This window comes from Protopterus annectens, chromosome 6.part0 (assembly GCF_019279795.1).
Source record: "Protopterus annectens isolate FY-2018-M chromosome 6.part0, PAN1.0, whole genome shotgun sequence".
Lineage (NCBI taxonomy): Eukaryota > Metazoa > Chordata > Ceratodontiformes > Protopteridae > Protopterus > Protopterus annectens.
In genome coordinates, this window is record NC_056737.1 from 1,288,562,826 (window position 1) to 1,288,634,914 (window position 72,089).

The window sequence follows — 72,089 nt, forward strand, 5'->3', positions numbered from 1 at the left end:
GTGTGTGACTTGCCTAAAATGCATTGCTCCTACACAGACCGTGAGACACACACAAAACATCCGGAACCAACATGTGTGGATAGTGAACCCCTAATAGAGGTCTATATCACACTACAGCATGGAGCTGTTATAGGAAACACCACGGAGTTTGCTAAAGAACTCCTTCCCCAAAGGTGTATTTCACAATGAATGATATCAGCAGGATTGCCAAAGTAGGCCATTTGAAATGTACTGTGTGTGGCTAGCCTAAAATGCATTGCTCCCTACACAGACAGTGAGACACACACAAAACATCCACCACTGACATGTGTGGGTAAAGAACCCCTAACAGAAGTCTATATCATGGTGCTGTTATAGGATGCACCACAGGGATTACTAGAGAACACCTCCCCCAAAGGTTTATTTAACAATGAATGACATCAGCAGGATTGCCAAAGTAGGCCCTTTTACATGTAGTGAGTGTGACTAGCCTATAATGCATTGTTCCATACATAGTCATTGAAACACAACACAAAACATCCAGAACTGCCATGGGTGGGGATGGAATTCTACCACAGTTCTACATCACAGTATGCAGTTACAGGACGTACTACAGAGATTACTGGGCTACATCCTTCCCAGAGGTGTATGTCTAGGTGGGTGACATCAGCAGCCTTGCCAAAGTTGTGTATATGAATTGTAAGAAGTGTGACTACCCTAAAAATCATTGCTCTCTACACAGTCAGACAGAGACACACACAAACACACATTTACTAAGTCTGGGGTTTGAATTCCTACATAACTAGTTTATCATACTACAGTAGGATGCAGTTATGGGACGCGCCACAGATATTATTGGGCTACAACTCTCCCAAAGGTGTATTTCACATTGGATGACATCAGCAGGCTTGTCATAGTATGGCTATGGGGGGGGGGGGGTGTGCATGGCCATAACCCATTCATCTAGGGGTTGACATGCCACATGTGGGCACACACAGGGTCATATGTCACAGGTACGTGTATGCAGCTGCTAGATGACTACTTCCTTGTACAGTCATGTTGCACAGACAGTGAGTGACATCTGCACCTCATGTGTTTGGGGCCCTTTGGCTGTGTGTTGGGTGGGACAGGCCTGGTTGGCTCCTTGTCACAGTCACCCTCTTCCACACATCTATGTACATATATCTTTGGCTTATTATAGTGAGTTGTCCTGACATATATGTTTGTATTCCTATCCACTTTGTGTGCAAGTCATGAGTGGTGCATACTGACGAGTGTCTGCACTAACAACTGCAGCTGCCAGATATGTCTGGTCCACTGGTGTTTGCAGTCATGGTCTTCATGTGTTTAAGTGTGTGAGCATGCCCAATATGGCCATCTGTATTGAATGTGTGGATCGTGTCCAGGTAGTTTGTGCTGCAGTGCTGACCTTTGTGTTGTACACCGACAGGCAGCATGATGTCTCTGCAGGGTATCCATCGATCATTTGGCTTTGACTGTTACTACATTTCTGCATAGCGGGGGGGCACACCTGACTGTTTCTACACAGGGTTGGGGGGGCACACCTGACTGTTATTACACTACTATGTAGAATGGGGGGCACACCTTACTGTTTCTACATTTCTACACAGGAGTGGGGGGCACACCTGACTGTTATTACATTATTATGTAGGATGGGGGGCACACCTGACTATTTCTACATTTCTACACAGGGTTGGGGGGCACAACTGACTGTTATTACATTACTATGTAGGATGGGGGCACACCTGACTGTTTCTACATTTCTACACAGGGTTGGGGGCACACCTGATTGTTATTATATTACTATGTAGGATGGGGGGGGGCACACCTGACTATTTCTACATTTCTACACAGAGTTGGGGGCACACCTGACTGTTATTACATTACTATGTAGGATGGGGGGGGGGCACCGGACTATTTCTACATTTCTACACAGGGTTGGGGGGGCACACCTGACTATTATTACATTACTATGTAGGATGTGGGGGACACATGTGAAACTTGTACACATTTACTATGATTGTACTGGTATGTCAGGTACTCTATTTCATTCTGTATTGCTAACTATCATGCTGACTAGAGGCATACCATTGTACTACAGATCATGGCTTTGGTTGCCCTACATATTGTTGTCTGACTTCCTACCATTCAGAACTTACATCCCACTGCCTGCCCTGCTGTGGTCTGTCTGTGTAGGCCTGGGGGGAGGTTAACCATAGCCATCCTTCTGGGGCTATGGCACAGGCTCTGTTTAGATTTGTCTACACCTGTCCTGCTGGCTGAGACTGTTGTTGGGTATGTGAACCATCCTAACTGGCATATCTACAGGTAACAACACATTCTACTCCCTTTGACAATTGGTAGGTTGATTGATTTACCTTGAGGATGTGCCAGACTTGCGGATGGTGCTGGAGGGCTGCCTATGTCAGATGCACATAGTACACTCCCTATACATGGTTGAGCACAGTTAGTGTCATAATTGGCATCCCTTTTACTTTATGTGTGAGTCAGAGAGAGGTGTCATTCCCTGGGTGCCTACTGTGTCAGTGAATGTGCTATGCATTGCCTCTTTGCCAAGGCCAGGGCATATTGGGCACGCCTCCTTCTACCTACTAGGGCAGGCTCAGGTTGTTCCTCCTCTGGATTCCTCTGTGCCTGTGCAGGCCTTGGAATTGGTGGGGGGCTGTGTGGCCCTGCCCCATGCTGTTCCTGCTGCAGCTGTTTCCGCAGGATCATATTGTGTAGCATAGTACATACCATAACAATTTGGGTACATGTTGCTGGTGAATACTGCAAGGCTCCACCGGATGTGTCCAGACACCAGAACCGTGACCTGAGCATCCCAAACACATGCTCTATTATATGTCTGGCCTGTGCGTGTGCCTCATTATGGCGTTGTTGTTCAGGTGTGTGTGCATTTCTAATGGGTGTCATCAACCACGGCTCCAGTGTGTACCCAGCATCCCCAACTAGGTAACCATAGGGGATGTCCCCCTTGGCAAATCTCTGGTACAGCTGCATCAGATGCCATATGTGGGAATTGTGATAGCTTGAAGGGCAGCCAGCACACACATTCATTATAATGCCCTAGGCATCACATACAACCTGGCAGTTGATGGAGGGGATGCCCCTGTGGTTGATGTAGGGCCTACCCTGCTCACTAGTGGTGTTTTGATGCATATGTGCATGCAGTCTATAGCACCCACTACCCCAGGGTGTTCTGCTATTTGGTGGAAGAGATGCATATTGCTGGTCAACACCTCACGGATGTTGAGGAAATATACGTGCTCACTGGCATGTGCTGACATGGCACCCAGGAACTGGTGGAATACTCTGGATGCTGATGCCTGTGAGATCCCCATGATATCCCCAGTTGTTCTTTGTGAGGTACCTGTGGCTAGTATACCTAGGCCTACATATACATTGGTATCCACTGGGATGGGTTCCTCTCGGTCAGTTTGGTGTGTCAGGTGTGGCTGGCACAGCTCAACAATTTGCTGTAGGCAGTCTCTGTCCACCCTATAGTGCTCCATTATCTCCAACTCATGCAGCCCCTGGTAGGTTACCCTGGGTCTGTACACTCTTATCCATCTTCTCACTGTGGGTTGTTTGGCAGCATTCACATCCTCACCACCCTCAGCCTCTTGCACATGTTGGTCTATGTTGCGTGCTGCAGCCCTTTTCATTTTGTAGGTTTGTTTGTTAAAATTTCCCCGCTTGTATACACCGGTGGTGTAGAGTGTGGGGAAAACCAGAGGGGAAGGTGTTTGCTTAGTTTATAGTAGTGTTCTGGGCTGAGCTGGTCTGCTGCCTTTGTAATTGGCTGATTCTGATACATTTCACTTGCCAGCTATGTTAGTTCTCCTTGAATACATTCCTACTGTTGTTTTCCCTTCCCATTGCCTCCCTGTTTAAGCCCATGTGCGTGCCGCACAGAGTGCTCAAATGTGCACACTGCTGCTATTTCTTGCTTTAACTTCTTTTTCCTGCCTGTAAAACTCGGTGCATGGCACGCACATCTGCTTACACTTTGTAAAGAGTGCTAGGCAGGTTTAGACACACCCCCTAGCTTAGCTGTGCTAAGCTAGGAGAAAAACCCGAGTAACAGGGCTCCAATCCACTTACATTATGCCTGATACACACCCCCATGATATCACCTACCTCCTAGGCTTTCACCCAGCTATTCCTACTCTTATACTGTTGGGACCTGACTCACATGCAGGGGAAAACTGGGATCCACTATCCTTCACCTCATTTGCATAGGATTGCCAGCTAATGCATAGTTACATGTGTATGTTGAGCCTCCCCCCTTAGCAACCAATACTCACTGGCCAGGTTGTCTTCTGCCTGCCACTGACTTGCATGACAGAATACTGATTTTAGTTAGAATGCTTATTTTAGGTTTATTTTCTTATTCACCCCTCGATCCCATTTGCACGCCACTGCCCTATGCTTAAACAGCCAAAATCGGCTAAAAAAAAATAAAAGTTGATTTTTTAAATTTTTTTATTATTTGCAATGCCAATGGTCTTATACTTGGCCATTGGAATGCTTCCTTAATGATATGTGGCCTTTATTTGGAGCTGTCATATTTCTGTTTTGTATTTTGCAGAAATGTATTCGGTTACTAACCGAGTACATTTTTGCAGTTAGCACTAGTCTTGCACGGACTGTTCCTGGATTGCAAAATCACCTCATTTGCATGGATTTCACCTGCATATTGGGTGATTTGCATACCAGGGCTTAGTCCGTGCAAGATTAGTGCAGGAGCACTCGTGCACACCCCTGCAGGCTGTTCCTGGATTGCATGGCAGACATATTTCCTGGGTGAGCTCCTGCACCAGTCTTGCACTCTGTGCAAGCTTTTGTGAATCTGGGGGGAGATCTTGTATGTTCACATTTCTGCCATATGCACATATATGTAATAGACATCTTTCTTAACAGCAGTTTATTATTTAAATATATTTTTCTTTCTTATTTTTCCACTGATATTCTACCTTATTCTATATATCTTGTATTTCTAAAATCTCCCATCAAAAAGCTATTTAATCATTAACTCTCTGTTATAGATTATACTATGTGCACATATTTCTCACTTTACTGATAGTACTATTTTAATAAGCTTACAAAGTAGATGTTGCATTATTTTTGTAGCTGCATATTATTCATGATGTTTAACCTTATTAATTTTAATATGACAAGCAATCGTGGCTATATGTAAAATAATTCCTGCTTATTTAATTTGAATATTTGTGTTTAGCCATTGTGAACTGTTGTTCTAGTCTAAGCTTTACATGCTGACATCAGAATCTGGCTACAGCATGTGAAAATGGCAACTCACAGCATACAGCAGCTGTTAATTACTTCTGTAAGTTTCCCATTCTTTTTAGTTATTTTAAGCTGTTCTAATCAGTAGCAATCATCTAACTTTACTTCTTTCAATTAATATGTACAGTTAATATGTAGAGTCAGTGTTAATAACACTACAGCATAATCTATTAACATGTAGACTGTAAGCAAATTATATGTTACAACTTTTCAGTGCTAACCATTACTATAGCTTTTGTCTTAAAACTTCTTCAATTCTAAGAAAAGAAGAGAGGTATTGTTTTAAGTAGATTTCTTACATATATACTTGAGAAAGGAAAAAAAATAGAAAGCAAGATGAAGCAACACCAGGCTATCATAAAACCATCAACAGTTTATTCAGGTAACAGGCACAGGCAAAGACATAACTGCTTTTGCAGTATTACAACTGCTTCATCAGACGCATGTGACCTGATGAAGAAGTTGTAATACTGTGAAAGCGCTTATGCCTTTGCCTGTGCATGTTTCCTGATTAAACTGTTGCTGGTTTTATGATAGCCTATTGTTGCTTCATCTTAATTTTGCTTGTTAGATTTATTTTTTGGTTTGAGAAGCATTCATTCAGCACACTGGTATTACTGAACTTTTGCAAAAAAATAGAAAGTACTTCTTCATCTTTCACAGACATCAGTGATGAACTTTGACCTAGATTTTTTCAGGACAGCTCAATGTGTGAAAAATCCAGTATTCTGAAGAAAGGGATCATTCTTTTGTTTCTCAAGCTTTCTAAGTATTAGTTGTTTCATAAATGACCTGTGAAAGAAATGTGTTACTCAGGAACAAAGAAAACAAAATCACCTGTACTTTAACACTAATTAGCATATTACTTAGATCTGACATTCAGTTAACCCAGCATTGCACATGCTAAGCAATGCTGAACAAATAAAATAAAGTTCTTAACTTATATAGCTTTAAAGTTACCAATTCTACTGCTTGAATATGATATTCCCTTACAGGAAGAATCTGTTTAACATTTAGAAACATACTTATAGGTTTAGTTAAATGAAATATATTAAGTCTTTTCACTGTAAATATAGTGAAACAGTAAAACCAACCCTTTATATTCCTCATCATAAAAAATAATTTAGCTTAAAATATTAATACATACTTACATATGTTTTGAGGCTTAAAGTCCAGTACAAAGCTTTTACTTAAAAGGCAAATATGTTGCTTCAGAAAATAACAGTTCTGCAATCAGAAAATAAGATTAATTTATTTTTAGGCTTTCTAGTTTTAGAAGCAGTATTCCAGAAGCCGCAGTAGTGCAGCGGTAGCGTTGTCGCCTCACAGCAAGAGGTTCTCCCGTTCGATTCTTGGCTGGAGCGCCTTCTGTGTGGAGTCTGCATGTCCTCCCCATTATTGAGTAGCATTTGAAAGATATGCGTTGAAGGTTGGGTGTCGAGCTGGCACCTTGGCACCGTAAAAATCTACTGCCAATCATTAGCAGGCCAGAGTTCTGCTGTGGCAACCCCTAACTGGGAAAAGCTGAAAGAAAAACAACAGTTTTAGAAGCAGTTTTCCAATAATTCAGCTCACTCTGTCTCCTCATGGATATACTGTTCCACTCCATTTCTTCAGTATTATTAAGGAGTTTATTGCTGGTAACAAAAGTAGATGCTTCCTCCAGCATGTTAAATATTTTGGTTTCTTCAGAAAGAAATAGTTTCATCTGTGCAGGAAACATCAAAGTGGCTTTAATATTGTTCTTTTTAAGTTCATTGATCAGTGGTAAACAAGATTTTCTTTTACCCATTACTTTACTGGAATAATCATTGTCAAATTTGACTACATGTTGACCTATTTTAATATGTGGGCAGGACCATGGTTTTAATATTTGATGTTTTTCTAAGCTAGACACAAACTTAACTATAATGTAATGTGGTGGTAATGTTTCCTTCTTAGAATGTGCTCTCAGGAATCTTTGTGCTCTTTGAAGACCAAAAGATAAAGTTACAGATAGATTTAATGTTTTATGCAGCCATGTAGTTAAGAAGTTTTTTATATTGTCTCCCTCATACTTTTCAGGTATGCCATAAATAATAATGTTATTTAATCTCAGTCTATTTTCTAAATCATCAACTTTTTTCTATGAGCCAGTTATTTGTTTTAAAAGAAATTTATTCAGACACCCACCTTCAGTTATTCTGCCTTCAGTATCATTCAAAGTCTCTTCCATACTGCTGATTTGTGCCTCTTGTTGTTTTGTAAGAATTTCAAAATGTTCCATCCTCTTTCTGGTCTCTTCTGTGAAACTTTCTAGTTTTGTATCCAGTGTGTCTAGTTTAAGTAATACATCCTGCATACTTGATAGTATTGACTGGATGTCTTTTTTAACACAAGAATCCTCAGTACAATTTCTTGAGTGACTCATGTTAAAGTCTCTTTTATCTTAACCAAACAGTTGAAATGGTAAGAGAAAAACAACAGTTTTTGAAGAACTTGAAGCAATAAATCTTTTCTCTGTCTATTTATGAATAAAATTAGATAACATATATCTTCAGATTTTAATTTTTGATGACATTTTGTGTTAGAAAAAAGTCATAGAACTTTCAGCAGTTGCTGCTCTCAGCCATCTTGGTTACACCCCTTACCCTAGATATTTCCAACAGCACTTTAATAAACTTTAAAATTATATAAAATCTTATCAAATTAGCCTTTTGTCTGAAAGCTCAGTTTGTTATATATTTTATTAATCTAAGTACTCTACAAGAGCTCAGGAATGCTGCCTTTCAGCATACCATGAGCTCTTTTCAGTAAATATTTTGTTAAAACTATATCTGAATCAAATATGTCTGAGAATATGGCAGTTTGAAAACTGTGTTTAATGGTTTGTAGCTTCTGACTTACTCTTTTTCTAGCTCTTTCTCTCCCTTCTTCAGCTTCTCACCCACCCCTCCTCCTCTATTAAGGATCCTTAAACTTATGTTTATAGGGTGACTACCAGGACTTACTCTCTGGTTCAAACATATTCTGTATAGTTCCTTTGTTACACTTTCTCCCATAAAATGCCTGGAACTGTCCTTTAGCAAAAACTCTTCTAAGTAGATGTAATGCTAATTTCTTCCTTAAGAATACAGGTGGAGACACATATTTAAGAACCTTGCATTTTCATCATCTTTTCCACCTGCCATCATCCATTTCTTTAAAGTTCAGTCTGCCTTATTTTTCTCCCTTTGCTCCCTTACTTTCTGGTATGTCCATCTTTTCCTCATTTTCATTGTTTCTTTTTTTCCTTTTTCCTGGTTTAATTAATGTTGTTGCCAGTCTTTCTTTATCTGTTGAGAATGACACTGTTCTTTTTTCTTCTTGTTTTACTTATTTATGTCAAATAAATGTCCATTTCCTGCTAACAGTTCCTATCTCATTCAAATGTTCTTCCACACTACCTCCATGCATATATTACAGAGTTATCCTGTGGTGCTACTTCTGTTTTGTCAAAGCCTATCCTGCTGATATTCTAGAACATCAAATGTCACTGTCTTAACTCTGCAGTTAAGAATCACCTTAACCATCATTTGCTTCCAAATAACTGCCCACTTATAGATCTGAAATCTCAGCTCATTTCCTGTTTGGATGTGTCATGTCCATGATTGCCCTTTCTCAGAATACTTACACAGCCAGCTATATGAAATCTGTTGGGTAAAAATTAACCTACTGTTATATGCATCTGTTGATATCATTCCCCACTAACGTCATGGCATATTAAAGTCCTATGTAAATACTGTCTTCTCTTTTTCTGTGATTCAAAGGATACTATCATTATCTTATTGTCTCTTTACTGAAATGCTGAGTTCCAACATGCATGGGAAAAGACTGAAAATCCAGGAGAACAGCATTGCTTTTCTCCTTCAAACTTCTTTTTTACAGGGATGGGCAAGCATCCCTGCAGCCCCCACACCCTGTGAATATATATAGATCCAGGCAAAGACAAAGGGCCTGTGGCTGACCAAGTTTGCGGATGACTGTAAGTTGGGTGCTGTCATTGACTTCCCAAATGATGTGAGCATACTACAAGAGGGTCTCACGGGTTCAAATAACTGGTGCCAAAGTCATGGCCTTACGTTAAATGCAAAAAAATATATTATCATACCATTCAGCAAAAACACAGCCCCTGCTGATTACCACATCAACGGCAACCCCCTAAGAACTCAACATGTGGTGAGAGACCTGGGTACTCAGGTTGACAACAATCTCACATTCGACCATAATGTGGCTGCAGTGGTCAGAAAAGCCTTTTACTTGGTTCATCTCATAAGTAAAGGAATTACATCCAGAAAAAAGGAGTTTATTACCTTTCTGTACTCCTCCACCATTAAACCTATAATTGAGTATAATGCCCTGTTTGGTATGTACCTCTTCAAACACCTGCAACAACTGGAAAAGCTACAGAAATACCTCACAAAGAGAATCCATGGCCTCCAACACCTGTCCTATGTGGACAGGCTGAAATCACTATCACTCTGCTATGTATCATACAGATTGATAAGAGGTGGCCTGTGTCTTGTCTACAAGGCAATATCGAACCCTGCCCTACTAGACCTGCTCCATATCCATAAGTTTAACTCCTCATGCATTACTCGCTCGACAGGCCTAAATCTAATATGTGACATCAAGAAAACCTGCTTGTCTCCCAGAGGTTGCCCCATCTCTGGAATAGACTTCCTATACATGTCAGAGTACCTCGCTGACCCTTTTCAAGTGCAGCCTTGATGAGTGGATGGGAAACTGCAAATTTGCCCTAGGGGTTCCACCTGTGTCCCTCATTGACAGGGGTAACAGGTCCTGACTGAGGTTTCTTTTTTGGGGAGAATCTCTTGGCTAGGCTTCTAAGGGCTCTATGGCCATTAGCCTAGTACCTCCTATGATCATATATATATATATATATATATATATATATATATATATATATATATATCCACAGCACATGAACACAAACCAAATAAAAAAAACTGCCAGTAGGATGGAGAAAACAGACACCACAACCTTCTTAGCACTTTTGTTCGATTTAATAAAAATGAACTTCATCATAAAACACACCTATAACAACTGTCACATTTAAATAACTTATTCAAACAGTCATATGATAAAATTCACCCAATGAATGCATCAAAGAAATCACAATATTAAATATAAAGACATAATTATAGCTTTTGTGCTTGTAAAAAACACTTAATGTTGATCATATCATTTAAACCAGGAAGCTGGTCAGCCTTTAACAAAATCTGTCATAAAGTTTCCCAGCATTCTAACAAAGTTTTGAAATCTCCACTAAATACATCATTACCAACTCTTTCCAATACAAAAAAATGAAAATTTCTTAAAGCTAGGACACACAACAGAGTGTCTAGCTACAGCATTGGAGATATCTTTCTTACGAATTGCCAAAATATGTTCATAAATATGTTTATTTAGTGCTCTAATGGTCTTCCCTATATAAAAATGTTCACGAGTTGCAAAAAGCTGAATACACAACATTAGTCATGTTGCAAGTATAATGCCCTTTACCTGCAACCACTTTGTTCATGTGCTTAAATACTACTGTGGACATCCCCATGATGTATCTACACTGTTTACATGTCCCACAAGGTTAGGTACCAAAATTTGAATCACAAATAGGTCTAGTGTGTCTAGAACCCCTTAACAAGATTGTTTTAATATTGACAATCTTGTTATAGGTGAAAATAGGTCTATCACCTATAATCTTGAAAAGTTCAGAATTACCTATAACTACCTTCCAATTATCTAAAATAATGTTCTTAATGAACATCATTTCATTAATGATAAAAATAGGAAAGGCCATGGAATAGGTGTCAATAGTTTTCGTCAAGACATCAGGACAATGGTAAACACTATCTCTTGAGTACTTCAAAATCGGGCAAGCTTTATGTTCCCTTAACTTGGTGACCTCAGTGATAATATTCTCTAACCAAGGAAATCCATATCCCCTTTGTATGAAAAAAACACAAAGCTCATGTACTTCATCTAAAACATTATCGTCGTTACTCATCAAATGACTTAACCTGATGAACTGTCCTTTAACAACCCCTCTTTTCATATAGCTGGGATGTACACTATCATGGTGCAAGTACTGATTAACAAATATGGATTTTCTAAAAATACTACTTTCAAAGGTCAAATCACTTTGATTGAAAGTTAGATGTAAATTTTATTCATTTTATTTAACATTTGTTCACTGGGAAAGTCCAACTAGGTTCCACAGATCCTGTTTTCAGCGGAGGCCCGGGAAGAAATGCTCCAGAAGCATGTCTTTAGAATGTGGGAGGAAACCGGAGTACCCAGAGGAAACCCACGTGAACGCAGGGAGAACATGCAAACTCCACACAGAAGGCATCCCAGCTGAGAATCGAACCAGAGAACCTCTTGCTGTGAGGCAACAGCATTAACCGCTGCACCACTGCGCCGCCCTCTAAAAAATCAATGCTATCACCAAAGGAACCCACAGTGAATCTCAACAAATCAGTGGTACAATTTAAATCTTGAACAAAAGATAAAAAAGTGTCTTGGTCTCCCTTCCATAAAAATATCAGATCATCTATATAATGCATGTAAAATAAAATATTTTTTGCTAATGGATGTGTAATAAGAAATTTCATTTCCCACATCGCCATCACCAAATTCGCAAAACAAGGTGCCACCTGGGACCCCATTGCAACACCCGATATTTGTTGGAACAGATCACCTTCAATTCTAAAAAAATTATTTTCAAACACAAGTTCCATCAAAATACAAATGGTGTTTACAAGATTGTTGTCTAAACAGGTGTATTGACTCAAATATTCTCTCATATACTCTATACCAGTGTCTTGGTCTATACAGGTATAGAGAGAGACAACAACCAAAGATGCAAATTTAATTGACATATCAAGACTACCTAGTTGACTCAGCAATTCCAAAAAGTGCCATGAATCCTGGAGATAATATTTGGAATTCTGTACTATAGGGTTTAAAGGTTTGTCCAGCCAAACTGAGATAAGTTCTGTTTTGGAAAAACTGGCAGACACTATTGGTCTAAAAGGGGGCAGTCACTATTCTTATGTACCTTTGGGATGCCAAATAGTGTTGCCAGTTTAGGATATTCAACTAACAAAAAATTATACACAGAAAAATCAAAATTACCTTGGCTGAACAAATCAAATAAACATGCATCAAGTCTAAGGAAACTTTGTGTAATGAAATCCACAGTAACTTTCCTATAAGAAGTAACATCATCCAGCAAAGTATTTATTGCCACACGATAATCAACAGACTTCATCACAACAACATAACCACCTTTATCAGCTTTCATTACATGCCAATCTCTATTGGCTGCCAAATGATCCAAAGCCGATATTTCACCTGGAGGATGATTGAATGTATTATTGTGACCTGAATGCATTATTGTGACCAACCGTTAACTTCCGAAATTGTTGTTCACATAAATTACCAAAAACTAGTAAAGTGGAATTTAAAATAGGGTTGTACACACTCTTTTTCTTGACACCAGGGTCATGTGAAGCAGACCATTCAACTCCATCAAAAATGTACTTTAAATTGAGCTTTCTCAAATACAATTTCAGATCTACAATAAATCTAGGTAAATTTACTGTATTTGATGGAATAAAAGAGAAACCTCTCTTAAGTACAGAAACCATATCATCTGACAAAGGTTCACCAGTCAAATTGTGCACATTAATTAAAAAGTCTAATTCTTCTTGCGACCCTTGCCTTTCCCTTTATTTCACGTTTGAACTTCGCGTTTTCTGATGAAGTTTTTTTTATTAAATCGAATGAAAGCACTAAGAAGGTTGTGGTGTCTGTTTTCTCCATCCTACTGGCAATTTTATTATATATATAATATAACTCAGAGATCACCATATCTTGAAGAAAATGGAATATTCTGAGAAACTGTCATCTTGGACTTAATATATGTAATTTTTTTCGGCCATTCAGTCTCAATGTTTTGGGATTCATTCAAGCAGGTCCCCTTATTTCAAATTATTACCTGTCTTACTTCTTTCATTTGATTATATCTTTCTTCATCATGAGAAGAAGTTCTATATGCAACATAAAAATATATAATGTGTTGAGAAAGCTACCTGGCGGTGAAAACCTTGGCTCTAGATGATTATCACTGTTGAAATAACACCCCAAACCCATGTGCAAAAATGGTAAAAGAGGCTGTGGATGGATGGATGGATTTATATCTTTTCAGCCATTGTTAACATATCTCTTCCTTATTTTTGTTTTTAAGACATCTGTACCTATTCTTGTTGTTCTTGCTTTTAACTGACCCACTCCCTCCAGTTAATACCAATATGTGCACTTCCCAATTGCTATTCTCTATTAACTGTGTTATTGCCATAATATCAGTACGATTTCCTTCCATCACAGTCACTAGATCAGGCAGCTCTTATCTAATATGTGGCCATCCACATAGATTTTTTTTGTTTACCATTTCTCCTTTGAAAACAGAATAACACCAAGATATAATTATTGAATGATACTGAACTCATTAATATTGAAATATTAATCTGTGTACTGTGACCAGTTTTTATGCATGATCGTTTAATGAATTTTTGTAATATATATAGTAGTAACTAATGTAGACACTTTTGTAAACATTTATCTATTTTACTATGTGAATGTGTTTTTCTCACATGTATCATTTCAATAACCTTTTTTATCTTCCTCAGAGTTCACATCATTACTTAGTCTGGCATTCTGAGGTGAGATGTCAACATTTTATTGATTTTTGAGCTAATCTGCCTAGCTAGTGGTTGCTGATTAAACTCTGAAATGTGTTGCATATGTTAAGAATAATACTAAGCATCCCAGGTCCCAATGAGACAAACACAGCTCATGTTTTCAGTACAGTATTTTCTTCAGTGCACCAAATGACCAGAATAATCACATAATAGAAAATCAAAGAGCAATGCAAATTTATTACAGGAATGTTCAGGGATGCTTTGAGGTACTAGGCAGGAGTAAAATCAGGAAATGTTAAAATGGAGGAAAGAAATGTATTTTGATTGACAGCATAAGAAATGCACATATTATGGTTAGAACCACTTTAGGACAAGACCGCAGATGCCAAAAGAGTGGCAGGAATAAAATAAGGGAAGAAAAATATTTGGCAGAAAGTCCTTTTTTGGGAGAACCTTAATAATGCAAAGTCTTTGAAAGGTAATGTCACAGAGAGCCAAATCCAAATGAATTAAAAGAGTTCTGTTATGTTAAATATCACAACAAAGCAAATGATAGATTTAGATTGCATAATATGTTATATATTGTGTACCTAAAGCCTGTAGCAGCACTGAAAATAAAGCACAGTCTGCAGAGTGAGGGAATTAACATACTGAACCCTGAGATAATTTGAGTAGGTGGTGATTTCTTTCTTGCAAACCGCAAATACAGGCTATGTTTATTTTTAATAATTTTATAGAGCTGAATAGGCTAAAAACAAATAAGCATATTACAAATAAATACAAAATAAAGCAATCTATGAAACTGCTATGTGGTACAAACAAAAGATTATCCATGGCCATGCTTTACCTTGAGTATTATAGATGTCAATCTTGTTGATGGACAAAAATAAAACATGCAGTAATAAAAAAAAAACTATTAACATGCCACTTTTAACACGGAAACAGGTACACATTCTATGAATATCTTCTATAAACAGATTTACAGTGGTTACATGTGTGGGCTTTACAGGTTGTCCTGGATATAAATAAGGAAAGATTTGTCTTATTTAAGGAGGCTAAAACTTACACATAGTTAGTGATGTTGGCATTCCTTACTCGCCTGGCTTTTCTTCTGTGCTTCACATATGTAGAACGAGTTAACAATGTTTCAGTGCCATTTTTCACTCTCAGGTAGCTCAGTAGTAGAAGTAGTCAATGGGCAAAGGTGAAGATTTCAGTCACTGGATGAGGTTAGAAATTGTCTTTGGCAGATGCAGGCCCCAGTTAAATACTATGGGCCTGACCCTCAGCATGCAGATATAGGAGCGGAAGTTATTTTGACTACTATATCCACAGTCCAGGAAGATCCAGTGAATGATATTGTAATAAGCATCAAGCAGTCTTCTGGGGTAAAACTACCAATGCCCCAAACCTTACCTAAGGAAGTGACTTCCACAGTGAAGTCCGACTTCGCCACATAGTCAATGACAATTGATAGATACGGCCAGGTTTTCAAAACGGAGTCTTATCTAAATTGATCAGTATTGAGGCTATTCCAGATAAGATGTTACAAATGATCATAATGTCCACCCACACAGCCCAAGTTTCATCCTTCAAACAAGACCACAAGGACTCACACAGGAATCAAGTCAACTAGAACTATGCCACATTTCTAGTTACAATAATATATATATATATATATATATATATATATATATATATATATATATATATATATATATATATATATATATATGTATGTGTGTGTGTGTGTGTATGTGTATGTATACATATACATGCATACATATACATGCATACATATTCATACATACATATATGATCACTGTCGGAATGTAGCTAAATCACCCCTCACAGGCTGCTCTAAGGCTGCACCCAGAAGCTATATTGCATTGGTCTGTCTCATACAGCTTATTAGAAAATGGGCAGGACATTAAACAATACTCTACAGCAGAATGATCATTGATGTAAGAGAAGTGCCTTGTAGAAATAAGATCATGACTGAGCATCTGCATATAAAACTACCATGAAGAAAACTTTAAACAGCATTGTATAACTAATATATTCCTCATCATATTCATATTAATTGTTAAAGTTCTAAACTGTGTCTTCTGTCACTCTTTTTCTTTACATTTCTCCTTCTTCTTTGAATAAGGCCAAGATATTTTCAGACACTGGTGATTTACCAAACCAAAAAGGCTTTGGCACCAATCCAGAATATTTTATTAAGCTGTATGTCCCACTGAAGCATTTAGCAAACATAAGTTTTTACAAATGAGAACTGACCACATGCAGGTTAAACTGACTCCATCTGGGATTGCTAGATGTACTAGAAACACACCAATGACAATAGACTCCATGCCTGATCTGCTATTGCTTGTGAAGCTGCAGCCTCATTAACTTCCATGGACTTGGACTGCAGCTTTTTCAGTGGTTCTTTATTACAAGTGCAGGACTGGAGAGTCTTCCTACATTGTTTACAGACTATCAGCTATCAGCCCATTCAAAGAGTCACAGAGATCAGATTGCAGTATGCCATCCTTGCAACTGACAGTTGAATGTTGACTGATCAGTGGTCTTGGGCACAAAGGTCAGACAATCAGTGGCTGCCAGATGAAATGTCCCAGTCTCAACAGAGTGCAGCAGAAAGATATACAGAGCCTGTGAAGCTGCTGTGGAAATCCACCAGAACCTTTAAAAGCCTAGCAGTGTAATCAAACCCTGTTTTATCCCTACTTATCATGGGCATTCATTAGGAGGGGGTATGTTAGGAACTTTATAGAGGTTATGTGAGGGGTACATTAGTTTGGGCATTACTATCTGCCTCTGTCTATCAGAGACATGGGGGATCAAATCTGGGCTGAATTACTGATTTCCCATCCACTGGCCAAGGTTATGTTTAAATAGAGTTAGGGATGGACTCTGCTTCACATGGATGGGGAGCCTATTCCAGAGCATGGGGATCCTCTGAGATGGGTCCAAATCATATGATTGAAGTCTTATTTGAATGAATATGTATTCATTGAATACTAAATATCAATGTCCCTAATCAGCAAAATACCTAAACATCGTCACAAACTACATTGAGATGTTTTTGTTGGCCATGCTGAAAAAACATTGCAAATGATGTTAATGGTCATGTACAGATCGGGAAATTAAGGCATTAGGCTTTACCTCTGAGAATTTGATATAGGAGTGGCACCAGTACAGATCCCTGAGGTACACTGCTGGTGACCAGTCTTTTAATGGAGTGGTCTCACAGGCCTGACATCCTGGATCCTGTCTGTGAGCCAGCTGACAATCCAGTGAGTTATGTAGGATTTTATGCCCAGTTTGGAGAGTTTATAAATTATACCCTGTGGGGTATTGTACTGAATGCCTTAGCCAGGTCCAGGTAAGTGGTATGCACCATTTTTCCTTCATCCATTGCCTTGGTCATCTCCTCAAAGAAGTCCACCAGGTTTTGTAGGCATGACCTTTCTTTGACAAAGCCATACTGGGCAGGGTACAGTTTATGAAGGTTGCCTGTATCTTTGATGATCATTCCCATGATAATTTATTCCATGGCTTTGCATAATGGACAAGTCAGACTAATAAATCTGCAGTTTCCAGGGTTGGCTGATGTCCACCCTTGTGAAGTGGGATAACCATTACAATTCTCTATTCTCATGGTACAAATCCTGTTTTGACATTATAGCTAAAAAGTGACTAAATTATCCCTGATAGATCCTGCTTAGTTTACTTTCATATTTTTCTCTCCCAGTATTCTACCCATCCCTGCTGTTTCAACCCATGTAACACACAGAGCTTACACCTCCCTTAACTAATTACTGGATCTGGCCTCTACTTAACCCATGTGACATACAGAGCTTACTCCTCCTTAACTAATTACTGGATCTGGCCTCTACTTAACCCATGTGACATACAGAGCTTACTCCTCCTTAACTAATTATTGGATCTGGCCTCTACTTAAGTAAAATAGTATTTAATTGACATTAAAAACTAAGAAAACTTAGAAGTGAGTCTAAAAATGGGGATATCTAACAGACTTTCCACCAGCACAGATTATTTTATTAGCCTGATTGTTTCCAGCCCACAACCCTGATAAGAACAACAAATAGGGTCTCTCAGAGCAGCACAATTGGCCAATGAAATGCATACTCACTGCTAACTCCTCCCACCCTCACTAGTGACCAATTCAATAGCACCAGACATTATTAGTAATATAGGCGCCATTTTTAAAACTCAATAACAGCCCATCATCCTCCTTGGCACATGACACATCTACAAGTAAATACTCTGCTTTTATAAACTGGATTGTGCTTGATAAATGTTTTATATGTTTGGTGCAACAGTATTACTGTACTGAGGCTATTTTTACCTTAAAGTGACAAGAATTACAAGAAACAAGTAGTCCTCTGCTGATTAGACTAAATGTAGTTGTTCAGCTGTTAGCGTTTAACATAACACTGCTGCAGCCAGGTGCGGTCTTAACTAACAGCCTTAAACACTTAGCTCCACTGAAATTATAGTTCTAACTGCATTGGAAATACAAGCGTTGTTGTGTAATTTTAAATTACTGGATAAACATAGCCTGGTAGAAAGGCTCGCCCAGACTTTTAACTGCATATTAAAACTTGAAAAGAGACCACAGCTCTGTGTCTTGTGAGTCAGGCAGAAATCAGAACAGATCAATTAAGGACTCACACATAAGATAGAACAGGTCAGTTAAGGTTAGTCATCTATGAACCTAGTGGGTGGAGCTAGAAACTAAACCTTCTATTTAAGGGGTAAATAAAACATTTCAGAGCTTTACGAGAAAGGCTCCACCAGACTCTGCTACACCTTGCTGTGAGAGAAAGGTTAGTTTGCTTTTTATTTGTTGTATTTTGTATTACTTTATTCCATTTTTCTATTTTGAATACTGTGATTTGTTTTCTTTATCTTTTGTTTTACTTGTATTCTGCTTTTAACTGCATATTAAAACTTGAAAAGAGACCACAGCTCTGTGTCTTGTGAGTCAGGCAGAAATCAGAGCAGATCAATTAAGGACTCACACATAAGATAGAACAGGTCTGTTAAGGTTAATCATCTATGAACTGAGGGGGTGGAGCTAGGAACCAAACCTTCTATTTAAGGGGTAAATTAAAACATTTCAGAGCTTTACTAGAAAGGCTCACCCAGACTCTGCTACACGTTGCTGTAAGGGAAAGGTTAGTATGCTTTTATCTGTTGCATTTTGTTTTACTTTATTGCCTTTTTCTATTTTGAATACTGTGATTTGTTTTCTATACCTTGTGTATTACTTGTATTCTGCTTTTAACTGCATATTAAAACTTGAAAAGAGACCACAGTTCTGTCTGTTGTGAGTCAGGCCAAAATTGTTTTGCCTACCCTCCAACACGGTTACTGTTGTGTTCTTAAACATCACTGTCTTTTTAGTTGCCTGCCCCTTATGTTAATTTGACCATATATCTCATTGTCTCTCTGCTTTTACTGGCTTGTGTGACTAAGCACAAAATTGTAATTTTGTGAAATCACTCCCCTTCAACTATTTAAATTTATCGGCCATCCTAATGTATTCCTTAGTACCAGAATACAAAAGTGACCACACCCTTTCAATCTATCTTGCTGTTTTAAAAATAGTGACTCTCCACTAAAACTTAACTTTTTAGATGGGTAAAACTTAAATTACCTACTTTTACATCTAACTCCTCAAGTGCACACTGCAGTGTTTAGAATAAACCATTTTTTTTCCATCTTACCTTTAAACATCCTTGTGACTAGCACTTGCTCTAAAACCTGCTGGAAAGCACTAGGAAGCCTTACAAGCACTCAGCTCTCCTTGTTAATAAGAATAAATTAATCATAAGCACTAAAACAACCTATAATTGCAAAGTACTTTGCTAATGTAAGGGAAAACAGCTCTTGTACTTTACAAAAAAAGCACCAAACCAGGCATGCCCAAGGGTCAGCTTCAGGTGATTTCTCCTGTCCACCTGGTGAATCTGGGCATACTGGGGCAATACAGCAATTGCCTCAAGTACACAGACAACCCTCTTCTCACTACCACCCAACATTACAACATGTGAGAGATGCATTTACATAGCCAAACTGAAAGCAAAGCTCTCTCCACCCAAGATTGTGCTAGACAGTCAAGAGGAGAAAGTTAACACCTGCACTACATCTCAAGCAACACATAGCCTTTCTAAACCCACACCATCAACACCCTCCACATAGCAACACTAAACCCACACATGTGGAAGCCCTTAACAGTAACCAGCCCAAGAACAAAGGACCTCTGAAGCTGAAACACAAACAAACACCAATCACAACCACAGTGTCACATAGCTCACAACACCAGTGTGCCACCCAACAACAGCCGCTAAGGCAAGGCAGCATACCCAACACTTTAGTCATAGGTGACTCTATAGTCAGGCACACTGATGTTCCACTCACCAGGCTGAACAAGGAGAAAATTACAGTTAGCTGCCTGTCAGGTGCCAGGATCCACCACATAACACATGCAGTCAAGTCACTCCACAACAAGTAGAAATATGACTCTGTCATTGTCCATGTTGGAGTGAATGACTAGAGACGTACCTCCCTGGACTACATGAAAAGAGACATGGAATAGGTCTCGGATCATGTAGTGCAGGCAGGTATGACCCTAGCCCTGAGTAGCATCCTGCCTTTGCCCAGAATGATACCACAGTATAAGGACAAAATGATTGACTTCAATAATTGGCTAAGCTTCTGGTGTCATTCATTAGGGATCCAGTATCTGTCTGCCTGGGATGACATGATCGACAGACCTCAATGCTTTGTCAAAGATGGTCTGCACCTGTTGCCCCTGGGATTCAGGTTACTAGCTAAGGCTCTTGTCACCCCTATGGTGCCTTTTTTAGGCAAGGTTCAAAGGACAAAACCACCACTGTAACAGGTACAAGCATGCAAAATTTAAAGGTAATGCTACTCAATGCTAGAAGTCTAAACCTCAAAATGCACTCTCTCGAGGCACTCCTAAAAATGGAGAACATCGATAATTGTGCAGTAACTGAGACCTGGTTCAAGGCTCCAGAGTGCACCCCTGCAATACCAGGCTACAACTCTTACCACACTTTTCGGCCACCAAACCAGGACCAAAACACTAAAGGTGGAGGAGTGTCCATATTCACCAAGGATATTCACACCTCCAGGCTAGTTGCCCAACACAATGCATCTGAAATTCTCCAGGTGCAACTAACACTAGGTAAGACTGCAATCCAAATTGTAACTTGCTACAGATCCTCCACCATGCCCCAAGATTCTCACTACACCTTTCTAAGCATACCGGAAAATATTAAGATACAACCAAACACCCTAATACTGGGTGATTTCAACTATCCTGCCACTAACTGGGAAACCTACTCATGTACCAACACCTTTGCCCAGCGGTTCTTGGAATTCATAAATTCCAGCGCCCTGGAACAAATAATTCTTGGTCCCACCAGGGGCTCCAATATCCTAGACCTGATCATTACCAACATGGGAAATCAATGCTCCACACCTATGGTCACTCCCTTGTTGGTCAGGTCTGGCCATAAACTAAACAGCCTTGACATCCACATCCCACCCCCATCCTCCAGTAAGGAAACCTCTGTAAAAAACTTCTCCAAAGCCAACTTCATTCTACTCAAGTCAGAAGTGACAAACTTCATGACACCCATGCAGACAGGAACTGAAAGTTCAACTGCTGAATCCTACACTAAGGCACTGTACGAGCACATCCACTCGTGCATGAATTGTGCCATCCCCAATAGAACTAAAACACTCTCCTCCTAAAAAAAAGGAAGCCAATCTGGTGGTCCTTTGCCATAAACAAACTTTACAACAAAAGGAAGAAACTGTTGCAGAAAAGAGGAAAATCCCAGGATGCAAAAAACTCCCTTACCAGCCTCAGTAAGAAGCTGAGATCCCTCATAAAATCCTTCAAAGCTAGTTAAGAAAATAAAATTGCCAAAGATTCCAAAGACAACCACAAGGCATTCTATAGCTATGTCAACAATCTAAATGGCAATGCTCAGATCTGCTATGAACTATGACAGAATGTCATTAAATATACTGATCCCAAGGATATTAACAATATCCTGGCAGATCGATTCAGTGCAAACTTCACCCCCCTCTCACCCCCTAAAGGGCCCATCTCAATACCAAAAGATTGCCAAATTCTGGTAATAATGAATAATGAGTAATAAAGAAATTCACCCCGGGGATTACGTCAGTCGCCCTGCTAGACAGGGGTCCAAGGAAATAAATACTGTGGGAAGGAATAGCCAGGGAATTGTTATGGCTAGGCTTGTATAGGCCCTAGTACCAACCTATGAACCTATGGATGAAAAGGTTCTTTTACAAAAAGCTCTGAAATGCATTTCAGAGCATTTAGAACCCCCATGTCATTTGGGCGCCTCTCCCATCTTAATGCACTTGTTTCCTCCACAGTCATCAGAGTGCAGTCCTGCTTGGATGGAACATGTTGAATGAATGAATAACTGCAAGAAAAAAATGAAGATTAAGGCAAATAGAAAAAGAAAGAAAAAAGTAATATGGATAGTGTTAGTAGTCCAGGATGGAGTGGGCAGTAGGACGAGGTGGAGTCATGGAGTCTCCACCGAGACATCCAGTTTACCTAAGGCTGTCCCTGACAGTGGATTTGCATTAGTAATGGAATGTTTTTGTCACTTAGCCATCCTGCTAGGAGTGTATTTCTAACAGCTGTTATAAGTAATTGTCTGTCTGATGAAGACATTTTGCTTGCTTATCTTCAGATGTAACTAATCAGCACTGGGTTTTCCTATGTTTACAAATAAATGTGTGACTGGGCTTTGCCATCCAGTATTACTGCACAATGTATTCTGTTCCTGAGACTGTGCACTTCAGGCTGTATAAATGTGTAAATAATTGCTGCTGCAAACCTATGCCTCAATGACTTGCCAACTACACAATCATTGCAAATCACTTCCACTGACTGCTATTCTAGGGCTCCCCTAGTGTTCCACTCCTGTATCTGTACACTGAACTACTAGCAGGATTAGGCTTCGGAGTGCTGTCTGTCTGAGTCTGAGTTTGCACTGACATATTTAACAATATTTTAATTTGTGTCTGTACCTGAGAAATGTGATGTGTTTATAATTAAACATATTTTTATGTCTTTGATGGCTCTGTCTACTGGTTACTTTTATGTAGTACAGAGGCTTGTCACAATGCAATATGTCTGCAGCTAAAAAGCAATCTATGAGACTGTCATTCATGATTTAGAATGTTCCCTGCATAAACTGTCATTTACACATAAAAAGACATGAACATGCCATGCAAAAGTAATGTCTGAAATGTATTAGTCTGATATGGAAATAGCCTTATTGGGGGCACACAAGTTGAAGCTTACTAGGGGCCCCAAAGTTACTAACACCAGCCCTGCATTTTGTTATCCAAGTTAGCTCTACTGGGCAATAGCTTAGTTTCAGAAAGGACATGGAGAAAGATAGGAAAATAGAAAAAAAATTAGCAAGACAGCAGATATATGAGATTACAGAACATTTCAGGCATGAGATTTCATTATCATTAACAATATACATGCATGCAAGTTCAGTAAAATAACTGATTTCACATCAGGCAAGAACATTTATTAACAATGCATGTACACATAAATATATTGAACTAACTGATCTATATATACTGTATGAGGGATCTTTATTGTAAGTAGATAGCTAAAATATATGAACAGTGCTATTTATGGAATAGCATATATAGATATGCAAAAAACAGACCAGAAAGAAATAGTAAAGTGAAAGTAAGAAGAAAAGGGGAGAGAAGAAGGCTTTTGTTGGGAAAAAGAGAGAGAGAGAAGGAAAACGAAGAAGGGTGCATAGTAAACATCAGGTGCATTTTCCTAACGCCACTGGACTGAACCTATGCAACAAACAACTGTTATTGAAGAGCTAATAGTTTTTATTGGCTGTATTCAAACACTACCAATAAGACAAAATCCATAAGAATGACCATGACATGAGTGGGAGGGCATTCCTCTGTTGTTTGTGTACCTTCACTGCCCTAAACTACCTGACCCGGACTGTACTTGTCCCACCTGCAAATCTCTGACAGGTACGTCATCCCTGCTCATTCTATGGGGCACTAAGGCAGGTAATCCCACCATTCTCCTTTACCGAGCACCTGACTAAACCTAACATAAAACCCCGCCCTCTTAAGATGTAAGCCGCAAAGCTAGGGATGCCAACACTGAATATGCTCTGCAGTGAGTCTTGATTTGTTGCAGGATGCCTTTATAGGCTTTTAGTTCAAATAACTGTGCACTGCTGAATCACCACTGAGAAAATATAATATGCCATGTGATTTTACACCTACAATGCAACAAGTGAGATGAAAAACAGAAAGGAAATACTGTTTTAATAAGAGAAGCAGACAGAAAAAAGGTTGGGTCTTATTAAAGTCTTTCCAGCGAATATGAACATTTTTTTTTAAGAGAGAAAACTAACAGCATCTTGTCTCACTGAGGACTATTACATTTGTCATTATCTCAGACTGTAGAGAAAAGATAATTTAAATTCATAGTTTGAAACAGAGAACTTGCATAGTTATTTTATTTTAAGCTTACCAATTTGAAGAGAGAACTCTAGGCTAATTAAAATATTCGGTCTAGTGGACCTAACTCACATGCTATAAGACAGCAGGGAATATGATTTAAGCAGTTGTTATGTGCCTTATACTTGATAGAATTCTGTTTAGGTTTAATAGGTCCTATAGTTAATTAGTGGTGTTATATAGTATCCATGATTTCTTGTCAGGGATTTATATATCAAGACAGCTATGTATATAGATATGTTATTTGTAGTGGTGTTATATAGTATCCATGATTTCTTGTTAGGCATTTATAATCTATGTGTATATATATATATATATATATATATATATATATATATATATATATCAAGACAGCTATGTATATTGATATGTTATTTGTAAAGTATCGGAGATTTACAATGGAAAAGACATTTTCTAGAATTTTCTTTCCTTTCAAGCATAATAATATGTACTGCTTCATCTCTTTCTTGTTGATTTCTGTGTTCCCTGATTGCTTTTTTCATAAATACTGGGGCATACATTTGTAACATTTTGTATCCTAGTTAAATCCATAGAAATAATAGATTTATTTAATATAACACTATATATTCGCTCATTCTTGACTAGCAGCATGGCATATGTTTCACTCCACTGGAGTAGTAATGGCATATTTGTTCCATACAACAAAGTTTCCCTCAGTCTAAGCAAAACCCAGCATTAATCCACAGTCTGTTTCCCATATCATTTCTTTAGGCATCAACATATATGTGCATATCTGATGGTATAAGCAAACTAATACGTGGGGAGTAAATTCCCATTGAAAAACAGCAATGTGTCACTTGTTTAATAGGATGAAGACACAGTGGTTGTTTTGGTTGAACTGTTGAATAGTGTCCATTTCTGAGAGATCCATAATAATTCCAGATACGTCAGTCCTTTCCCAAGTAATATCGTTTAATATGTTTTTAGTAAACCTAACTAGCAGCATCTTGCTTTCATGTAAATGCTAAATTATACTTTTATTAATGTAAATGGTGACGCTATTGGATGGAAGAGAAGCTTTGTGATGCAGACCTGTATTTCAGGCAAATTTTCTTTTAAGATGAAACCTCAGCTGCTACCATACCACATCAGTTCAGTGGGCATGTCTCCCTTTGCTTTGACATCTGTTTGCTAATTTCATGACTATGACTGATTTTAATAAGGTGACATTGAAATACAAGAGCTGTGGCATAATCTGCCCCTATTTTTGACATACATATGTATTCATAATCCATGTAGAATTTTACCAGTGTTAGTTATTTCTGTTGTCTGATGCAGAGAGGCAGATGAATGGTAAGCTACCTTCTGATCGTATGCATTTCAGTTGCTAAATCTCCGATGATCCAAGGTCACATGGTATTTCTCATTTTTTTCTTTTAATTTTATGTACTTTACATGCTATAGCTTTAGTCATGCAAGACCTGCTAAACATGGAATATATATAAATTTATAGGCATACAATTAAGATTACATTAATACTATTACATGCAAATCATGACATCAATAGAAAAAAGCATGACAAGAGGAAATTATCATTTTAGAAATAAAAAACATCTGGTAGACCCCAATGTGAAAAACTATTGAAAAATGAATTTTTAATAATCATTTCTAAATACTTAATAGACTACATTGCATAATCTCAGTTTTGCAGAGAAGTTATATTCAGTACTCAGATTCAGAGAATTAAAGATGCTGCTTAAAAATATATTAGTATTGTGTGCAACTGTGTCACTGTACAAACTAGGATAAATGTATGGCCCCGATTCCAAAAGACTTGCTCTCCGTGTAAAAGACTCACTTAGAAGGTACAAAATCTACCATCACCAGGAAATGAATAAAAATAAGAAGAAAGGCAACAAGATTTAATTGCTGTAGTACCATAACCAACTATGAATGCATTTGCTAAGTAAAATATCTAGCATATATGTCTATATTTGTATAATGTATACTTAGGAGTTCAAAGACTTCTCATTGAATACATAGATGCAGGTATCTTTTAACTTGCATGAGTTGTTGCTAACACTTGAAATTGACCACAGAGACATACTAATGTGGGAGTGGAGGGTGCAGTCTGCTCTGGATGCAAAGAGAAAGCGAATGCAGCCTTGCCTTTTAAAAGCTTTCTGTGTTCCACATGAAATTTCAAATGAGATGGCTATTGCCTACATGTGTGTGTGTGTGTGTGTGTGTGTGTGTGTGTGTGTGTGTGTGTGTGTGTGTGTGTGTGTGTGTGTGTGTGTGTGTGTAGTCCCTGAATTATTACCCTGCCTAGGGCCTCATTTGACCATAATCTGGCTGTGACATAAATGCTTTGTTTCTTTCTCTTGCATGCATCTATGCATGAAAACAGTGCAAGACACGAGGAAACTTGAAATGAACTACAACATCTACCCTCTTTTTGTTTTGGTGGGGTGGGGGATGGCTAGCTGGGCTGTGGATTAAAGTAACTTCCCCTTTTCACCTGTTCAGCTTAAATTCTGCCTTTATAGCTGGCAAGGGAATATTTGTGTTAAGAAACTGGAATATTTTTATCCTTTTTTGGGGGAGGTTTGGCCAGCTGTTCTGTGGATGAATGTGACATATCCTTTTCACTTGGTTGGTTTAAATTCCACCCCTAAGGTGCATCTGTGTGAATAAATCTGAATATTTATGCTTTTTTTGGGGGGTTGCCACTAACTTTGTCCTTTTCTTATTATATTAAAGGCTGGCTAGTGTGCATTTGTGTGAAAAAAATTGAATTTTTGGGGTGGGGTGGGGTGTGCACTAGCTAGTCATTATGCAAAATAAATTGGAATATTTATGCTTTTCTCCTTGAGAAGGGGGTGGCTAACTCTGTTGCTGATGAAATAACTGGTGCTCAATTTTAAGTTGGGCATTAACAGTTAGTGTGTATTTGTGTAAAATAAATTGGAATATTGTAAGAAATACATTTTAAACTATCCCCGGTTTTGCAGAATGATCTTGTATTTGCCTAATATATTTGGTCTGTAAGTTACTCTCATAATGTTTACTTATCTTATAGTTTGTTTTATATGATTAGTGTTTCTGAAAATCGATCATCTGGTCTCAACCATATGACTTTTTACTTTTTGAAACTTAGATCTTGTGACATAGATCCATACAAATATAAATCTATATAGCTATCTCTATATAAGTATAGATATAGCTACAGATATATCTATCTGTGTATCTATCCATAGAAAGAGTAACACACACATACACATCTGTTTGTATCTGTATGTACATACACATTATTAACCCAAAAATTCTACCACACACTTTAGATTCACTTTATCTGAATAGTGGTAGTGCTGCAGAAAGGATTTCTTCGAAGGTAAGGTGCAGGGTTGAGCTTTGGATAGGGGCAAGGTTAGGGTTTAGCACACATGAGTAAGGATAGGCAGGGGCCTTCTTTCCCCTGTAGCACATTATCCATGTGGGCTAACCTTAACTTTAACTCTGCTGCTGTCCCTAACTCCAGACTTTTTATTGTACCAGAACCCTTTGCCTAAGAGTACCTCTACAGAAGACACACACACACACACACACACACACACACACACACACACACACACACACACACACACACCACCGCACATGTACAACATTAAATCTATGCCCTTACTCTAACCCTGAATCAGAAGGACTCACACATACACGCACTCATATCCTTTAAATAACATGAACAAACACACATAACACTAAAACCCACAATCCTATCCAAGAAAAAAACTTTTGGTATATGCAAAAACTTCCGCTTTATAAGAAAACCCAATTTACTGGCACACAAGCATTGCACTCACACACAGTGAGCTCTCGATTATCCTAGACTTGATACTGCAGCTGACTGACTAGTTCTGACAAATAAAAAAAAAAAAAAGTTGCTGAAAAGCATGTTTGTCAGAGTTTATTGCAAAAAAAATAAAAAAAAAAATATATATATATATATATATATATATATATATGTAAATACACAGATACACATACAATATAGGTTCACTTCTCATGCTCAAAATACTGAAATATCAAATTTTAGTATCTTGAGACCAGAAGAATGAAAATGCAGATTGTCAAAACTGCACTTTGTCGAATCTGAGAATGTCAAATGTGCGCTAAGTATTTCCCGGTCTGTGTGTATAGTGTGCTGTGTCTTTAAGACGTTGTGGTGTGTGAATGTTAAAGATGGTGGTCATGTGCGGTTATATTTGGAGATGTAGGTAAGTGTGTAGTAAAGGATTTAGGGTAGGGATGTGCTTTTGTTATATGTTTGGATGGTGTAGGTGCAATTTAGAGTAGGTGGGTGAGGGTGTGTGTATAGGATGTTAGTGTGGTAATTGTTTTATATGTGTGGTATGTGTGTAATCATAATGTAGGGCTCGTAGAGGTACATGTGTTGCTGTTTTTATGTTAGCGCAATCTTGGAGTTGGTATACATAAGTAGGGGGGGTGTGGAGGGTGCAGGTGGGGCTTGCCCCCCTGCTTAAATGTAAAGTAGTGTTTTTTGTTGCTTATTTTTTTTGTTTTTGTTTTGTGTAGTTTTATGTCAGGGGGAGGGTTCATGTTTTGCATATCAGTATTTTTAGTTTTCATTGTTGAGGAGTTTCATTCTTATGATCTTGAGATACTGAAATTTGATATTTCAGTACTTTGAGCATCAGAAGTAAATATATATATATATATATATATATATATATATATATATATGTGTGTGTGTATATACAGTTAACCAAACCACCAAAGCAGAAACATGGCTGCAGAATAACAGCACTTCAAACTTCTATCTTAAAAAAAGAAAATTTTAATAACTGGATAAGCATTTTTACAATGACAATTGCTTCATCAGATCACATAAAATTAAAGAATGCATAGTTAATATATACTGCTGTCAGCCAATAGCTGCAAATGCATTTCAGTTACTAAGCAACTAGGTAATTGTCATCAAATTTTAAAGTAATACCTAAACTTTCTAAAAAATAACTTAAGCGCATCTAAATAGCCTAAATCTCTAAAAAATACATAAAAAATATATAATGCTAAGATACATTCACAAAAATGCATTTGCAAAAATACTAATCAAAGTATTTATAAACATAAATATAAATACAAATGCGCGTATGTATAGAAACATATGTATAAATACTTGTATGTACATACATTTTTTCACCTCCCCTTACACCCCAGCTCACTGCAGTATTCATACATGTTGCGTATACATATTGTATACACATTGCAACTTCCATGTGAACATTGATAGAGTCAAAGGACATGCATACAGATACATACGCAAAAGCATGAGTATGTGTGTGTGTGTGTGTGTGTGTGTGTGTGTGTGTTTGTATAGATATATATATATATATATATATGTGTGTGTGTATGTGTGTGTGTGTGTGTGTGTGTGTGTGTGTGTGTGTGTGTGTGTGTGTGTGTGTGTGTGTATGTGTATATATATATATATATATATATATATTTATATATATGTGTGTGTGTGTGTGTGTGTGTGTGTGTGTGTGTGTGTGTGTGTGTGTGTGTGTGTGTGTGTGTGTGTGTATATATATATGTATATACTATACAAACTAAATGATAAAACAACTATTTCTTCTTCAATCTATGTGCCTTTAGAGCCAGTTTAACTGAAGCACGATTATTTAATCCTGGTCCTTGATGCGCTCTTAACTTAAAAATCCAAAATAGCTCTTTCTGTTCTGTTTGGTTTATTATGACCCCTTGCCTAACATCCTCATGTATAACTTCCAGGACCATAAATTTAAAATCATGCCCATTGCCTTCAGAATTTGAGTATTTGGTTATGGCACTATAATTTAATATATTGGCACAATACAAATGGTCCCTAACTCACTCCCTCAACCATCTATTCATTTTGCCCACATAAAATGAGTTGTATAACACACAGCGGGCCAGATAAACGAAGTTTTTTGTATTGCAATCAGCAAACACTTTAGTTGTATATCTAACTCCAGTATAAGGATGTGTAAAAACATTAGTCTCTTCTATATAACTACACAAGGCACATCTTTTGCATCTCACTGTACCCATTACTTGGCTCAATGTGTCTCCAACCACCTCGTATCTAGGATAACATAATGTATGTTTATGGGATTGTTTGTTCTTATATCCATACTTGGGTCTAGAGCCCACTAACATTGCTATTCTTGGGTCTGCCTGTAGTATATACCAGTATTTATTAAAAATATTTTTTAACTAATGATCATCACTAGAGTATGTCAACGGAAAAATCATATCCTTTGTGGTTACCCCTATCTACTGTTTCCCTTGGTAATAAAGGTGCAAAATATGGGCTCCCCCTTTATCTTTACTTTCTCTAACTATACCGTGCACTGTTTGTATATCATTAACTTTATACCCTCTCAATAAGAACTCATTTTTCACTTGTTCCAAACCATTCTCAAAATCATCATTTCTCGCTGTCAGTCTATTAGTTCTTATGGTTTGTCCCTTAAGAATATTCCTAGAAACAAAGCTGGAGTGCATACCAGTATGGTGCACATAAGTTGGACGGAAACATTCCTTTCTATATAATCTATTCGGAAGGTCACCATTCCCATCTTTAAAAATCTGCACATCTAGAAACTCAATTACATCATGTGAATATTTCGTAGTAAACTGCAAAAAGGGGCTGCTGTCATTTAAATATTGCACAAATGTTAGCAGTTGTTCTACATCCCCAGCCCATAACAAAAACAAATTGTCTACAAATTGACGATAGAATTTCACTAAATCCTTATGATGTGCTGCACCAAGCACATGTTCATCCTCCCAATTGACCATGACCAAATTGGCATAGCTATTGACACAAATCTGCCTGTAGTATGTCCCATCAAAAACAAAAACATTTTGTTTCAATATCAGCTCCAATAGATAACAAATAAAATCTACTTGACAGGAATCATAGGCACTCTTAGTTAACAGGACATATCTACACCCTCATTATTGAGTATAACAGTAAATAACAAGGTCAAGTTAAGTGTGGCCAACAAGCATGAAGAAGCCTCAATGTTGGTCGTCATGAGCATATAAAGGTCCTGTAAAAACTGCTTAGTGTCACATAGTATCATGGGATACTGCTCGACCATTGGACGTAGCGGCTTCTATATAAAGATTGACATAGGCTCTGTCAGCTCCTTCTACTATGGGTCTAAATGCTGGTCTAAAAGAATTCTTGTGTAGTTTTGGCAAACCATTAAATGAAGGAAGTAGTGGTTTCTCTAACAAAACATAATTCTTTGGTTATGAGACCCATATTCAAACATTCACTCAGGGAATTTAACAATTCTTGTTGAAACAGTTCTATCATTTTCACTTCCATTATCTCATATGTACTTTCATCTTTAAGCATTTCATTAATGCTGGCAAAATAATAAACTCTGTCTATAACCACCACAGAGCCGCCCTTGTCCGCTGGTTTTCTAACTATAGTTAGATCTTTATGTAGTGCTGGAAGTGCTTTTCTCTCATTAAGGTTGAGATTTTCATAACTCTTATTCCTATATCTATCTCCCAACAAACCATAAATCTCATCCTTGCATAATCGAGTAAAAACATTTATGACCGGGTGGGTCTGTGGGGTATAGGCACTAGGTTTCCTAAAGATATTAACATCCTCAGCAAAAGACTTATCAAACATCAATTTTAAAGCTACATTTCAAGTGAATAACAGTAAATCAGTCAAAATATCAGTTAATTCTGCCTGCTCAGCAGGAATGAATGACAGCCCTCTATTCAATACATTTAATTTTTACCTAGTTAAATGTAAAAGTAGTTTATCTGGCCCACTGCGTGTTATGCAATTTATTTTATGGGGGCAAAATAAATAGTCAGTTGAGGGAGTGACTTAGGGGCCATTTGCATTGTGCCAAGAGCAGAAAGAGCTATTTTGGATTTTTAAGTTAAGAGCGCATCAAGGACCAGGATTAAATGATTAAATGATCATGTTTCGGTTAAACTGGCTCTAAAGGCATATAGATTGAAGAAGAAATAGTTGTTTTATCACTTAGTTTGTATAGTATATATATATATATATATATATATATATATATATATATATATATATATATATATATATATATATATACACACACACACACACACACACATATATATATATATATATATATATATATATATAAATTTTTTTTATTATTTATTTTATTTTATTTTTATTTTATATTTGCTGACTGGGTTAGTCTAACTGGATATATGTCTATTTTCAGTAGAGGCCCAGGGAGAAAAACTCCAAGCACTAGCAGTGACAAAGAATACAATATGTAGTAATTAGTCAAGTAAGTTACAGTACATTGTCTGTGTTGGCAAGAACAAAAATAGTAATATGTCATTTAGTAGGTTGAAGTTAATATCAATAACAATGAGATAAACAAAGACAATAATATATCATTTTTATATATATATATATATATATATATATATATATATATATTATATAGATTACAAAGTAAGCATCAAAGAATAGTATGGAAGAGAAGTGTAGAGAGAGCAAGAAGGGGAATAAGATGTCAGTCAGGGTTAGAGCATGGACAAAGCCAGTGAGTTTTAAGATGTTCTTTAAGATGTTTTTTAAATTGGAAAGTTGAAGCAAGGGTGGATAGTTCAGTAGGAAGCTGGTTCCAGTTTTTACCTACTGTGTTGGAGAAAAGTGAGTCCCCAGCTTTGTTTTTTGACTTAGTAGTGGCAACAAGGAGCTTATTTGCTGAGCGTAGTGTTTCAAGATTTTTGTATGGTGTGATCAGATTAGTGAGGATAGGGGTATTGTTAGGGTGATAAAGGATCTTTTGGGTGATAACTAGTTGTTGACAAAGTAGTTGATTTTGCAGTTCTAGCCATCCCAATTGTTTAAGGTTGAGACAGTGATGAGTTCTAAATGGGGTACTAGTAGCAAAAGTTTGGTAAGGTTGTTCTTAGATAGATTGGTATATATCACAGAAGCATAGAACAGGGTAGAGATTAGGTGGGTCTGGGCAATAGTCATTCTGGCTGATGGGGTGAGGAAGGGTTTGATTCTGTAAAGGGTGCCTAGTTTTTTGTTAACAGACTTTATTGCAGAACTAATGTGGTCATCATAGCTAAGGTTGTTATCAATTGTTACTCCTAGTAGACGGGTTGTAGTGTCAGGGGTTATGTTAGTACCATTGTTTGAGGTTATTGTGAAGTACAGTTGAGGTGATTTTGGAGTTGGAGCAAAGAGCAATAATTTTGTTTTTTTGGGGTTCAGGAGGAGGCAGTGTTGTGTAAACCTATTTTCAACACTGTTGAATACAGTTTGAGTGAGGGATTGGAGAGAGGCTATGGTCTTGGCTGAACAAATTAAAGTAGAGTCATCTGCATATTGTATGCAGGTGGCTTGAGGAATTTGGGTATGAAGATCGTTAATAAATAAGGAAAAGAGTAGGGGGTCCTAAGACGGAGCCTTGGGGTACTCCAATATTCACTGGGAGGGATGTAGAAAGATTGTTATCCCAAAGTACTGCTTGCTGTCTGTTTTCCAGGTAGGACTTAAACCATTCTAATGCTTGTGGGTCAAGTGATTGGGCTTTTAGTATGTCAATAAGTATGTTGTGATTTACTATATCAAAGGCTTTTGAAAGGTCAATAAATGGTGCAGAGGAGAAAGTGTTATTGTTACGATTTTTGTTTATGGAGTCAGAAAAGGACAACAGGGCAGTGGTTGTGCTATGGAATGGCCTGAAGCCGTGTTGGCAGTTGGCAAGTAGGTTATTTTGGAGGAGGTGGTCATGAAGTTGTCTGTGAATGCATTTTACCATTATCTTAGCTATTGGAGAGAGTAAGGCAATAGGCCAAAAGTTGGTGAGCTCAGTAGATGACCCACCTTTATGTAATGGGATGATGTGGGATACTTTCCATATGGCAGGAATCTTGCTTTCTAAAATAGTTCTATTGATAAGGATGGAGATGGGGTAGGCTATGGCTTTTGCAGCAATTTACAGGTATTCAGCTGGCAGACAGTCAGCAGAAGGGGTGCAAGGTTTTAGATTTTGAAGGAGATTACAGATTAGGGATGTAGGTACAGGTTGTATTTGAAAGGTGGGAGAAGGAGTCCTAGTGGAATTTAATGGGCAAGTGGTCATTGGTGGCAGAGTATTGGCTAGGGTTTGAATGGCTTCAGTAAAGTAGGTATTAAATGCGTTGGGAATCTGGTTGGAGTTATTATGGTTGAATCCTGCTGGGGTAGGAGTTGACGAGTGTCCTGGCTGAAGAAGTTTGTTTATACTTGACCAGAATTTTTGTGGATTTTGTGGATGAGTTTGTTGGAGGTGAAGGAAATACTCTTTTTTTGTCTCTAAGAATAGCTTTCTTGGTGGCATTTCTTAACTGTCTAAAATAAAGGTGATCCGATGGACATTTGGAGGCTCTCCATTTTGCCCAGATTTTATTTCTAAGGAGGATGTTTTGCCTAGTTTGTTTTGTGAGCCAGGGGGCAATTTTGGTTTGAATACATGAAGAGCGATAGGGGGCATGGCAATCTAGGATTTGAAGAAAGTTTGTGTTAAAATAGGTCACTGCTTCATCAAGTTGAAGATGAGACATTGATGACCAGTCACATGCTTTCAGTTCATTTTCAAAGCTGTCTGGATTAAAAAATTTTTTGTAGCGAGAGGTTTTAAAGTTGTTACTAGTTGGGATACGACCTCTTTGTTTAATAATGTAGGTTAGCATGTGATCACTGATATCGTCAGGAAGGGTTCCTGATTTATAGGTATCAAGGTGGCTGTTGATAAGGATCCAGTCTAGGATGGTTGCTTTACTGCTTGGCTTATGGATTCTAGTTGGAATGGTTATAATTTGTGAGAATCCATAGAGATTTATGTGGTTAGTTGGATTAGGGGAACTGCAGGTAACCCAGTCTATATTAAAGTCACCTAATACTATGATCTCCTGAGGTAGATGGGTAGAGAGGTAACTAAGTATGTTTTCAAGAGTATTGGTATTATTTCCGGGGGGGGGGGGGTATGCGCAAATTCAATAGATTTGGAGTTGTTGATTTGAAGTTTGGCAGTAAGGGTTTCTGAATTGGTGTCTGGAGGTAGGAGTATATTGAAGGGTGATACTTGGAGTTTAGATTTGTACAAAATGGCTATACCTCCACCCTTTTTGGTTTTCCGGTCACATCTTAGGATGTTGTAACCAGGAGGGGTAATCTCCTGGTCCAGAGTTGAGGGCTTTAGCCAAGTCTCTATAATACAGAGAATATCAAATGAATGAACTTCTAAGAGTGCATATAGGTGGGTGATTTTATTGTTTATGATACGAATGTTAAGGTGAGCTATGAGGAGGGAGTTAGGTGATTTAGTTAAGGTAGTGATAACAGGCACTGTTTGGTTTTGTAGGTTATTGGCATTATCAATAATAGGACCAGGGTTTGGGTGAATATCACCATCTAATAGGGGGTGTAGATGAGGATATTCTACAAATTTAAGGAATTTGTCATAATTATGTGAGGTTTTTTCATAAGGGAGTAAGTAAGATGGGTAGCTCTATGATATTTTGGTAATATATAGCTAGAGATGGAGGTTACATTACTGTGGTTGAGGGGGTAGAAGAAAGAAGAAGGTAGAGTTTGATGGTAGTGGTGGTATTGTTCATGAAGAGAAGAATGTTCAAAGAAGGTGAGAGTGTATGGTATAGTAAGAGAAGCAAGAGTTGTAGTCAAGAGTAGGATGTTTGTGAGTATAGACTTGTGTGTTGGGGCCATAGGGATGTGTAGATGAGTGGTAAGAGTAGTTTGTTGGAGGGAGTGTTGTAAGTAAAAGGTGATAGTGTTATAAGAGGTTGAACAGGGAAGAAGTGTCTAATTATGAAAACAAAATTGGTTGTAAGAGAGAGTGTTACAGGAAAGAATTAGTACAGGATGAGGTGTAGGGATGAGAGGGAGTAGGCAAAGGAAGGTAATTAGTTTAATTAAGGAGTTGTAAATTAATGGGTGTGGTTGGTAAGTTAAGGAGTAAAGAGATAGGTTGATAATGGGAGGGGGAGTGGTTATAGTGGTATATGGTTAGGACCTCTGAGGGTGTGTGGGAATTGGGGGTAGAGAGGGGAGCGAAGTGAGCCCACAGGGTGAACGGAGCGGGGCAGACCCAGAGGAAGGTACTAGCATGGAGAAAAAAAACAATCAGTAGAGAAGAAGGTAAGACCAAGGGAAGGTAAGAAAAAAGGCAGTGGTAGTGAGAGAAGGAAAGGAAAAGTTAAAAGGCAGAGGGAGAGTAAGGGCTTGTATAGGACTAGAGAAGAAGAGGAAGAGGGCTAGATACTAGGGTTATAAGACTACAATAAGTGGAAGGTAGAGCAGTAGGAGTGAATTGGAGTAAAATAGTTAATAATGAGAGGAAAGTAGAGAAGTGAGTGAAATTAGAAGTGGGTAAAGACAGCCATCTAGTGGTCAAAACCTGTAGTTACACAGAGTGGAGACCACAGTAAATGGGTGGAAGTAGACAAAATAAAAAGTAATTTTGAAGGGAAAGGCTTGAGGAAAATAGAAATTCTGGGAAGGCTGGGATGACTAGGGAAAGAGTGAATGGAGTATAAGAAAGGCAAGTGGGGGGGGGTATGGCTGCTGGCTGATATGGCAGTTTAAATAGGACACCTAACAAGTATCACAACACTAACAAGTGCATTTAGGGGAAGATATAATATTATTATTTGACATACAATCTTAGTTTAACTTGGCTTTCAAATAAAATAAATAAAATAATAAAAATATATATATATACATGCATATTTTTATACATATGTTTCTATACATATGTGCATTTGTATTTATATTTATGTTTATAAATACTTTGATTAGTATTTTAGCAAATGTATTTTTGTGTTTGATTTATTTTTTTAGAAAGGTTAGGTATTACATTAAAAGTTGATGACAATTACCTAGTTGCTTAGTAACTGAAATGCATTTGCAGCTATTGGCTGACAGCAGTATATATTAACTATGCATTCTTTAATTTTATGTGATCTGATGAAGCAATTGTCATTAGGGCGGCCACGGTGGTGCAGTGGTTAGCATTGCCGCCTCACAGCAAGAGGTTCTCCGGTTCGATCCTCGGCTGGGGTGCCTTCTGTGCGGAGTCTGCATGTCCTCCCTGTGGTCGCGTGGGTTTCCTCCGGGTGCTCCGGTTTCCTCCCACATCCCAAAGACATGCTGCAGGTGGATTGGACACTCTAAATTGGCCCTAGGTGTGCGTGTGAGTGTGCCTTCTGTGGAAGGTTGGGCGCCGGGCTGGCAACTCGACACCGTAAAACTCCACTGCCATTCAATGTGCGGACAAGGTGATCCGCTGTGGCGACCCCTAACCGGGAAAAAGCCGAAAGAAGAAGAAGATGAAGCAATTGTCATTGTGAAAGTGCTTATCCAGTTTGGCTGACTGTATGTATATGTATATATATATATATATATATATATATATATATATATATATATATATATATATATACATCTACGGGTCTACTTCAAAAGCACGAAAGCCCAGAAGATTAAAAACCAAAACACCGAGACCATATGTACAAAACCGCATAACACCGAAAGACCAAAAGCACGAAATTCAAAAATACCGACATTACTGGATTTTGAGTTAGCGCTTCTGGTGTTGTGGTGCAGGTAGGTATGGATGTTTAAGTGTATTTTTGAGGGGTATTGGTTTGTGTAAGTCTGTGTTGTGACTGTGGTGTGTGTGTGTGCAAGGGACTGTAATGTGTGGGTGTGAGTTTGCCTTGTGTGTCTGTGCAATCTCGGAGTTAGAATATTAAAGTGGGGGGTGTGGGAGGTGCAGCCCCTCACATGGGGGTGCAGGAGGGCTTGCCCCCCTGCCTATCTCTATTGTAGGATGTTGTGTTAGGGTGTTTGGGGCAGGTGTGTGTGTGTGTGTGTGTGTGTGTGTGTGTGTGTGTGTGTGTGTGTGTGTGTGTCTGTGTGTATGTGTGTGTGTACTTCATTGCATCATATGGAGTACAATGCTAATTGCAGGTTGGTTAACACCATTTGATCGACAGGAGAAGATATTCGACTTGTGGTTACCGGACAGTTTGAGAGTAAAGGAATATTCCTTTTCCCCAGAGATTGTGCAATCTTGGTTCTAGTAAATACCACTAGCAGGGATTGTATGGGGTGCAGAGTATTTACCCTCCTGCAAAAACATTTTACCCAGGATTCAATAAAATCCATGTAGGCACTGTGTAGAGTCTACACAAACTTTATCTGTATACACAGCCATGGTTCCTCCCTGGCAATGCGCCATACATACCAATTAAGGAGTGCTGCAGAGGGAGATCAGAGGTACATGAATATTGAATCCATGCAAGTTGCAGTGTAGAAGCTGTCCTGTACTTGTGAACTGTCTAGAAAATTGTCTGGACCAGTAGTAAGCACAGGACAGCATTTGTTTATTTTTTTTTAATTTTTTTAAATTTTACTGTATATTTGGTCTGTGCAGCATGGTGATTATTGATGCTGAGCTGCACTTGTATATATGCACCTGACATTTGGTATATATTTAAAAATAGAAACCGGATGTAATCAATTGTTTTATTATTTATTTATTTTTTTTTTATTTTTTTGTTTCCTCCCTGTTTGCGTGGAGTGGCACACCATTTAGTGATGCTGAGCTGTGCTTATACATACAGGTTCATAGGTAGGTGCTAGGCTTTTGGCCCAAGTGCCTAAGTAAGCCTAGCCAGCAAAGTTACCTGGCTTACGCCAACCCAAGAAAGTTAATTTCCTGTACCCCTGTCGAGAAGAGCCACAGAAGTGACCCCAAGAGTGTATTTCCTATTTCCCATCCACTCATCAAGATTTTTCTTGAAGAGTGTTAATGAGGAACTTTGCTTGACATAGATAGGTAGCTTGTTCCAGAGTATGGGAAGTCTCTGGGACAGGAATCTATCCCTAAAACAAGTCCTGTGTATTGTGGTGACAAGGTTTAGGTCCCTAGAGCATGTAGCTCAGAGGGACTGGGATTTCTTTAGGTGTAGCATGTCCAACAGCAGTGGGTTTGACATAGCTTTATATGTTAGGCAGAGATCACCTTGGAGTAGGCGATATGCTACAGAGTAAAGCTGGAGTTTTTTGAGATGATCAGTGTAGGGCATCTGTTTGAGGCTAGTACTTCTCTTTGTGAGGTACTTCTGTGGCCTTTCCAGCTGCTGCATATGTCTTCTGAGGTACATTCCAAAAGGGTGTTGTACTCTATAATGGGTCTAATGAGTGTCGAGTAGAGGGGAACAATGACCTCTTTTTTCCTGGATGAGAACCCTTTTGTGATGAGGTGTGCTATGTAGAAGGATTTCCTGACTACTGTGGCAATGTGATTATCAAAGGAGAGACTACTGTCCACCTGGGTCCCAAGGTCTCTTCATAGGTTCATAGGTTGGTACTAGGCTTTCGACCCTAGGACCTATACAATCCTAGCCATAACAATTTCCTGGCTATTTCTTCCCACACTATTTACTTCCCTGGACCCCTGTCTAGCAGGGCAACTGACATGATCCCCGGGGTGAATTTCCTTTCTCCCATGCAATCATCAAGGTTCCTTTTGAAGAGGGCCAAAGAGGCACTCTGCTTGACACTCCTCTTATCACACATTTGGTGTTAAGAAGACTGCCACCTATGTGGTAGTTCATGGGTACAGAGTTTTTACCAAAGGGGATAACAGTGCACTTTTTGGCATTGAGCTTGAGGCCATGGCTCTGACACCAGGCATCTGTCTCAGTGAGGCCCTTCTGTAGGATGTTCACATCATTTGGGGACTTGACTATAGCTCCTAGTTTGCAGTCATCTGCAAACTTTGTTAGCCAGAGGCCTTCTGTGTTAGCCTGTACTTCAGAGAAGTAGATACCAAACAGGATAGGTCCCAGGACTGAACCCTGTGGTACTCCACTTGTCACTGATTTGAAGTCAGATTTGTAGTCTGCAACTTTTACAGTGTGGGTTCTGTCAGTGAGCCAGTTAGCAACCCATCTTCTGTCATAGGGATTTATACCTAGTTTAGTGAGGTTTAGCTATAATTCTAGAATGGGGGATGGTGTTGAAAGCCTTGACGAGGTCAAGCTAGGCTGTGTAAACCACCTTACCCTCGTCTACGGTTTTGGTGACTGCCTCAAAGAAGTCGACCAGGTTCAGGAGGCAAGATCTGCCTTTCACAATCCCAAACTGGGTGGGTCCAGAGTTTGGAGATACCAATGTTTTTGTTTATGAATTCCATGATTATACATTCCATGGCCTTGCAGACGAGGCTCGTCAGGCTAATACGGCGATAGTTCCTAGGATCAGTGGTGGCTCCCCCTTTTGTGGAGTGGGATAACTGTTGCTGTGCACCATTCAGTGGGCACAAAGCCTGATGTGAGGCTATGATTGAACATGGTGCTTAGGTGGGGAGCCAGTTCGTTCTGAAGTTCATGTAAAATGCAGCCTGGGATGTTGTCCAGTCCCATGAATGCTGTGTTTTTGGCTTTAGAGAGTGCTGCTTTTACCTGTGAAGTTATGATTACATGACCTCTGCATTCTTCCTGTATAGATATGGGCCCTTTAGGTGTGAGAGGGGGGTAAAGTTAGCACTGAACCTATCTGCCAGGGGTGAGAGGGGGGGTAAAGTTAGCACTGAACCTATCTAACAGGATGTTGGCAATATCAGTTGGTTCTGACATCTGCTATATGCCTAAAAATGGAAACTGGATGTATTTAATAGTTGTTGTTCTGCATTGCTTAGCAATGCACAACCCTGCGTAGCTTCACTGCACACTGATAACAGGAATCACAACAGTATATGTGAAGATATATTGCTTTCCTGCATTGTCCAAGTGGCTAGACAGGTTGAGTGATGAGGTATATGTAGTAGATCTTGGGTTTGAATACTGATGTGCGTTACATTTTTTGCTTTGAGAATGAGGCAGCTGACTGAACCATCACTGTAGTGTAAAATAAAAGATTATTATATAAAGCAAAGCTGCTCGGTGCTAAGCCCTGCTTAAACATAGGCAATGGGCTACCACATTTACGCAATGCTCAGCCTCGCTTAAATGCTTTGTTTGAGTTTGTATGGTGTTCAGCTCTGCTGAAACATGGTTAATGGTCCACTCTGCACAATGCTCAGCTTCACTTATATTTGCATAAATGGCTTATGCGAGTTACGATGCTAAGAGATTGCCCAGCTTTTTTGAAAGTTGCAGCATGATGTGTAAGGTGAGAATGCATTCCATATAAAGGCCAAATAGACAGAAATTTCACACCATTTACTGGAGTTGTCAGTTGGCTGCTGATATGCCTGGTGGTGTTGGTGAGGGAGTCTACTTTCAGGCGCAGAGATGGGGAGTGTAGGAGTCTAGAGTGTTTGTTGGACTCCTCATCTGAAACTATGAACCCTGGATGCTGCAGGGCAATTGCCAGGGTTCAGAATGTAAGTCTGAGGCCTGGGATCAGTTGGCTAGGGACCTTACCAGTGCTACTGGTATTCCCTGCACTGGTGAGGAGTGTCATCACCATTACGGTGACCTGAATTGAGGGGAACTTTGGACACCTGGGTCCAAGAAGCACAGACTGGGTACACCCCATGGCTATGTAAGTATGTCTCCCAGTGATTTATAAGTATACAAACTGAATATGTGCAAAACTGGTATGTATAATGCTTCCTTTCTCTTACAGCAGCTGCAGAAGACAACTCACAATGTCCACTCCCATGCAGGGCATCTGGCCAGGATGAGGTGCAAGTGTGATGAGTAGGGAAAAAAATCAAAGCAATAACCTAATGTATAATGTACTGTCAAGATAAAAAAAAGTATTTACAGAGTTTGCTGTCCTAACAGTCAAATATACTATACTTGGTAAATGTAATATGTTTAGTAATATGTCAGTGCCTACCTGAAATGGTAGAACAGGTTAAGTCAAGTAACCATGCATTATTGTGTAGTATAGTTTACAAACATCAGTTGCGGTTATGGTCTACTGAGATTAACAGTCACTGTTTTGCTGTGCTCATTGTGTAAAGTATGCTGTAGTTTGCACTCAGGTAATGACGAGGGTAAATTGGTTATTACTTACAGGTGTGACACAGCTATGAGGGTAAGTGGATTATTACTTACAGGTCTGACACAGCTATCCATGCTGTAAATGCCAGACTTGAAGCAACAGTAATAAATAGATTATAAAGGGTGATGGTGCTGTGATATGTACTGCTTCAAACTAAGAAGTGCTCACTAGTCTTGCAGTCACTGCATGTGTTTTCTAATCTAACACCAGTCAACTGTACAAAGGAAAGGAATAAAAACTGCTAAAAAAACTCTCTGGTAAATGTAGTACAATACCTACAGTAAGTTGCAAGTCTGTGTTCTGGCCAGTTTGTGCCACATAATGCTGTACATTCCACTCACTCGAAGAACAAGGAGCATGGGTAAGGTAGCTGATGTTATGGCCAGATACTCATGTGTATAAATGCCAGATTTTAAGGTACATTAACAATAAATGTTTTAACCAAGATTGTGCATTGAGAAGTAATCTGTTCAAATAACTGTGAAGTACGGCTGTATTCGCTGCATGTGTGTTCTAATCTGACACCAGTCAACTATAAAATGGAAATGAATAAAGACTACAGAAAAAATTGTCTGATAAATGTAGTGCAATACCCACAGTAAGGTCAAAGCCTGTGTTATGGCCATTTCTAGTCAAATAATGCTGTTTATTCCTCCCACTCTAGGAACAAGTTATATGGGTAAGGTACCTTACATTCTGGGCAGATAGCCATGTGTATAAGTGCCAGATTTTCAGGAGCACTATCAATAATGTGTAAAGCAGGGTTATGCCTTGATAAATACTATTTCCAATAAGTGTGAAGTATTCCTGTATGAACTGCTATGTCTTTTTTAATGTGACATTCGTCAGCTGTTACATTTAGTGCATGTTTCCTGCAGTCACAGCTTGTGGGTTCTAATCCCATGGCAACCAACTAAGAAATCTCTGGCTGTAGAGTCGAATTAATGTACATGAACATACCTCTCAACTGTCAAAATTAGTTGTAATGTAATGACTAATGCCCCTATGTCTGGTCCTTGATTAGCAGATAAATAGCATAACTCGGAATGCAATGTATGGGCAAATCCATTTACAGAACACCTTGGTAGTAATGTATGACCACACTATGAAAAAGTGTGTATTTGCATTTGTTACTGCTTGGCCTATACTTTCCCATGCTAGCAGGTTGTGAGCTATGTACACGTAACATTATCTGTACAAGAATTGGAGTCACTGTACACACAAGTTATTACTGCACACTTGTAGAAGTATGTATTATTAGTTTGTGTAGTGATATCAGCTGTGTGGTCACTATTAGTATGTTTTTCTCTCTCACCCCACCCCTTATCTTCTATAATTTATTATTATGAAATGTATTCATTTATTACTGTTATTTGTTATTATGGTTTAATATTAATATATTCTTTTAAACTGTTATGTTGGCCTCATGGGTTATGTCATACCAGTTTGCTGTTAACATAATTACTGTTATGTTATTTATTGTTGTGGTCCTTATAATATTCCTTAATATGTATTTGGATTAATCAATATTATCTTCCATTATTTTAATACTAACATTGGTTTGGTTATTAGTTATCTTATGTTTATATCTAATTTACTACAGCGCGACAAGGTAGGCCAGTTCCAGGTGATTCACCTACCTTGCCTACACCGGCTGTGGTTCACTGAGCTTTCAGTGCACATTTGTACCAGATGTATGGCAAGCTTACCATCCTGGTGGGGCAGCCTCACCCTAGACACCAGCTTCCACCCCTGCCACTACAGGGGCAGTGAAGGAGCAGTACTGACAGTCCCATGGGTGAGGACTTGAGTCACACTGCTGCCTTGTGGATGCTCATGGGACAGGGATTCCACAACACCCTCCCCGTCCAAGGTGTTTACCACCCTCTTGCATCATATACCAACCCTGTCTGCTCTCATCTGTCTTGTCTGTCTGCAAACGCTTCATCACCTTCCCAACTTGTCTTCCCCACATTAACCTATGTCCCTTCCCCAACATTCCACTCTCACCTTAAAAAAAATTAATGGGTACCTGTCCCCCCCAAAAAAAATATAATCCCATATATAGCTCTCCAGTTTACATACGTGTCCACTGGGCACACTTAATTTGGTCCAATGTTCTTGATAATGCAGTTTGGTTGTCGTCACCCCTCACTGGGGGTGACAGTCTAAATTCAGCTAAAAATTCTGTCACAGTGCACAGTTGTTGCTGATAAAGAAATGGATAGCTATTGTTCTTTCCTGCACCCATCCTGCACATCCCTACTTGCCTTTCACTTTGTTTTTCCCTCTGCTCGCACCCCTTTTCACCACTGTCCTATCTCCCCATTTTTCTTTTCTTTAAAGATTTTTTGCGCAATTTGGTGCAGAGTGCAGCATCACTTAGCTATGCTAAATAGTTCTACATTTATATATGCTTTTGTAAAAATATTAATCACATTCAAAATGTACACCTGCACCCTATTTCAAACCCAGGACCATTGCACCTGCAGAACAGTGGCTCAACCCATCAAGTCAAACAGCTGCTAATTAACACAGGTGTTTTAATGGAAACATAGTAATGCTCAAGGTTTTGTCATTAAGCATGCTTAAGTGATGCTGTGCAAACCAGCTAAAAGAAATATAGAAAAGTATTACTGTAATTGGTACTCTACTAGGGAAATACATCACTATAAAGCCATACACATAAAAATGAATGTACGTAAGGTATCTAATAGCAGGTAACCCTGCAATTATATGTACACTATCTAAAAATACACTTGCTAAAACATTAATGTAAAAAATATAATTTTAACTGGAACTCTAATAGAAAAATACAGCATTCTAAAGTCACATACATAATAATACATGTAAGCATACCTCTCAACCTCTAAGAGCAAGAAATCTGGACAAATTCATAAATAAAAATGGGGTAAAGATGCAAAAACTGGGACAGTTTTAAATACTGCTCTTACAAAATTAGAAAGATGATAAACTGACATTGATTTAGCATGAATGTACTGAAGGAAATGAAGTCTGAAACTCAAATGTCTATCATTATTTTCTGACTTCAGTCTTCAATGTTTAACACTAATGTGGCAGAAAACTACAATTGTATGAAAAACAGACAGAAAATATGAGGGCAAAATCTGGACATTCTGTAAAAAGCTGTAAAATTGTGAGGTATGAATGTAAGTGCAGTCTGTGACAGCAGATAACTGTGGAATGATATCTACAACATGTAAAAATACACTTACTAACTCAGTGACAGTATAGCTAAGTCTGTAAAATGCATTGAAAACAATACCTTTTGGTGCACAGGGTCTTGGATTCAACTACAGCTGCCTCTGCCAATGAAAATACATGTATGCAGACATTGACATTATAAATTGTCATGTATATGTCTGTCTTATCACCTATTTATCCACCCAAAGCAATACAGATGGAATGTCTGCATCTAAGTAATAGAACACAAAGCCTACAGTTAGGACGACCCTTAACTACTCCTAGTACAACACTAGAAAATGCAGAGAATGTCATGTCATGCATTAGCCTGAACTCTCACAGGATTTTGAAGTGTGTACTGAAATTGTGGCCCAGTAATATGACACTGCAGCCCACATGACTTGGCACCTGTCCAACTGCGTGGCAAAATGGTTAATCCACTCCCTTACCTTTCTCTTGGACACATCAACCATTTTGTCTTTGATTGTGGTACTGATACTGTTAGCTAACATTCTTACCTTAAACACATGCCTTAATTTCCAGTGGAATGGGTAACCTCAATCTGACTCTGCCTCTACAACAAGGCTGCCACAGGTCCCACACTTACTCTTACAGCTTGTCATCCTCCAAAGTATACACACTCACTGTCTATGCCTATTGCCTACAGAATCAACTCCAGCTTCAACTTCAGCCTGTCGCACACACATCTATATGTAAAATGTAGCTGCTACAGACGTACTCTCTGTGATGATATAGTATCTTTACCACAGTAATTTCCAGCACAACATATAAGAAATGGGTTCTAATCTACATGGAGGCCTTATATCTTCTTCAGTGGGTGCATGTGACTGGCTGATTATACGGCAAATCAGCTGTGTTGGCTGCAATTAGCATTTCAGAAGCACAGATTTGTTAAGAGCCAATCACCTGGTAATAAGAACCATGTTAAAAAGGCAATCAGATCGCTACGGGAACCATTGTGTATGAGAGTTTCTTCACATAGTAAACTCATTGCCACAACCTTTATATACTGAATGTATCAATAAAGGAGTATTATACTCCATCAGGTATGTAACCCTTTTGTTTACAACATGATGTATGTGTGTGAATATACTTAGGGGGAATGAGGATTACAGCATTAAGCCTTTCTTAGACCTGTAATGATGACATGTCATTGATCTTCAGATTTGTTACACCTGCATTGAAAGTACAGTACATCAAGGGTGGAATGTGTTTTGTCAATGTGGCACACTGGTCTCCTGGGATTGTCCCTTTATAGTGGTTATAATAGCACGCTATTTGTTTGGCACTGTTGTTCTGACATATTATTGGGGGGTTACTGCTAGGGGTCACACTACAATGGACTCCTGTGTTGGGCGTGTGATCATACATCAGTATCTGTCATGGCACAAACAGGAATAGCTGACTATTGCTAGTATCCTAGTTACATTCATACCCTTAGTAGGTTTGCACACTGTGGAATATGATATGCGTAATGAAGCAGTGAATACTGCCAGCCATTTTGTTATTGCTGTATTGCTACATTGTGTACTCCCATTTATGTGATCCTGACATGTGTTCCCATTTTGTTGTCTTTCAGGAAAAATGGATGCAAGATGCAGAAAATGATATAATCCTGGAAGGCAACCTTCAACACCATGAACTCCTGCTGTCCAGGGGGAAGCAAAACAGAGGACAGTGGGCAGCATTGTGGGCTTATCTGGTCCTTGATGTTAATGCAGTAAGTCCCCTGAGCAAGACATATGAGCAGGTGCGACACCATGCAACTGACATGATAAATGTTGCATGCAGAAAAGCAGCAGGCATGGCCAGGGATCATGGTGTCAATGGTGGAGGGCCTGCAGTGAAACAACCACTGTCAGCTACTGAGGAATTTCTGGCAAACCTAGGAACACATTACAGCTCCCGGGCATCCATCACCCCATATGTCATGGATGTGGGTGCCACAGTTTCCACGCCAGAGGAGCAACCATCCAGGTAGGCTTAGTTTGATTAGCAATGGAATACTGTAGCATTCAATGTGTCAGGGTGTACATAGTTTTACATGGGTGTCAGGTGTTTGTTTTTGGGGTTAACTGCAGTTTGAATCTCATGCTCAGATTTTGACCAACATAACAATTAACATAGTAGTTACTGTAAATGTGAGATACATGGATATATTATCCTGTTATAGTGTAACATGCAGTGGTGTTTACATTACCTCTCCCTCAACTTTTCACAGGTCCATCAGGAATTGGACAAGGTTGTGTTCCTGCTCTTGGTAAGTACAACAGTGGTTTTGTTGCAGATGTAGATTTAGTGGAATTTATTCCCTAAAGTGTAATCCCAGGCCTACTGGCTGGATTGATGTACTGTCGATATGATTGCGAACTTCACAGATATTTTCTGACTATACACACTTTTGAGGCATACCTATGCCTTGCAGCTGTGACCACACTGATAGATGAGACAGCGTAGCCAGGGCATTACAGATTGCCATATGTGTCAACTGTGCAGAGTTTTGACAAGTGTCAATAGTGTACCTCATTGTTGCTGATGAGATTGCTGTTTAAAGAGCTTTTATTTACAAGTAACTACAGAAGTTTGTTGGAAAATAATGTCCTTGTGTCCTACTATATGAGGTTGGGGGTTAAACAGGTCTGTAATAGTGACAACAGTGTACACAGTTTAACATATATTGCAACACAGTACTGCAGAGCATACTAGAGCAGGTATTAATGTACTGCTTTTACCTTTTTTATTATAGGTGACCAGAGGTGTTGGTCTCTGTCCCCTTCACAACCTGATGCCAGTGTCTCCTCAGACTCTGATGATGAAGGTGGCCAACATGAGGCACATGTGGGGGTTGCTGGGGCTGAATCTATCCCAGAGATTTACATCCCTCTTCTGCCCTCATTATCACCATGCACAGTCATTATGCCTACACATACTGAGTCCCCGGAGGCCACACATATTGAAAAGTCAGAGGGTGGGGACATTGAACAGAAAAGAGTGGCAACTATGGCTGCAGTAAATGTTGATATTGGCCGTAGCCAAAGAACTGGTGAGGTTCCACAAAGGTGGATACACAGGGTGACAATATAAATTATTATGTATTTGTGTAATCCATCGTTGCCTTTGACATGCCACTTGTTCTGCTCACTGGCAGATACTGTATGCTGACATATGTAATGAGTAAATCACATCATTTTGGGTACCTTATATTGTATGATGTCATAATAGATGTATACTTACATAATGAATGGTGACTCATGGACCTATTTATGTTTCAGTTTCAGAATTCTGTGCGAGACACCTATGGACACACAGCAGCAATAAGCCAGCTACAGTTTTCCTGTGTCTATTACAGACATCCTACACCAGTTATGATTGTCTTGTTCTGCATCCCATTGTGTAACTTGCACATAAAATGCATTACAGCAGAAGTGTGCTTCACATGCATGGGGACCCTGTTGCATATAGGGTGTAGTGTCTGTGTTACATACCTTTCTCTCCAGCATGTACTATTTATACCACATTGAAGGTGTAGTTACGTAGAACAGGTAATTCATGTATTAGTCCTGTCTTACGTATGTAGGAGGCATGCAGTGGGATCTGACACCTCTTTGTATGGTAGCCATACACCTCCCCTCCAAAGCATGTAGGCGACAGACTACACATTCACGACCTTGACACGGTCTGCATAGGACATGTTATCTACGCTATGTATTGGTTTGCCATGGAACCTCTGTGGCTGTTACAGTTGTCAGATATGCCTGTGAAGTGACATAGCAAAGGTGCCATTGCACACAATGATAGGTGTGATGAGAACCACATGCAGTATAACAATGATAGTCTGGGACTGACATGCCATGCCTTTCTCTATAGGTTGTACAAAATTGAATGAATCCCCACATTTTAACAACCAGTGAAAGTCAAAGGCTAGATCACTCTCTGTATCCATAAGTCCCTGAGTAATGACTCAACTGTGTGTGGTGTGCAGGCAATACTGTATGTTTCAGGGGTGGATGGCTTCCAAAAGGATAGTATTGTGCATTCCTTTGCATTTACTATCTGTCAGTGGGTCTGACAACAACTGCATGTGTGTTTCAGCCCATCTTAGATAACTGTTGGTTCTGTGTGGGATTCAGTATCATCTCCTAATTTGCAAGTATCTTCAAATGTAGTCAGTCAGAGGTCACTGACAGTGGCCCTGATTGCAGAGAAGGGAATGGCTAGGAGGGGTATTCCATAAATGATTTCTGAGGGAGGTCCACTGGTGACTAGCCTCATTGTAGCGGTGGACTTCCCAATGATATCTTCCTGGATAATGACTTGACTATTCACCAGATGACATACTACTTTGGAAATAACCTACGTAGTTTTTCAGCAGTGCCTGATGGCCTAATATTGTCAAATGCCTTGTCAGGCCATGTTAGGTGGAGTGAGTCATATTCCCCTCATCCATTGCATAGTTTAACTCTCAGTGAGGTCCACCGGTTAGGGTAGGCATGATCTGCCCTTGATCAAAACAAACTGTGTTTGTTCCAGTGTCTGTAGGTGTATGGCATTGTTACAAATCATTTTCATGATAATCCATTTCATGGCTTTAAATATCAGATGACAGAGAGATCTGAGGACAGTGCTTGGCTCTGCATGCTAGTTGTCCTTTGTGCAACTAAGTATTGCAGGTACTTCCATCATGTTTTCCAAGAAAATAGTCATCCAAGGTGTCTGCATCTGTACAGAGCACAGACAAACAATGGAAGGAAAGGTAATGCATACACCCTGTGAAGATAAGGCAGGAGGTTTTACAAAGGCATTCTGCAGTTGGACACTACTCAAGCAGTGTGTACTGAAAGGACACAATTACCTTGTGAAGAATGTGGAAAGCAAGGGAGTCCCTCAAATTGCTGGTGCCAGGCTACTACTAATGCTGGTCTCACTATAACCACTCCTTCTTGGGATACCATACTCCAATACTTTTCCTCTCAGCAGAAACAAAATGTTACTAGAAAGTTCATGAATAGAAGCATGGCACAGCCTGTAAGTTCATCTACATAGTTGTCCCACATCATGAAAGGCTCTGTAAGCTTCACTTACACTTTTCCAGGTAGATGCCTTGATTAACAACCTGGGCACTCAGTTGACTTCTGCATTTATTATGCCTTCTGTTCCAGGGTTGGTGGTATTTCACTAGGGAACTGATTAGATGGTGATTAAGAGCACAGCTGCAGTGTCACAATATAATCTGCAATGTCCGGTGAAATAGATGTCTAAGGTTGCTCAAACAAGTACCACAGTGGTGGTGATCCATGTTATGTGACAATTTCACCGCAATTCATGCATCCTAGCTGTCGCTCATTTGATCAGGATAAAACAGAAAAACATTTGCGGGTTCTTTCCAAGCAGCTTTATTATGTACAAACACATCAGGATTGAGGCTTAATAACTTAGATAAACTTGTAAACAAACTAGCTATTACATTCATACATGCTCACTCTCTGCCTGCACTCTCAAAATGGCACTGAAGCGATCACGTGCTTGCTCTTTATATGTACATGCTGTCCTTGAAACACTTCTTAAAGGTATAACACACACACACAATTCTACATCCTCCCCTCTGAGAAATGGGTCATGCAATATTGATGACATTAATTGACATGCAATTGATACAAATAATTCTTTGACATGCAGTTGTACATAACTAAATACATATAGAGAATTATGTCCAGGTTGCTGTGTATTTCACACTAGGTCTGGAAATATAACCAAATCGTGTGACATAGAAATTAGAATTAGATCTACCAACTGGGACTGTCTCTGCTAAATGTTCAACTTTGAGTTCATCAGGAACATCATCAGGAACAGAAGTAGAAGTTAAGACACATACTGCAACAGAAACATTGTCTGGATTGCTCTGAAATCTAGAGTCTGTATCACAGAAGCAATGCTGTGATTTTGATTCTGATACAGGAAGATGTCTACAATTTCTCTTGTACTCCACACCCTCATATTCTAAGAAGTAGGATCTTGGTTTGGCACATATACTTGTTACTTGACCAATCCGGTAGAAACGTTTGCCCATTTGCATCCTTACTGTCTCTCCTTCTTTCAGTGGATGAAGAAATCTGCTCAATTTATCATAGCTGGACTTCTGGAAAGAACACTTTCTGAATAGTTGGACTCTGATTGTTCTGTTGTTCTTTGCTTTAGGCCTCAACAAACTGGAACTGATAGGCAATGTTGTTCTGGTTTGCCTAGATAGAAGTATTTGAGCAGGCAAGCCAAGTATATCATCATGGACTATGTTTTTGAGATTGAGTAAATTTAAAAAGACATCGGTATTATCACTCTTTGACTTCTCTAGTAATTGCTTTGCACTCTGTACTGCACATTCAGCAAGGCCGTTTGACTGTGGGTATTCTGGACTACTAGTAACAGGTACGAAGTCCCATTCTCTTACAAATTTCTGAAACAACCGACTGGTGAATTGAGTACCATTGTCAGAAATAACGATAGACTGAGAAATGATATTTCAACTTAGTGATAACAGCAGTGGATGTTAAGTTAGGTAGTAAATCAATCTCAAACCAGTTCAAATAAGAGTCTACCAACAATAAGTAACATTGATTGTTCCACTCAAATATATCAATGGCTACTATTGACCAAGGTAGTTCAGGAACTTGACTTAGATGAAGTGGTTCTTTTTGCAAATGTGGTTTAGTACTATTGCATACTGAACAAGAAAAAAATACTTTATCAATATTTTTTTGCTAGAGAAGGCCAAAATACTTGTCCTTTTGCACTCCTTTTGGTAGATTTGGAACCTGGGTGACCACAATGCAAAATCTGGATATATTTATGTTGTAAGGAAGCAGGAACAACAATTTTAGGACCTTTGAAAATAATGCCATCTTCTATCAGCATCTCATCTCTGTAAAAAAAAAAACAAGTTTGGAGTTCCGATGGTACACTAGATTGCTTTGACAGCCATCCAGCATTAATGGAGTGGTTGAGCTTTAGCAAAACTCAATCAGTCTTTGTATGATCTCTCAGCTCATCAAGTCTCATGGTAGAAAAATTGTGCACTTCCATCACATCAAAGTCAAAATTCTCTGCAGTAAGCTGTTCTGTTGTATTTCTGTTGATCTGGAAAAGGTATCAGCCAGATAAAGAAGATTGCCTTTTGTATAGACCATTCTGAAGCTGTACTTTTGCAATTTGAGCATCATTCTTTGTAATCTCACTGGAGCTGAATGCATAGGCTTCTTTAGAAAAGTAACTAGAGGTTGGTGATGAGTCTCAATCTGAATAGCTCGACCATAAATATAATCATGTAAGTTTGAACATGCAAATACCATTGCCAAAAGTTCTTTCTCAATTTGAGCATATTGCAATTTTCAGTTTGGGTAAGAGATATATATGCATAGGCTAGTGGTCTGCCTTCTTGAAGAATAACTGTGCTAAGACCAAATTTTGAAGTATCACAGGAAAGACTGACCGGTTTATTGACATCATAGTATCTTAATGTAGGTGGGGTAGCAATTTTCTGCTTAAGGTCTTCAAATGCTCTCTGATGCTGTTCCAACCAAGACTATGTAACATTTTTGCACGTCGGTTCTCCCAAAGGTGATGTCAACTCACTAAAGTCTGATATAAACTTGCCTAAATAGTTGACCATGCCAAGAAAATGTTGTAGAGTTTGAACATTATCTGGTGCTGGCATCTCAAGAATGGCTGCTTGCTCGGATGGCTCTGGTCACAAGCCAGTGCTAGTAAATGAATGATCTACATATTTAACATCTGGTAGTATGAATTTGCACTTCAGAGGATTGAGCTTTAAGTTCACTTCACGTGCTCTGTCCAGAACTCTCCTAAGGGTTCTGTCATGCTCCACTTCACCATTGCCTCCACCAATAAATCATCTACTATTATGACACAAGGGTAACCTGAAAATTTGTTCCATTGCAAGCTGAACAACTTCACTTGCAGAACTTATTCCAAATGGCATCCTAAGGAATCGATATCTTACAAATGGAGTACTGAAAGTTGTCAACAATGAAGATTTGCAATCAAGCGTCACTTGCCAAAATGAGCTTTTTGCATCTTAAACAGAAAAAAAACAGTGGCATTTGGTATTACGGCTGTGACTTCCTCGATTGTGAGCATAGAATGATGTGATCTCTTTAATGCTTTGTTCAAATCTCTTGGGTCAATGCATATTCTGATTTCATCTAATTCTTTTTTGTGGGCTGCTGCCATGGACAACACCCATTCAGTTGGTTCTGTAATTGGACAGATTACACCTTGCTGCACCATTTACTCCAACTGAGCTTTGACTTTCTTCTGTATAGCTATTTGAACTCTCCTTGCTGGTCTGACCACTGGACTGATTTCTGGGTCTAAGTTCATAGAATACACAACTGGAAGTTTGCCTAACCTGTCATCGAAAACATCAGCATAGTCTTAGAAAATAGCTTCAGTAAAATTGAAACTAGGATATGTGCTTATATGATGAACTTCTTTGGTAAAGGAAATCAGATTCATTCTCAAACTGTCTCTGTGACCCAATAATGACTGCACAGGTCTTCGGACTACACAGAATAGTAAACTGTAGCAGTTCCTAGCCAAATAACATGAAAGCACTACTGAACCTTTGGTTTGAATTTCTTCATCTGCATAAGCAACAAGTTCAGCACAACTGGCCACATTAAATTGCTCACCAGCACCCACCTTAACAAATGTGTCTGCTAACATAACATTATACTTTGAACCAGTGTCTACTTTGAACTCGGTAGATTTACCATTGATCTGGACAGTACAAAACACTTTGATCTTTGCCAACAAATTTACTGCACCAACTGTTTCACCAATTACTAATACACCATCCATGTAGGAAGCAGAGCTGCAGCTCTGTATATGATCAACTTGCTTTTTTGCGTGACCTTTCTTTATAACTGTGTTGATTTGCAAAACTTTTGAAAATGGTTCCATTTTTTACATTTGTGGCATTGCTGACCAAATGCTAAGCACTATTAATACCACACACAAACCTGTCCTTTATTAACTCATAGGTTCATAGGTTCATAGGTTGGTACTAGGCTATTGGCCCTAGGGCCTATACAAGCCTAACCATAACAATTCCCTGGATATTTCTTCCCACAATATTTACTTCTCTGGACCCTTGTCTAGCAGGGCAACTGACACGATCCCTGGGGTGAATTTCCTATCTCCAATCCAATCATCAAGGTTCCTTTTGAAGAGGGCCAAGGAGGCGCTCTGTTTGACATGTATGGGCAGTCTATTCCAGAGTATGGGGAGTCTCTTGGGTCAGGAACCTATCCCTCCAGCATGTTTTGTTCATTGTGATGACAAGGTTTAGATCCCTGGAGTGTGTGGCTCTGAGGGATTGGGATTTCTTTAAGTGGAGCATGTCCAATAGCTCAGGGTTTGACATGGCCTTGTATGTTAAGCAGAGATCGCCTCTGAGTAGAAGATATGCCATAGATTATAGTTGGAGTTTTTTTAGACGGTCAGCATATGGCATCTGATTTAGGCCTGTGATTCTTTTAGTGAGGTATTTCTGTGGCCTTTCCAGCTGTTGCAGATGTCTTGTGAGGTACATACCAAATGGAGCATTATACTCTGGGTCTAATGAGGGATGAGTATAGTGGGACAATGACCTCCTTTTTTCTGGATGAAAAGCCCTTAGTGATGAGGTGTGCCACATAGAAGGACTTCCTGACTGTTGTGGCGATGTGGTTATCGAAAGTGAGACCACTGCCCACCTGTGTCCCTAAGTCTCTCATCACACTTTCGATGTTTAGTGTACTGCCACCTATGTGGTAATTCATGGGTACATGTTTTTTTCCAAAGGGGATAACTATATATTTCTTGGCATTAAGCTTGAGCCCATGGCTCTGGCACCAGGCATCTGTTTCAGTAAGGCCCTTTTGTAGAATATCCACATCATTTGGGGATACAATAATGGCTCCCAGTTTGCAGTCATCTGCGAACTTTGTTAGCCAGAGTCACTTAGTGTTGACCTGTACTTCAGAGAAGTAGATGTCAAACAAGAGTGGTCCCAGGACTGAACCCTGAGGTACTCCACTTGTCACTTGTCTGGAGCTGGATTTGGAGTCAGCTACTTTTACAGTCTGGGTTCTGTCAGTAAGCAAGTTGGCAATCCATTGTGTGATGTAGGGATTTATGCCCAGCTTAGTAAGTTTATCTATGATTCCAGAGTGGAGGATGGTGTTGAAGGCCTTGGCGAGGTCCAGATAGGCTGTGTGGACCACCTTACCCTTGTCCACAGCTCTGGAGACTGATTCGAAGAAGTCAATCAGGTTCAGGAGACAAGATCGGCCCTTCACAAACCCAAACTGGGTGGAGTCCAGTGTTTGAAGGTTGCCAATGTTTTTGTTTATAAGTTCCATGATAATGCGTTCCATGCCCTTGCAGATCAGGCTCATCAGACTGATGGGACAGTAGTTCCTGGGATCCAAGGTGGATCCCCCCTTGTGAAGTGGGATAACTGTAGCTGTGCGCCACTCAGTGAGCATGAAGCCTGGGGTGAGGTTATGATTAAACATGATACTTAGGTGAGGTGCCAGTTCATTTTGTACTTCATTTAGTACACAGCCTGGGATGTCATCTGGTCCCATGGATGCTGTATTCTTAGCTTTGGAGAGTGAAGTTTCTACCTGTGTGGTCGTGATTACCGGAATTTGGTAACCTTTTGGTATTGAGATGGGCCCTTTAGGTGGTGAGAGGGGGTGAAGTTGGCACTAAATCGATCTGACAGGATATTGGCAATATCCTTGGGATCAGTATATTTAATGCCATTCTGTTGAAATTCAGAGCAGATCTGAGCATTGCCATTTAGATTCTTGACATAACTCTAGAATGCCTTGTGGTTGTCTTTGGAATCTTTGGCAATTTTATTTTCGTAACTAGCTTTTGAGGATTTTATGAGGGATCTCAGCTTCTTACTGAGGCTGGTGAGGGAGTTTTTTGCATCCTGGGATTTTCCTCTTTTTTGCAACAGTTTCTTCCTTCTGTTGTATAGTTTGTTTATAGCAGGGGACCACCAGATTGGCTTCCTTTTTTTGGAGGAGAGCTTCTTGGTTCTATTTGGGATGGCACAATTCATGAACAAGTGGTTGTGCTCGTACAGTGCTTTAGTGTAGGATTTTGCAGTCGACCTTTCAGACCCTGTCTGCATGGGTGTCATGAAGTTTTTCACTTCTGACTTCAGTAGCATGAAGTTGGCTTTGGAGAAGTTTTTTACAGAGGTTTCCTTACTGGGGGTGGGGGTGGGATGTGGATGTCAAGGGTGATTTGCTTATGGTCAAACCTGACCAATGAGGGGGTGACCACTGGTGTGGAGCATCTATCTCCCATGTTGATAATAACCAGGTCTAGGATATTGGAACCCCTGGTGGGACAATGGATTAGTTGATCCAGGGCATTGGAATTTATGAATTCCAAGAACCGTTGGGAAAAGGAGTTGGTACCTGAGTAGTTTTCCCATTTAATGGCAGGGTAGTTGAAATCACCCAGTATTAGGGTGTTTGGTTGTATCTTAATATTTTCCAGTATGTTTAGAAAGGTGTAGTGAGAATCTTGGGGCATGATGGGGGATCTGTAGCAAGCTACAACTTGGATTGAAGTCTTGCCTAGTGTTAGTTGCACCTGGAGAATTTCAGATGCATTGTGTTGGGCAACTAGCCTGGAGGTGTGAATATCCTTGGTGAATATGAACACTCCTCCACCTTTAGTGTTTTGGTCCTGGTTTTGTGGCCGAAAAGTGTGGTAAGAGTTGTAGCCTGGTATTGCAGGGGTGCTCTCTGGAGCCTTGAACCAGGTCTCAGTTACTACACAGATATCAATGTTCTCCATTTTTAGGAGTGCCTCGAGAGAGTGCATTTTGAGGTTTAGACTTCTAGCATTGAGTAGCATTACCTTCAGATTTTGCATGCTTGTATCTGTTATGGTGGTGGTTTTGTCCTTTGAACCTTGCCTAAAAAAGGCACTATAGGGGTGGCAAGAACTTTAGCCAGTAACCTGAATCCCAGGGGTGACAGGTGCAGACCATCTCTGGCAAAGCATCGTGGTTTGTCGATCATGTCTTCCCAGGCAGACAGATACTGGATCCCCTTTGAATGACACCAGAAGCTTAGCCAATTGTTGAAGTCAATCATTTTGTCCTTATACTGTGGTATCATTCTGGGCAAAGGCAGGATGCTACTCAGGGCTAGGGTCATACCTGCCTGGGCCACATGATCTGAGAGATTTTTCATGTCTTTTTTCATGTAGTCCAGGGAGGTACGTCTCAAGTCATTCACTCCAGCATGGACAATGACAGAGTCAAATTTGTACTTGTTGTGGAGTGACTTGAGTGCATGCGTTATGTGGTGGATCCTGGCACCCAACAGGCAGCTGACTGTAATTTTCTCCTTGTTCAGCCTGGTGAGTGGGACATCAGTGTGCCTGACTATAGAGTCACCTATGACTAAAGTGTTGGGTACATTGTGTTGCCTTAGGGGCTGTTGTTGGGTGGCATGCTGGTGTTGTGAGCTATGTGCCACTTTGGTTGTGACTGGTGTTTGTTTGCGTTTCAGCTTCGGAGGTCCTTGTTGCTTGGGCAGGTTAATGTTAAGGGCCTCCACATATGTGGGTTTAGTGTTGCTATGTGTGGGTGTTGATGAAGTGGGTTTTGAAGGGCTATGAGTTGCTTGAGGTGTAGTGCAGGTGTTAACCTTATCCTCTTGACTGTCTAGCACAATCTTGGCCGGAGAGAGCTTTGCTTCCAGTTTGGCTATGTAAGTGCATCTCTCGCAGGTTGTAGTGTTGGGTGGTAGGAGGAGAGGGTTGTCTGTATACATGAGGCAGTTGCTGCATTGCCCCAGTATGCCCAGATTCACCAGATGGACAGGAGAAATCACTGGAAGCTGACCCTTGGACATGCCTGTTTAGGTGTTTTTTTTGTAAAGTATAAGAGCTGTTTTCCCTTACCTTTGCAAGTTACTTTGCAATTATAGGCTGTTTAGTGCCTACAATTAATTTCTCCTTATTGACAAGGAGAGTTGAGTGCTTGTATCAGTTTCAGGCTTCCTAATGCTTTCCAACAGGTTCTAGAGCAAGTGCTAGTCACAGGGGTTCAGATTTTAGTGCTACTACTGAGAAACCAGCTAGTTCCAAGGGGAAATTTGAAGAGCAGACTTTCTGGCACCTCACGGTGCTGCAAGATGCAAAAAATGTGCAGACACACGTGTTTTTAAGCCAGAAAGTTAAAAGGGATAGAAACAGGGTTGCCAGATGTCCCTATTTGGGTGGGACTGTCCCGAGATCAGCAGCCTGATCCCGAGTCCCACCCTGCCGGTTTAAATCCTGGCCAGCCTCCGCTTTGTTTGTTTTTTTTTTTTTTGATTGTCCCGTATACCTGGCATACGGGCCAATCAAAATTAAACACGGAGCTTGTTTTCCACATTAAACACGAAGCTCCGTGTTTAGTGATTTTGATTGGCCCATATGCCGCTATACGGGCCAATCAAAATTCGCTAAACACGGAGCTACTTGTGTTGAATGCGGGACTGCAATGCATTAAACACGAGAAGCTCCGTGTTTAGTGCAGAGCTACTGTTCTTTAATGTGGAACTGTGTTCCGCATTAAAGACCTTTTTTTTTTTTTTTTGGGTCTTCACTTGCCGTGAGAGACCTTCTTTTTTTTTTTTGTCCCTACCTGGGGGGCTGGAAATCTGGCAACCCTGGATAGAAATCAGCCCAAAAAGGCTAATAAAATTACAATTTCAGAGCTGGCAACCACTCCTCTAGTTTTATATAGGCAGTACAATGCTCACAACTCCCACTGGTAAGCATTAGGACTTCCCTCTACCACAGCAAGGTCTGGATAGCTTTGAACGCAGAAAATAAAGTCCTGAGACAAGCAAAGCCTGGGATCTGGACTATACTATTTATTTATCATTTGTTGACTGGGAAAGTCCGACTAGGTTCCACAGAGACTGTTTTTAGCAGAGGCCTGGGGAGAAATGCTCCAGATGCATGTCTTTGGAATGTGGGAGGAAACCAGAGTACCCGGAGGAAACCCACACAAACACAGGGAGAACATGCAAACTCCACACAGAAGGCACCCCAGCTGAGAATCAAACCGGAGAACCTCTTGCTGTGAGGTGACAATGTTAACCACTGCACCACTGTGCCACCCTAGCTGGGAAAGGCGGGAAATGAGCAAACAAGATAGTATTTATTTATTTTTTTTGTTAAAACAGGTTAAACAATGCAATAATACAGTAAATAAACACAGAAAAGGCTAACGCACTTGAGTGTGTAGTCCTAAACAGTAAATGCAATTAAAACTCTACAAAATTAGCAATTTAAAACTTTTTAAACGAAGCAAGGCAAGTGCCCAACTGAAAAACTATTTAAGAGGCAGTAATACAGCAGAATAAGTAGCTAGTCTACATATAAAGAGAAGTCTATATATACAGAAAAGCAGCTAAAACCCACAAACAATTCAGATGCAGTGCAACCTAGAGCACTTGAGTTGTAGCAATATTAAGGCAAATACAACTATAATAAATACTCTAAAATATACTTTATATTTCCAAAATGTTTGAGAAGCACAGTCAGAACACAAGGAGATTCAGGCAATTTTTATTTTATTTTTTGAAAGGGAGAAAGGAGGAACAGAAGGCCTTCTCAGATGTTCTCTCTGTATTAGGTAGAATGAGCTAATGACACTAGACTGGGAGGAGTGTCCCTGATCAAATTTACAGTAGAGGCGGGCAACTGCAAAGCCACCAAGTATAACAACAAGACACCAACAGGCAGGGAGGGTGGGGACCAATACTAAAGCTATTATCCTACACTCTTTAGCCTACACTCACCAAATCACCAACCTACACTTTTTAGCTTTGTTTTTCAGTTCAGTAATATAAGCTGCAAAAGTGTCTCCTTGCTTTTGATCTCTTGTGTAAAACAAATGCCTGTCTAATGTAATATTTATCTGGGGGTTACACATTTCCCTGAATTTGCATTTCAAACACATGGGATATTCCCTTGATTCAGCCTGTACAACAACATGATGGCTTTCTCCCTCTTCTTCATATACTGCTGGAGCATACACAAATGAACACTATCATTCAGTGGCCTCTGACCCAGCTAAGTTTAGCAAAATGAATGCCCTGGTGTGAACATCTTTGTCAGAATAAGCTGCTTGTATAAAAATATCATACTCTTGCTCAAATATTCTCCAATTCTCTGCAATGTGCTGATCAAATACAAGCTGTGATGGTTTTCAAAATCCATCTGCCATGCCAACAAATTACAGTAAAACACAATGAAATCCAAGTCTACTTGTAACTGTATAAACATGCACACATATACATATGTCTGAAATATATGCAAGTATTTGTAACTATGCGCAATAGCACAACAAGCCTCTGAATAACTGAACTTTGTGAAATAAGTCTCTCAGGCACAAAAATACTCTTGAAATCACTGTACTGTAAGAAATCACCTCTTATCGATGTAAGAAACATTTTAAAATAAGGGTCTATAGTATGAGATCGAAAATCTGTTTCAGCGAACACCACAACACCAACAAGTATAGCATGAACTACGGTAACGGTGAATGTTCAAAACCGCGAAACATGAAATGTCAACATGTCATGGTTGGCCCATCTGTGGTATAGTTCCGTAAGGTAAGTGTGCGATAATTACAGACCTTAGGGTTAGGGTGCGGGTTAAGGTAAGTGCATAGATAGGTAATGTATGTAAGGTTTAGTGTAGGGTTAGAAGTAGGGTTTTGTTAAGTGTATGTGTGTGGATTATTTGTTTTGTTTGGGTATATGTCTGTAGGGCAAGTGTGCGATAGTTATGGACCTTAGGGTTATGGTGTGGGTTAAGGTAAGTGCCTAGATAGTAATGTATGTATGGTTTAGTGTAGGATTAGAAGTAGGGTTTTGTTAGTGTATGTATGTGTTTTATTTTTTATGTTTGGGTATGTAGTATGTAGCGCGTGGTGGTGTTGGCCGACTATGATGATTCGAGATTTGAAATTTCGCGGTTTAAGAGGTTCGGCGTATTTGCAGTTCAGGCTATGAGTGTCAGTGATGTGGTGTTCACTGAAACGGGTTTTCGATTTCGTAATATAGACCCTTAAAATAACTGCACTGTGCGAATAAGCTGGGCAGAAGAAGCTCAGAGTAAAAAACATTTCAAAGTAATTGCACTTTGCTAATAAGCAGTACACAGCACACTGAAACTTTCACCTAAATGGCTGTGCTTTGCTAAATAAATCTGTACAGTGCTAGAAACACTCTGTAATTGCAACACCCTGTGAATAGACACACCCAGCACAAGAATAAAGGCACAGTAATAAGCACACACTTGAGATACTTTGAATAACTCTGGTTATGCCCAGAATAGCTTCAATCAATGCAAAATAGTAGTTATACCAAAATACAGTATCTTGCCAAAAAAGAAAAACATGCAGTTGCCTTGCTTTATTTTTGCTTAATGTGTCTTTCTACCCTTTATTGTATTTGTTTTGCTCGTTTAATCTTTTTTCATGTCCATTATACTTTTCTTGTGCTCATTTTACTCTAAGCATGCCAGTTTTGCATTAAACATCCTCGCTTTGCAATTCTAATGTACTTTCAAACCCTTTTATGTGCTTTTCTGATAATTATTTTATCAAATATCTTAATTTTAAACATTTCATTAAATTAATAAACCTTTTGTGCCTCTCGCTTGTTTAATAATGTGGTTTCTGCCCTTGTAATGCTCCATTTTTTCTTTTTTAATAAATAAATCCTTTGTGCAAGTTTTCATTACCTTTGGTTCATTTCTGGCCCTTTTTGTGGTCGGTTCTCTTAGTTTACCTTCCCTGTTAACTCTGCACCTTGTAGCTCTGAAAAGCAGTCTCAGGAAGCTCACTTCTGACACCATGTCGCCCGTCTGGTCAGGATAAAACAGACAAACATTCCTGGGATCTTTTCAAGCAGCTTTCTTATATACAAACACATCAGGATTGAGGCTTAATAACTTTAACTAAACTAAACTTGTAAACAAACTAGCTCTTACACTCATACATGCTCACTCTCTTGGATGCACTGTCAAGATGGCACTGAACCTAGCACATGCTTGCTATTTGTATGCAAATGCTGTCCTTGAAATGCTTATTAAAGGTACAATACACACACTATTTTACACCACCTTTCAACAGCTTAATGGTAGATATCTGCATGACATGGCTCTGAGGCCTACTGCAGAGGAGTAGCCACCTTTGGCCAACGTCTGGTCATCTGCCACATGTCCTAGGTATGTCATACCTTATAATTATGTACCAGAACACATGTCTGTGTTCCCACATCATGTCACACAACTTCCATTTTGTTCTCTGGTTGCTTAACAGGTATTGTAGACCTACAAGGCCAAAGAAATGTCTGCAAAGTTGAACAAATCCTCTGTGCATGCACAGACATCCACATCTTCACTGCAAGGAATCCCTACAAATACTGTGTTTCAGGCTGTCAACCCCAAGGGTGTAGCAGTATGACCCTAACTTTGCTGGACTTGCACAGTGTCACATTTTAGGCATAGTATTGTGACCAAGCCTAATAACAGGATTATGATTAATCCAAGGGCCTCATGCCTAGCAAAGCATTGTAATCACACAACCATGTTATGCCATACTGTCAGGTGCTGTGTTACCTTAGGGGACCTACATAAAGGTGACAACATGTTACATTTCACCATCTGTCATGATACTGCCTAATGATGGCCTGCTTTGACATACATGCAAGCATGACTTTATTGCTAATGGCATTATCAATGACTGCTGATGAGATGTGGAAAGTGTCCCCACCTGTCTATTCCTATGCCACACAAACACAACATGTGAGAGATGTGACTGTATTACACACCTTAATTCCATGGTGTTTCACACACCAGTCAGTACATATGGCAATGACCATTTTGCCAACATGCACAGCTCACCTCTTGCTCCACCCACACCCACATCACACACACACCTGCACACATTCCCAAACAACAGACATCCCAGAAAACCATATGCAAGCTCAGTACACATAATCATACCTCTGGAGACTACAGGATACATAATAACTCATGCACCACTATCTCACCGGTGAAATACCTGAGGCAAACCACAAAATCAAACCTATTATTCATAGGTGATTACATCGTGAGACACAGTGATGTCCGTGTCATCAGGCTACATATGAGAAAGGTCACAGTTAGCTATCTGTGGGTTGACAAAATATGCCATAACACACATTGATGCAAGTCAGTGAATATCAGGTAATGTAATGACATCATAGTTCCTGCAGGTGTGTACAACTCGGGACATACATCACTGGACTGTATACAGACACATGAATGAGCTTAGACATTCTGTGTCCTTCGTGGGTATGCCCATAGCTTTCAGCTGCATTTGACCCTCACCTAGGATGATGGCTCAATACACACAGAAAATGATGAACGTCAATAATTGCCTTAGCATGTGATGTCATTGTAAGGGGATTCACTACATGTCTGCCTAGGATGACTTGCTCAACAGACCTCAATGTTTTGCTAGAGATGGTCTTCATCTGTCACCCCTAGGATATTGAGTACTGGCCAAGGCTGCTCTCACCCCCACAGTGCATCTTATAGGCACTGTCTGGAGGGAAAACTTTCCACTGAGAATGCCATCTTCCTACAACATCACGGTTATGCTGCTACATGCTGGGAATGGCAACACTGAACCCCACTCTGTGGAAGGTATCCTCACCCTGGAATATGCAGACATTTGTGCAGTCACAGATACCTGGGTCAAGGCTGTGGAGAGCACCAAAGCCATAGCATACTACATGTCTTTCCACATCTGCAGACCTCAAATTAATAGTGTGCAAGGTAATGCAGGTGTTATATACATGTTCATTAAGGATAGATACTCATCCAGATTGGTGAAACAGTGTGATTTCCTGTAGACACTGCAGGTGGTATTCACTGCTGGAAGGACACCTAATCAAGCCATTGCCAGTTACAGGAGCAGCTCCATGAATCCAGACACCCATTGTACTTATTTGAATGTACTTGTGTCTGTCAAGATACATCAGTACATCATGGTTTGGGGTGACATTAAGTAACCACAAACTGTGCTGTTTAGTCATGCTGAAGCTCACTTGCCCAAAGGTTAGCCCACATCCTTAACTACAATGCCCTGGACCAATGGCATGACATACCCACAAGGTGAGCCAGTGTAGTACATCAGGTATTTACCAATATGGGTGACCACTGAAGCCCCTCCACTGTCAGGTCCTCCCTGGTGAGATCTGACCACAACTCAGTCTTATTAAAACTATCAAATGTACATCTCACCTTGCAGAAAATACAGTAATACATGTCAAAAAAGCAATGCATTACCTTTTATGGGATGGTTTACATAGCTTGACTGCACCTCCCTCCTCAGATGGGACAGGCAAGTATGCAGAGCTCTACACCAATGCATTATGCAGCCACCAGTACAAATGCATAGACTCAGTTGTACTTGACAGGAGGAAAACAAGCTCCTCATGGCACAGTAAATGTGTCTGGTGGGCAGCTGCCATTATCAGGCTGGACAATAAGAGGTGGACATTGCTGTGTGACAGTTGGAGTGAGGGTGCTCCCCTAAAATGGAGGCACACCTTCCTCAGCTAAAACAAGCACATAGTGTTGTTATGACATCATGCAGAAACAGTATGTGACAAAATTAGCCTCCCCCACAAAGGACAACCACAACACACAGTGTAGTTACATGTATAACCTCAGAGGAAAGGCCCAGATTGTCGGTGAACTCATACTTAATGATACCACATATAATGAGTCTGTACTTAAAGCTAACCTGTTGTCCCACAGGTTCTGAGTCAACTTCACTCCCCTGTCCCCACCACATGTGCTACATGACATCCCTACAACCTGTTTCAAACCTTCTATACCTACAGAGCAGGTCGTAACTGACCTATCTAGGGAGGATACACAGCATCTATTGGACATGCTAACATCCCAGGCTGCATCCTGCATGGGATCCAACAGGGATTTTTAACACTATTGCAAACTCCTTGCAATCATAGTGTAACTACTGGCTGCATCTCAGCTGACTGGACAACGGCAACTGCTATCCCCTTGCACAGAGGTGGTGCATCCAGCGACCACTGGAACTATAGATGTATTTGCCTGAGTAGCCATATCTGTAAGCCTATGGGTCAAGTCATGATAGAGCTTATCAGCAAACATATATGTAATCTACAAACAGTTGACCATACACAGTTTGGATTTCTGAAAGGAAGATCATGGCTGTTAAACCTGGTTCACTTGTCTGAGGCTGCCACCAAGGACCTGGTTGAGGGGACATCAGGGCATACAAACCCTTGGACTTAGCCAAGCCATGAACTCTATCCCCCACTCAGGCATCATTGACAAAAATCTCCCAATTAAGCATCAATGATAATATCATTATAGGAGTCACTAAGTGGCTCATTGAAGGAACACATACTCAAACTAGGGGGATCCGCCTCCAATACCTGATCTGTAACAAGCAGTGTTCAACAGATCTCAGTCCTGTGTCCTATACTGCTTGAAATCTATTTAACCACAGTATATTGCAAAAGCTGAATGTCTGTGGCTGACAACATTGGGTGATGTCTGCAAACTGTGAGTGGTCATAGAATCTCTGAGTTATGTCAATATCCTACAAGAGGGTATTGATGAACAAATGCCTGTTGACATACTAATGGCAAACTCCATGCAAATATATATGTAGTATCATTTTCATTGGTAAGACCTATGTTCCTAGTAAGTAGCATATCAGTAGCAACACCTGATGTACATACTCAGGGGTAATAAACCTGGGCATACAGGACTGGCCAAACAGGTTTACACCTAATGTACCTTAGATAATAGGATCTGAGGATGTTACTAGGCTATTGTTCCTTAGGCCCTTCTAAGCTTAGCCAAGCGTTTTGCCCATGTTTAGACAAGTCATCACCCAATACCCCTGTCCAGCAGAGACATGGGTAGAGTCCCAGGGATGTATTTTCTATTTCCCATCCAGTTATCCAGGATGTGCTCAAAAAGGAGTAAAGAGGTACTCTGCTTGATGTGGAGAGGGAGTCTATTCCACAAATGGGGGAGTCTCTGGGACATAAATCTGTCCTGCCAACAAGTCCTATTGATGTCACAGATCAGGTTGAGGCCATGCATGTGGGTTCTCAAGTGGAGCTTGACTTGCAGATATGCAGGAGTCCCATCATGGTGGGGTCCAAGATCGCCTTCTATGCCAGACAGAGGTCACCTCTGAGGAGTCTGTATGAAACTGAGTAGAGGGATAGGGCATTTAGCCTATCTGTGTATGGTAAATTTTTGAGGCCCTGGATTCTCCTGGTGAGGAACCTCTGTGGTCTCTCCAGCTGCTGTATGTGCTTTGCGAGGTACATGCCAAATGCCGTGTTGTACTTAATAATGAGCCTTGTAAGGGAAGAATACAGGAAGGTTATGACATCCTTGTCCCTGGATGAGATACCCTTACTTATGAGGTGGGCCATGTAGTAAGCTTTCCATGCAACAGAAGCAACATTGTGATCAAAAGTCAGGCTGCTATCAACCTGGGTGCACAAATAACTCACGACTGATTGCGTGCTTAGGACATTGTTATTAATGTAATAATTTGTGGGGACATTATTCTCCCTAAAGGGAAGGATGATGCACTTTTTGGTATTCAACTTGAGGCCATGTTTCTGGCACCAGTCATTTGTATGGGTAAGACCATCTTGGAGAATGTCCACATCGATACGGGAATTGATGACAGCCCTCAGCTTGCAGTAATTTGCAAACCTGGTTAACCATAGTCCACTGCTTTTGGGCTACACCTCAGAAAAGTATATCCCAAATAACAGCGGCTCCAAGACCAGAACTTGGGGTACACTGCTCATTATGGGTCTACTGCTTAAGGTGGCTTCCCCTGTTTTGACTAGGTGGGTTCTATCAGTTAGCCAGTTAGATACCCAAATGGTAACATATGAAGAAAAAACAACAGGGATACCACAACTATGAGCATAAATTTATTAAAAACACACGTGTAAAAACAAAGGATAAGTGCTTTCGCATATTAAATGCTTCTTCAGATCCATAAACACTGAGTGCATCTCCAGTTCTTATACCCTATACAAATAACAAGCACCAATTAAGTGTAGGCATTTGTAAAATTCAATAAAACTATTATTCATTTAAATTAGTTTCATTTGCGTCCCTTCAGAGACGGCCTTAAACAAACACTAGCATTTATTCCAGAGTACTTGTCAGCCTGCAACCTAAGTATCCATTGCAGCTCTGCTTTCTCCAGCTGATTGTTAAGACCCCTCCCCTTATATTTGGCTATAGATTTTGCAGAACCTTAAAGAAAAATGTATGTCCTTTGTTTTCAACAACATGCTTAGCCAATGCATATCATTCTTACTGATGGCATATAATTGTCTTAAAATTCTAAAAACAAAAGATAAGCGATGCTCCACACCATAAAATTTGACCGAACAATTTATTTAAGACTATAATAGTGACAAAACAACAAACAGAAATACAGAGGACAAGCGCTTTCAGCTACTAAAGCCTTCTTCAGATCCACATTCAAAACCACTTCAACATAATATAAAGCTTCTATCAGCCAATGACAAATAATATGTAAATATCATGTTTTAGCCTAACCAATAAAGGTGCTTATACAAGCAACTTTATCATCCAATGTACTTGATTATTCTAATGAACTTTACCTAACCAGTAAAGGTAAAGATGTAAATCAGACTTCACTTTCCTAAATATTATTGGCTTAAGCTAGCCAATAGAAGTAAAAAATGTAAATCAAACTTCTCTTCTGTATGGATCGATAATTCACATCACATTTATATAATAAACTACTTGCCAATATCATTTTCTAATACTTTGGTAGTTAAAATACCTATAATATGCAAAATTTACTTAATAAAAACGCACCCTTAAAAGTATATATATATATATATATATATATATATATATATATATCTATATATATATATATATATATATATATATATATATATATATATATATATATATATATATATACATCTGATCATAACACCATATGCCAAGTGATTAAGAAGTACTGGCCGGTTCTGACTGCTGATACCAAGATAAAAGGTATAGTAGGGTCATGTCCAACCTTCCAATTCAAAAATAAGAAAAATTTGAAAAGACTATTATGCTATAATGAAGGGACAGGTCCTTATCCTGGTAGAAAGATGAAAAAGAGAGTTCCATAGGAACCAAAAAATGTGGGTTTTGCAAAACTTGCTGTGTAATGAATTGTACTAAATCATTTACACACCCCAATACAGGGAATGTATTTTATTTTTCTGGTAGTGCTAACTGTGATAGTAGAACTGTGATTTATATCGCTACCTGTACAGTTTGTATTGCTTTTTATGTAGGCAAAACCAACATGAAAATGAAAGAAAGAATTTCCAAACATCTATCAGATATAAGGACCAAGAAAGAAACCAATGCACTATTTGCCCATATAAAAAGGAATGAAGTTCATAATTTTCTTTTCATGATTATATCCCAGCTAAAACCTAATGAAACAGAAGATGATTTAGTTAATCTGACTGAACATGAAGAATCCAAGTGGATTATGAGACTGCGGGCCAACCACCCTCCAGGATTGAATGGAAGTGTACCGATCAAGCCATTTTTAAAGAATAGAAAAATTGTTCAGTTTACCTCTTAGCCCAGCTAGTATAAATATAGTTTATAGTTTCTTAGTTACATAGTTTATATTCTGCTCATTATATCTTCCATTATATTATTATCATGTTTTAGTGTCTATGGATGAACTATGAAATGGGGAACTAAATATAGGCTTTGACTCTAGAATGAAGATTAGGACTTATGCTTTTATCAGCTATTAAATTAATTCATAAGAAGCTGCCTTTATGCCTCTATTGGTTTTGTCAGTGTTTTTTATCAAGGAGCTCTTATGTCTTAAGTATTTAGTTTTTAATAATTGCTAAGCCTGATATTGCTCTATTATGTGCTATATTTTTATTAAGTGATCTAAGATTATTCTATATTAGCGCATTTTCATTTAATTTGCCTGAAACTATTTATTTATTTATAAAATTCAAAGTGGCTCAATGGTAGAATTCTTGCCTGCCATGTGGGAGATCCGGGTTTGATTCCCGATCATTGCATTAATTTTAAGCATTTAAGCTAGAGATTGCTTTATCAAATGTGTGTAAGATTATTTTATACCACTGCTCTTTCATTTAATTTGTTTGAAATTATGTATTTATTTATATAATTAAAAATGGTTTAGTGGTAGAATTTTCGCCTACCACGTGGGAGGTTGGGTTCGATTCCCGGCCAATGCATTAATTTTAAGTATTTAGATTTTAGCAAATGTAAGGCTTGCTTATGTTTTAATATATGCTTTTAAGGGTGCGTTTTTATTAAGTGAATTTTGCATATTATAGGTATTTTAACTACCAAAGTATTAGAAAATGATATTGGCAAGTAGTTTCTTATATAAATGTGATGTGAATTATCGATCCATACAGAAGAGAAGTTTGATTTACATTTTTACTTCTATTGGCTAGCTTAAGTCAATGATATTTAGGAAAGTGAAGTCTGATTTACATCTTTACCTTTATTGGTTAGGTAAAGTTCATTGGAATAATCAAGTACATTGGATGATAAAGTTGCTTGTATAAGCACCTTTATTGGTTAGGCTAAAACATGATATTCACATATTATTTGTCATTGGCTGATAGAAGCTTTATATTATGTTGAAATGTTTTTTGAATGTGGATATGAAGAAGGCTTTAATAGCTGAAAGCGCTTGTCCTCTGTATTTCTGTTTGTTGTTTTGTCGCTGTCATAGTCTTAAATAAATTGTTCAGTCAAGTTTTACGGTGTGGAGCATCGCTTATCTTTTGTTTTTAGTTGTATTTTGCTGAGTGAGCTAAATTGGAGCATCCTTCTACTCTTTTTTGTCTTAAAATTCTCTCTTTAAAATTTCTAATTGTTTTCCCTACATAAAAACAAGAGCATGAGCAATCTGCATAACGCTTAGGTTTAAAAGTAAAGTTAAATTGTGGATGCTAAAAAGCTGTTCTTTAGCAAAAACACAGCATGCTGTGCAGGTCCTGCATAGATATGTACTTAGTTTCTTTAAACTAGGAGGCTGTCTTCGATCTTGATCACAGAGTAAATTCTTAAGGCTGTTACTATTCCTAAAACTAAATTTGGGTGTATGACCTACTACTTCTGCTGTCTTGTGGTCATTGGTCAAAAGCTGCCAATTCTTACATGCAATACCGAGTAAAAAATCTACATCATTAGTATACTTAGTAATAAACCTTATGCTATATTTGTTGTCAGTGGCTGTAAAACTATTACCCGAGGATCTCACAGTCTTGCTCAAATAATATGGCATGAAATCCGTATGTCTTTTATTTAATACTTCCTTTCTAGCATTGTCCACTGCCTCCCTGTTAGAACCTCAGGCTAAATACAATTCACTAAGAGATTTAATTGTATTTACACAGTCAGAATCCTTAGTACAGAGCCTGGAGGCTCTTATGAACTGACTCTTGATGATATCGGGAAAATGTGTCTAGGATGCATTTTACCATAAGGCAGCAAACTGTTTTTCCAACATTCCTTCTTATATAACTTGGTGTCTATAGTACCCTGAGGAGTCACATTAAGTTGTACATCTAAGAAATCAATGGCAGTCTCTGAAGCTTTCATTGTAAACCTTAAGAAATCTGTCATGCTATTCAAGTAGGTTACAAACTGTTGTAGTAAAGCATTATCACCTGATCAAATTAATATGATGTCATCCACAAAATGTCAGTAAAACCTAAAATGTTCAACATAAGTATTATTGTTGAAAATGTAGGTATCCTCCCAGTCATACATTACCAAGTTAGCATAAGAGTTTGCACAGGGGGTGCCCATGGTGACAC